General features: G+C 35.8%; 11 protein-coding genes across 15 annotated transcripts; 5 read left to right on the top strand and 6 right to left on the bottom strand.

The window, feature by feature from the left end:
* Positions 1 to 6882: 6882 nt before the first annotated feature.
* Positions 6883 to 11101, bottom strand: LOC125213547 (cell division control protein 48 homolog E-like). Its single transcript, XM_048114150.1, has 9 exons — positions 10941 to 11101; positions 10641 to 10803; positions 9785 to 10013; positions 8746 to 9512; positions 8428 to 8649; positions 8256 to 8327; positions 7867 to 8148; positions 7426 to 7785; positions 6883 to 7340 (listed from the first exon to the last, which is right to left on the bottom strand). Exons 1-9 carry the CDS (start codon positions 10967 to 10969, stop codon positions 7044 to 7046), a joined length of 2421 nt encoding a protein of 806 aa, XP_047970107.1. The 5' UTR covers positions 10970 to 11101; the 3' UTR covers positions 6883 to 7043.
* Positions 11102 to 12897: 1796 nt separating this feature from the next.
* Positions 12898 to 15954, top strand: LOC125209039 (ribosome biogenesis regulatory protein homolog). The gene is made up of 8 exons (XM_048108622.1): positions 12898 to 13148; positions 13291 to 13441; positions 14261 to 14312; positions 14430 to 14558; positions 14864 to 14981; positions 15153 to 15336; positions 15428 to 15541; positions 15622 to 15954. Exons 1-8 carry the CDS (start codon positions 13063 to 13065, stop codon positions 15772 to 15774), a joined length of 987 nt encoding a protein of 328 aa, XP_047964579.1. The 5' UTR covers positions 12898 to 13062; the 3' UTR covers positions 15775 to 15954.
* A 508-nt stretch (positions 15955 to 16462) lies between these two features.
* LOC125214258 (UDP-glycosyltransferase 86A1-like) lies at positions 16463 to 18412 on the bottom strand. The gene is made up of 2 exons (XM_048115196.1): positions 17800 to 18412; positions 16463 to 17566 (listed from the first exon to the last, which is right to left on the bottom strand). The coding sequence occupies exons 1-2, from the start codon at positions 18320 to 18322 to the stop codon at positions 16656 to 16658; spliced, it is 1434 nt and encodes a 477-aa protein (XP_047971153.1). The 5' UTR covers positions 18323 to 18412; the 3' UTR covers positions 16463 to 16655.
* A 3283-nt stretch (positions 18413 to 21695) lies between these two features.
* LOC125214887 (TSL-kinase interacting protein 1-like) lies at positions 21696 to 27252 on the bottom strand. The gene is made up of 14 exons (XM_048116096.1): positions 27137 to 27252; positions 26261 to 26485; positions 26096 to 26178; positions 25956 to 26003; positions 25755 to 25864; positions 24771 to 24855; positions 24403 to 24679; positions 24029 to 24160; positions 23795 to 23946; positions 23430 to 23668; positions 23007 to 23271; positions 22513 to 22908; positions 22310 to 22438; positions 21696 to 22124 (listed from the first exon to the last, which is right to left on the bottom strand). Exons 2-14 carry the CDS (start codon positions 26379 to 26381, stop codon positions 21897 to 21899), a joined length of 2265 nt encoding a protein of 754 aa, XP_047972053.1. The 5' UTR covers positions 26382 to 26485; positions 27137 to 27252; the 3' UTR covers positions 21696 to 21896.
* Positions 27253 to 30112: 2860 nt separating this feature from the next.
* LOC125213323 (membrane magnesium transporter) lies at positions 30113 to 31927 on the top strand. The gene is made up of 4 exons (XM_048113804.1): positions 30113 to 30277; positions 30362 to 30414; positions 30500 to 30600; positions 31609 to 31927. Exons 1-4 carry the CDS (start codon positions 30205 to 30207, stop codon positions 31697 to 31699), a joined length of 318 nt encoding a protein of 105 aa, XP_047969761.1. The 5' UTR covers positions 30113 to 30204; the 3' UTR covers positions 31700 to 31927.
* A 322-nt stretch (positions 31928 to 32249) lies between these two features.
* Positions 32250 to 35279, bottom strand: LOC125213321 (transcription initiation factor TFIID subunit 8-like). 5 transcript variants are annotated; one of them, XM_048113800.1, is made up of 4 exons: positions 35018 to 35279; positions 33530 to 34927; positions 32830 to 33102; positions 32250 to 32612 (listed from the first exon to the last, which is right to left on the bottom strand). In XM_048113800.1, exon 2 carries the CDS (start codon positions 34805 to 34807, stop codon positions 33698 to 33700), a length of 1110 nt encoding a protein of 369 aa, XP_047969757.1. In that variant the 5' UTR covers positions 34808 to 34927; positions 35018 to 35279; the 3' UTR covers positions 32250 to 32612; positions 32830 to 33102; positions 33530 to 33697. The 5 variants fall into 5 exon arrangements, with proteins under 5 accessions (XP_047969757.1, XP_047969760.1, XP_047969756.1 ...); XM_048113803.1 differs by having other exon boundaries at positions 32250 to 32595; positions 33530 to 35279; XM_048113799.1 differs by having other exon boundaries at positions 32830 to 33028; positions 33530 to 35279.
* Positions 35280 to 37743: 2464 nt separating this feature from the next.
* On the top strand, positions 37744 to 39351 carry LOC125209761. Its single transcript, XM_048109345.1, has 4 exons — positions 37744 to 38467; positions 38556 to 38760; positions 38862 to 39004; positions 39084 to 39351. The coding sequence occupies exons 1-4, from the start codon at positions 37744 to 37746 to the stop codon at positions 39248 to 39250; spliced, it is 1239 nt and encodes a 412-aa protein (XP_047965302.1). The 3' UTR covers positions 39251 to 39351.
* Positions 39352 to 39600: 249 nt separating this feature from the next.
* Positions 39601 to 41800, top strand: LOC125211848 (thylakoid lumenal 15.0 kDa protein 2, chloroplastic). The gene is made up of 6 exons (XM_048111789.1): positions 39601 to 39863; positions 40326 to 40429; positions 40993 to 41083; positions 41164 to 41232; positions 41311 to 41420; positions 41501 to 41800. The coding sequence occupies exons 1-6, from the start codon at positions 39665 to 39667 to the stop codon at positions 41591 to 41593; spliced, it is 666 nt and encodes a 221-aa protein (XP_047967746.1). The 5' UTR covers positions 39601 to 39664; the 3' UTR covers positions 41594 to 41800.
* Positions 41801 to 43233: 1433 nt separating this feature from the next.
* Positions 43234 to 44419, top strand: LOC125209760 (U3 small nucleolar ribonucleoprotein protein IMP3-like). The gene is made up of 4 exons (XM_048109344.1): positions 43234 to 43367; positions 43449 to 43556; positions 44084 to 44146; positions 44368 to 44419. Exons 1-4 carry the CDS (start codon positions 43234 to 43236, stop codon positions 44417 to 44419), a joined length of 357 nt encoding a protein of 118 aa, XP_047965301.1.
* Positions 44420 to 48448: 4029 nt separating this feature from the next.
* On the bottom strand, positions 48449 to 48986 carry LOC125211324 (auxin-induced protein 6B-like). The gene has a single exon (XM_048111057.1). The coding sequence runs from the start codon at positions 48966 to 48968 to the stop codon at positions 48636 to 48638; it is 333 nt and encodes a 110-aa protein (XP_047967014.1). The 5' UTR covers positions 48969 to 48986; the 3' UTR covers positions 48449 to 48635.
* Positions 48987 to 51258: 2272 nt separating this feature from the next.
* Positions 51259 to 52187, bottom strand: LOC125212364 (acylphosphatase). The gene is made up of 2 exons (XM_048112508.1): positions 51974 to 52187; positions 51259 to 51639 (listed from the first exon to the last, which is right to left on the bottom strand). The coding sequence occupies exons 1-2, from the start codon at positions 52112 to 52114 to the stop codon at positions 51373 to 51375; spliced, it is 408 nt and encodes a 135-aa protein (XP_047968465.1). The 5' UTR covers positions 52115 to 52187; the 3' UTR covers positions 51259 to 51372.
* Positions 52188 to 60948: the final 8761 nt, after the last annotated feature.

Here is a 60948-nt window from a genome sequence, read left to right as displayed (position 1 = left end):
ACTTCAACATTTTCTTCCTCGATCCAACCCGTTGCATCGGCCGCTTTTGTAACCAATTCCTAACTTCATGTAGTTTGTCGATAACATAATCTGGTGAGAAAGGAAATTCATAACACTGATACACCAAGACAATTTTATTTTAATTTTTTTTTATTCTGTCTCTTAATTTATTTTGTACATTATCACTATTTTATTAAAAATATAAATGACTTTATTATAATGGAATGCTAAAAATGAAAATATGATTATATTATTATGGAACGGAGGAATAGTAAATATTTTAAATCGGCAAAATAGATCATAGGCATTGAGACTTGAGTAATTTAAGGTGAAAAATTAATAAAATGAAGCATGAAAGATATAGTAACACGTGCAATTCTGACAATAGTTGAAACAAATGTTTTGGTAGTCATAGAATTGTGTAGGTGGTGTCTAATCCCTTTGAAATTTTGATGCTTTCCACACGTGTGGGGGCGCCACACCATTCCCAATCCCAATTAATTACTCCTATTTTCTACAAGAAAATAGTTGGATCTAAGTTTTGGAACCATAAATTAAATCGAAATATGTTTCCATTCATTCATAATAATTGCACAAAAAGATCGTGGGGCTCGATGATTTATTCAACTATGCTATGATTTTCATTGTGTTTCCTTTAAATTATGAAAAGATTAGATATCGGGAGAATGGGATGTAATCAAATGAAAACTTTAAATATTGTATAAGTTTTAAATTATGATCTAGACCGTTAAAAAGTGTCAACAGATGATAAAATAGTAGCAATAGAAAATATCAGCACAGTGTCAACGATTGATGTTGCGTTGATATTATGTTGAGACTGTGTTGCTATTTTTTATTGCTACTATTTTGTCATCTGTTGATATTTTTTAACAGTTCAAATCATAGTTTAGAATTTGTACAATATATGAGTTTGCATTTTATCACTACCCTAGCTAGGATAATATATAACTTAATTATTTTAAATAATGTGGCTCTATAGTTATGTAAAGTAATTTAAATTATGTATAACCACATATCCACATGAATTATTCTAAATCTAACAGTTTAAATCGAATCATTTTACTTTTTAAGTACATTTAAGTTCATACATAACAAATTTACGAAGATTGGAGCAATAATTTAGGATAAATTTGATTATATTTGATAATGTCATCTCATTTCAATGTCAGTGGTGGCGAACTCCAATTCTTTACCAAGACAAGCATGTGCTATATGTTCAAAGCATGCCTAACTATATATGAGTCATATAAATATATTATTTTGCATCTTATTTCTGTCACAATTCATCATGATACTTTATTCTAAAAATGTGGGGCCTCCAATCTCCAAAGCATTAACTATTTATATTTTTTTAGAAGGATACTGAATTTTGTTTAAGTGATCTAGTTCAAATGATAAATTTTGAATTAGTAAAAAAGAACCTTAGCATTGCTTAAAAATGGTCAATTGTAATTTTTTTTATTTGATCCAACTACAATTTTGATACAACATAAAAGCTAGATAGAATTGTGACTTATGGGCCCATATAATTAAACCATCCATAAGTGTTCAGTTTCCATGAATTAGGCCAAGTTTTAATAAGTGGGAAATATTTTTTATTTTCTCTTCATGTAGATTTTATTGTGGGCCGTGGAGGGGGATTTCTAAAAGGCAGGGATAGAAATGGTATTTGATTCTCAATTTTTTATGTGAATTTCAATGCTGTTACAATTATCACCCTTTGTAAAAGAACTGGGTACCTATAGAAACAATAAAATTTAGAGCGAACTGCAATAGAGGGCTCTAACTTTTGGACTTGTTTCACCAGATACCCCTAACTTTTAAAAATCCCACCAGATGTATCTAACAAAATATATAATCACAAACCTTGTTTTTTCGGACCATAACACCCTTAGGGCTTGAAAGGGCAAACTGGACATTTTATGACGCCGCCCCTGCATCTCTCACCTGCTGCATGTACTGTAGCTGACGCGAATTCGGATGTGACAGACACATCAAATCCTTTGTCCTCTCTGTTCCACAGAATGCGGACGACCACCCTTAACCTCCACTGATATTTGAAAAATAAATTATAACACTTGGTAAAATCTTTCCTATTTCCCTCCAATTCATTTCATTCTCACTTCAACATTTTCTTCTCGCACACTCACCACATTTTTCGACTGTGAATTTCGACTCGCCATTGTCATCAATCATCAATGCCTCCAAAACGGAAGCGAGGTTCCGCTGAAGCGTCCTCCTCCGGGTCGTCACGGCGCAAAAAGAAGCCTCCAACGCCACCGTCAACGCCTCCGTCTTCGCCACCATCACTTCCGTCATCACCTAGGATAGTCGACGTAGACCCAGAAATATGGACCATCCGCGATCATCGGTTGGATTTCTTTGTCCCAGAGGAGGAATATAGTAAGTTCAGATTTGAAATTTTACAAATCGTTCACTTAAACTAAACTTTACAAGGCACCGGGGTTGACTGTGATTTAGGGATCCAAAAATTGTTTGTTTGTGAAATTGTTTTAGGGTTTTAATTTGGGATTTTTCTAGTTCTATTTGTGATATTTTGGAATTTTTCTAACTGTATACAAACCCTAACAGGGGATCGTCCGTAGATGTTTTCCGTTGCTTTTCATCATGGAGGGTCAATATTCGAAATAAATGGACAGAAGAAGTATGTTTGGGGGCATTTGACATACTTTGATTTTTGCAATATTAACCAATTCGAGCTTTTAGATCTGTCCAGTATGGTGTTACGGTTGGGGTATGATAGGAAAACCGTTTGTGAGTTCTATTACGTTCATCCAAGGCACAGTGATGACTGTAACGGAGTTGACATAGGAGGTCCGTTGCTGCCCATTATTGACGATCCTCATATGGCCTCATTTCTCGAAGTCGCAGCTACTAGCACAAAGCTAGTACACATTTATGTGGTGGAGATGACGGCGGCGGCCGCCTTACTAAAGAAGCGAAAGGAAGAAGCGGAGGAGTTTCTAGCATTTGTCAAAGCTTGTAAAAAACCACGGTGATCATTGAAGAGATTGACGAACCAGAACCAATTGTGCCGAAGCGTAAACCCAAAAGGAGGAAACATCAGGACGATGAACAGGGGGAACCATCGGCACCACCATTATTGATGCTTGAGTGGTACCCTAGGGGTGTTGAGTTTGAAGAGCTTTTGACCAAAAGTTTAGAAGACAAATGTCGGGAATGGAAGAGGGAAGAGGAGGCAGCACGTAAGAATTTGATGGACGCATTTGCATCGTGTAGTGCAGAAGGAGCACAAGCCGAAGCTGTTGTGGTGGAGGTTGAAGAGAATGATGCAGTAGATGGATTTGTTGGACAAGGAGACGTCCATGCATGCGTGCAAGAGGTTGAGGTATTGTTTGTGATTGTGACTTAAAATATTGTGTATTCTTGAGATTTATGTTTTATATTGCGTCTATTGCAGGATGTGCCAAGCCCAAGACCGTCAGCAGTTGATTCCATGTCAAGTCCTCCTACTGAAAGTGTTTCAGAGGTTGGGCAATCGTTGAATCCTTCAATTCACCCATCTGTAATTGATACACAACCTGTGGTAAAAGAAGATATTGCAAAAGTTACAGATGTTGGGCCACAAAGCATTTCAGAGGTTAGTACACAACGTTTTGAACTATGTTACGACCACACAGTCCCTCATGTTATCAAGGAGATTGTGGATAAGTGGTACTCGCGGGCTTCATCGTGGAGGGCTACATGGAATGGAGAGTCTTCGTACCAAGTAACAGGGCCGTCTGGCCAATATGTTGTCAACATGTCCTCTTTTACATGCTCTTGTAGATTGTGGCAGCTAACCGGAATCTCATGCACTCATGTTATTGCAACAATCAATAAGAATGGCGAGGATGTGATGCGATACATCTCCCGTTATTATTTGAAGTCAACAATGATCATGTTGTACGAGAATGTCCTTTACCCAATCAATGGGGTGGACAACTGGCCGAAGAGTTCTTACGGTTCTTTGGAACTGGCGCCCCCGAGGTCAAAGCGACAGCGTGGTAGGCCGAAGAAACTGAGGCGTGAGGAGCCCCAGATTCGTCTTTATGCGGACGGAGGTGAGTTACTACGACGAACCTTCGTGATGAATTGTCGCCGTTGCGGTCAGGAAGGTCATAATAGGAGGACATGCAGCAATGATCCTCGGACAGATGCTAGGTTTGAGGTTGGGTCGCGTGAGAGTGGTGACAGTACTTTGCCTGAATCGTCAAACAATCGCCAATGCCAACAGGTACTATAAGCATCTACAACTATATTCTCCACTCGTACGCTCACTGCTGATATATATTATTGCAGCCTAATGATTCGGATCCGGGACCTAGCACTCGGACCAGGGCCAGGACTCAGCCTCAGCATACCACGGCCAGGACTCATCCTCAGCGATGTGGCCGCCGCAGTGATCAAGATCGACTGTCTTACCTGCTCTAAAAACTTGGTGTTTGTTTGGGATGGTTTCAGTGTTCGTATGTCACAAAACTAGTGGTTTTTGGATTTGGTTAATATTTTGGTGGCAGTGATTATATGATATGTATGTTAACGATGATGATATATTTCTTGGCAGTGCTTTGTAGCAAATTACTCTAGTGTTTTGGTTAATTTTTGTGGCAGTGATTTGTAGCAAATTACACTAGTATTTTGGTTAATTTTTGTGTCAGTGATTTGTAGCAAATTACACAAGTATTTTGGTTAATTTTTTGGCAGTGATTTGTAGCAAATTACACTAGTATTTTGGTGGCATTGACATGTGATAGAGTACTTACTCTATTTTGTCGGGGTTTTTTCAATTGAGGACATAGTTTGCAATTTCAGTCATAGTTTCGTAACTTCATTCGTGATTTCAGTCATTCTTGAAAAACTTCAATCGTGATTTAGATTCAAGTCATAGTACAATACTTAACTTCCTGTAACTGCATACGTCATTTGTTAGAAAACACAACATAGCTTATAACAGTAGAAAAATTACAAAGCATAACAACAAGATTGTGATCTTCAACTTTCGGGAAGTAGTTGCTGTCTTAGTAATTTGTAGTGTCAATGCTTCACACTCTTCAGTTTTCATGGCCAGTTGTAACTTCAAGGCTTCAAAATCATCGGTTTTCATGCGCAATTTCTCTTGCAGAACACCTTCAAGTAGCGATTTGGCTCTAAGCTCAGATTCGAATTGGTCTCGTTCAAGTTTCACTCTCTGAAAGTAACTGTCTTGGCTTGGGGATAGACCCGCGTCAACCCATCGAAAAAACTTGCAATCATCTTCCTGCATACTACTTTGTCATTAAACTTTCTGCCAACAAAAATAATGGAAAAACGAAAAAAATACATGATTTTAACCTTCCATATTGGGCAGCAATGGTAACGTCTACCCGGGTTAGCAGCCGTCCTAGATGTCACAAGCTCAGCCTCAAGATCGTGGTTACAATTCACAATTTCGGGACGAGGCCAATTCCAATTGAAGCTTGACCCGAAAGACTGAGAAGAAGAAGACATTGCAACACGACCTGAATTCAATTCAACATTACAAATTCCAGATCAGCATTGCAATGTCGCCGAAATATAGCAGAAAACATAAAAGCATTATTCCAGATGCCCAACTCCCAACAACCATAAAATTCAACAAAGAATTGCAAAAAAAATTCCAGAAGCCCGACTGTAACCCTACAAAACCTGACTTCACTTGACTTGACAAAATAAAATTCAACCAAGAATTGCAAATTAATTTGAATGATATTCTAAAAAACATCAACAACAAATTACTATTGCTCGCTCAAATGAAATTCCCTAAAATCTGGATACCACCGTAACCCTACCAAACAAAATTGCAAATAAAACCGCTAACTCGCTGCCGCCAATCAATCTACCAGTCTAAAATCTACCAGTCTAAAGGGAAAGGAAAATCGCAAACTTTACAACTTAAAAAAAACAAACAGCAGAAGAAATAAGAAGGTCGAGTTAGGTATGGTGATGCTTGGGTCACAAGGAGAATAAGAACAAAAAGTATTACAGAGGAGAATAGGAGCAAAAATTATTAGAGATGAGAATAAGAAAGAAAGAAAATAGGAGAATGGAAAAATAGAGTCTATGCTTTTAGGTGTGCAGAATAGGGCTGCAGAATAGTGCAGGTTTTCTTCGTAAAGAGACTAAATTGCCCTTCAGCCAATTTGGGCATTTTCGTCCGAAAAATGGCAAAAAACACAAGGTTTGTGATTATATATTTTGTTAGATACATCTGATGGGATTTTTAAAAGTTAGGGGTATCCGGTGAAACAAGTCGAAAAGTTAGAGCCCTCTGGTGCAGTTCGCTCTAAAATTTACATCAAATACACTGAACCCTCATTAATATTCAGAATTGAGCTTAAATCTTGCTATATCCAGAAAGGTGAACACTTGAAAACACGCTTGTGCTTGTGGTCGACTCACATGATCGCTACTCAATCAATTAGCTATGTCATCCTTAATATAACTCAAATATGAAATCGTTAATGATGCATTATCTCATCATGTTTATGACTCGAACCTATGTTCTGCACTCCTTACGACACACCCCTGTCGTTTGTCGATCTGTACTCCGTCCCGGTTTATTTGACACATTTCATGTTCTTTAATTAGTTATTCCCAAAACTTCGCCCATTGCACCAAAAAATAAAAGTTATACACCATGCATAGTGTATACAATATAAATATTGTAGATCAATTGTCTCCTCAAATATGATCAAGGGGCATGACTTATATCTTGACATGACACATGTCTTAAGTTGAGGAACAGATGCCTCATTTCACAACAGGTAAAAGAGGGCCATTATCAAATGTTGGAGCATCATCAAACACATCATGTCAAAGTAAAAATAAAAATAACATTCATTATTTACAAACAGTTAAAAAAAGTACTCAAATCTAATTCATCGGAATATCTTATGGTAAGAAATGGAGTAATAAACAAATTGTGTAGTAAAGCGATAAAAGATAGTAGTACTAATATTCAAGTTTCAACATAACAGCTTTTAACTGTAGAGATCATCGTCATCAGCTGCACCGGAGCCTGCTGCAAAAGGGTCGGCCGCCGCCGCAGCGCTGCCCCCGGTCTGCTCCGTGAACCGGAATTCTGCGCCGAATCCCCTCGACTGCTGCAGGGTCTGCGCGAACGCCTGGTACTTGCGTATGTCGGCGTCACTCACGCTCCTCCGAGCAAACTTCATCGATTCTTCAAAGTGTGCGGGTTTGATCTCAGCATACTCGTCCTCGGCGTCTTCCTCCATGGCCTCGGGGTTCTCGCTCCTTCGCTTCTCCCTCTCGATATCCTGAGAGAAACAGAAACAGCCGCGCTCGTAAAAACATACCCTGTACTATTTTTATCAATCTAAGCGACTCGATCAATCATTATACCTTTTCGATGTTTTCTCGGATGGCATACTTGACCGCGCGTTGGCATATCTCGGTAATGTCGGCACCGCTGAATCCTTGAGTGTACTTGGCGAGTGCTCTGAGGTCGACGTCTTTGGAGACGGGGGACTTTCTCAAGCACGACTTGAAGATTTGATAGCGGGATTCCTCGTCGGGAAGAGGGATGTAGATGAGCTGGTCGAGACGGCCGGGACGGAGGAGGGCGGAATCGATGATGTCAGGCCTGTTGGTGGCACCAATGATGAACACAGTCTTTTTGGCGTTCATACCATCCATTTCTGTCAGGAGTTGATTCAACACACGATCGGCAGCGCCACCAGCGTCTCCGACACTGCCTCCTCTCTGCAAAGGCGAGCCGTGTGAGCCCATGGAATAACATCATCTATTTCAAGTACGAATATAAAGAGCTGCATAAAAACGAACCTGAGTAGCAATGGAGTCCAACTCATCGAAAAATAGGACGCAAGGAGCAGATTGGCGAGCCTTGTCGAAAATCTCTCTGACATTCGCTTCACTCTCTCCGAACCACATAGTGAGCAATTCAGGCCCCTTGACACTGATGAAGTTCGCCTGGCACTCGTTCGCGATAGCCTTGGCCAGCAAAGTTTTTCCACATCCAGGAGGACCATAGAAAAGAACTCCCTTCGAGGGCGACATTCCAAATTTCTCAAACTTCTCGGGATGCTCAACCGGATATTGAACCGTCTAAATCATCCAGACCATATTAAAAGTTTAGTATGGACGACAATATTCAAATTGGAGCATATATTTTGCACAATCAGAATTATTGATCTTTTATGAAAAAGACGCACCTCTTGGAGCTCGCGCTTGACATTTTCAAGGCCTCCGATGTCTTCCCAACTGACATTGGGCACTTCAACAACCTATAGCATTAAATTCCGAAAATTAGTAGGAAAGATAAATTTAACATTTGAATCAATATATTGAAAACGTTAATGGGAAGAACAAAAATGAAACCCTTACCGTTTCACGGAGAGCAGAGGGGTTGCTCGTTCCAAGAGCAGTCTGAAAATGCTCATTACTGACAGCCATGGAGTTCAGTATCTCAGCATCAATGGAATCGTCTTCCAAGTCTATCACATCCATTTTCTCCCTAATGCATTGAAGGGCAGCCTCAGTGCACAAAGCAGCTAAATCGGCACCAACATAACCATGTGTATCCTTGGAAATTCTCTCCAAATCAACCTGCAATAGCAAACAGAAGTTACATATTCATTCAAAGTCCATCAAATTAGTAGATCGTATGAACTCCTATTAAAATCTAAAGTTGTCCGAGCTTACATCTTCAGCAAGTTTCATGTTCTTTGTGTGGATACGAAGCACCTCGAGGCGCCCTACTTCATCAGGAACGCCTATGTCTATTTCCCTATCAAACCTCCCAAACCTTCTAAGAGCAGGGTCAATGCTGTTGGGACGGTTTGTAGCACCCATTACAATAACGTGAGCACGAGCCTTGAGCCCATCCATCAATGTCAGAAGTTGGGATACGATTCTCCTTTCTACTTCTCCATGGGTTTTCTCTCTCTTAGGAGCTATGGAGTCGATTTCATCAATAAATATGATAGAAGGCGCGTTCTTCTCAGCTTCCTCAAAGGCCTTCCTGAGGTTACTTTCACTTTCTCCTGCCATTTTTGACATTATCTCTGGTCCATTAATACAGAAGAAGAAAGCACCAGTCTCGTTAGCCACAGCCCGGGCAATCAAGGTTTTCCCAGATCCAGGAGGACCATAAAGCAGAATTCCTTTTGGAGGCTTCACTCCGATTGATTTAAAAAGCTGTGGGTGCCTCAGCGGCAGCTCGACCAATTCACGAATCTGAGCCATCTGCTTACGAACACCACCCACATCATCGTAACCAACTTCATCCAACCTATCCTCATCCTCCCTTCTTACGGGGTCTCCTTCACAGAAGATCTCCGTATCAGGGGCAACAACACAGTATTCTGAAGGATCAGTTTCAACGACCTTGAACTCCACGCTTCTCATTCCTCCTCTCACAAGAAACAAATCACCCTTCCTCACAGGCCGGTATGACTCAAGGAAATATGCTGCAGACACAAAAAAAAGAAGTCAGCTCCAAGAATATACGCATAATAAACATGCTTTAGCTAACCAATATATTCCAAAAATAGGGTGCCCATTAAAACTAACAAGAATGAATCACTATCTTGATTGTGCTGTTCATTTTCCGATTCTATACAACAGCTATAGATGTTCAGATCATAAGAGAATATTGTTTTCAAAACTGTTTGGCTGGACTGACTACTCAATCATAAATAAAAACAACACACCGCATGATTCAAATCTTAATTAAACTCACGTTTCAGGTAAGCATCAAAAAGGTTTCCAGTAACCCCTTCAATGGTGTCATCCACAGGGAGAATATGGACTCGCTTCCCATACTTCACATCAGGACATAAGTGCACGGAAACAACATCTCCTAGTCTAACTCGGAGATTGTTCCGGACAACCTTATTCATCCGAATCTTTGGTTGCTCGCAGGAATCCTCAGCAAGGGCGATGCAGACAGTATCTTTTCTCTTCTTACCCTATAATCCAGGTCACAATAAGTAAAACGAGGATTAATGGCATTAACATCATAAGCTATTAATCATTGATGACGAATCTAAGTAATTCCACGAGAATCAATATAGAAAACACTAATAAAAGAAAAACGAATCATGACAATTCACATCTGAATTCTCATACCTTAGTATTAATAGTAAGCACACAATATGCAACATCATATTGTAATTTGTAACAACATATCACATTAGATAAAGCTATATAAATTTGCAAATTCCTTTCTTATTTCTCTTTTAATAATCGACACACAATTCAATTCTCACCATTCAACAAAAACAAAGCTAAACAAACTATTCAAAGAATCTATCTTCCACGAACATAAACACACAAAATTCAAGCTTCAAAACACAAATTTGGGTAAAATCTATATGTATCAGAGGTTGACAGTAAAACCCCAAATTAGATCTCAACATCCTCACCACATTATCCCGAAAAACAAGAGCAACGCAATGCTAGCTCAGCTCAATACAGACAAACAGAAAGAAACCAACCAATTACTGCATCAATTAACCCAAATCAATCACACAAAGCTACAACATCTCAATCATCAATACACACACACAAATTCCACAAGAGACCAAAAAATAAACCTTGATCAAAATTGTGTCGCCGCGGAAAATCTGGAGTTTCTCCATAGTATCAGGATGAAGAGAAACTACAGAATTGTCATCGTTGATGGCCTCATCCACCACCAACCGATTCGCCGCCTTTTTCCTCTCCAAAATCGCAGTGCTGAAGTCCTTCTTCGCGTTGCTACACATCATGAACCAATTGGCAACAATTAGAACGAGAATTCCACAAAATTAACCTAAAAACAGATGAAATTTCTCCATCGATGAACGGACATCGAGCGAGAATTTCAAATTTCAATAATGCAAAGAAATACTCACGGATCGGATGGCCCTGGCTGATTGCTCATGGTTGTAGAGTTCTGGGGATTGCTGAAAAAGAAGCAAATTTGCGAAAAGGGTTGGAGTTTGTTGATGAATTGAAGCAACTGTGAATAGTTGGGAATATATAGTGAAAATTGCTTCGTTTCTTGTTACCAAAGAAAGAATGATTTTTCGACTCTGTTTTGGACTGCTGTTTACTAATTTGGGTTAAAATATTCTATTTTTCAAATTTTTGTTAAATAAGTAAATATTTACATAATGCTAGATTTTATAAGGAAAAATTGCTTTTTATTTTAGGTGGAATTTGATGTTTGGCAATACTTTAATAATTAAATTATGGAGAAGTAAAATAGAACTATCTAGAATATTGTAGATGTAATTGGATAATTTGTTGGTATACGAGTATACGGACTTTTTAAATAATACAAATAAATCAATTAATTAATTTCCCACTTGAAATTTTATCCTGCACGAATAAGTCAACAATCATAATTTCATATTGAGAAAAATAATATGCTTTTATATAGTAAATCTTGGCTTCCTAGAATTCGGTGTAATATGTTCCATTGAAGAAATATGCTTTCAAGAATGAAATAATCAAATTAAATAATAATAAAAATAAGATAGGTGCTACAATTCGGTTGCTATAGTCGACAATCTTTGAGATGGATACACTTCTCAAATCTAATGATCGCGATTCACTTATATATGCAATCTATGAAATATTCCCAAAAAAGATACATTTGTTTGTAAGAAAGTATTATTCAGAATATGATAATATAAATAAGATCCACAATTCAAAAATTACATTAAAATTTATTTAATATTTAGTAATTAAAAACTTGCGAATAATAAGGAATTTTGGCCCCAAAAACAATAATTTTTTTCCAAATTCCAGTTTTTTCCTACAACATTGAAATTGGTTTTTAAAACTACAAAGTTTCGATTCTTTTGCAATTTTCTACAACGGGTAATTGGTGAAACCAGCCTAGTATATTTGTTATTTTAAATGGAGTAGTATTTGGCATTAAAGAGTTTAGTAGCTAGGGTTTGGGTTTCCATTTTCTTCGTTATCTTCTTCTTTCTCAAAATCTAGGTGGCGCATATTTAGGGTGGTTTAGGGGTTTTTACTGGTGTAGTCCCGAAGCAGCCAGCAATGTCGCATAGGTCCGCTCATTTTTCCTATATTTGGTCGACAATTGTGTTTCTTGGTCCCTACTTATAAGAATTTCAAGAATTGAAATTATTATGTGTGTTTGTTGCTTGTCTCGGTCCCCACTCATCTACATTGTTTGTATGTTTCTCTCAGTCCCCCACTCGGCGAACATGTGAGAAGAAAGTTAGGGTTTTTTTGTGCATGTGTGTTGTGTACATGAAACAAAAGCATAATTTATTTAGGGGTGCAATACGACGCCGTTGCACATTCATTTTTACTGTTTCCACGTTGGGCAATTTTGCACTGGAAAATTTGTGGAAATTGTATATTGAGGTCGGGTTAGAAAATTGCAAATGAATCAAACATTCGTAGTTTTGAATATTAATTTCAAAGCTGGTGGGAAAAAATATGAAATCGGGGAAAGTTTATGAATTTTTAGCCAAAAACTCAAATTATAATAGTACTAGTATTAACATAAAGGAAGATCCGCAATTCAAAAATTACAATAAAATTTATTTAATAAGTTAGTAATTGAGAACATGATAATAATAATTATTAATATACTTAACTTTAAAAAATACATTAAGATTTGATTAAATCAATGAATAATTAATATTATATTTATTGAATATAAAAAACTGTTTTGTATTTGAACTGTGGGCCTTGAAAATTAACCCCAGTTGATTTAACAAAACAGGCCTAATAGCGGAGCCCACAATTATTGGGCCATTTCAACATTACTTAATAAATTTATTTATACATATAAAACCATAAATTCAATTAGGTTTTCCACCCAACTCCAAATTAGGGCAACCAGCTAAAGCCCGAATCGGAGTTCTGCACAGGCCCGAGCCCGAGCCCGAAAGTGTTGATTCCTTCTGCAAATCTGTGGTTTTAGGGGTTTTTGCCGTTTAATCATCTCCCACACCTCTGCCCGCCTCCATCTCTCTCTCTCTCTCTCAAATGGAGGAAGCACAGTACGAAATCGATTTGGGCAACCTTATGGCCTTTGACCAGCACCATCAATTCGCATCTCCACCTGCTTCCAGGTTTGTTTTTCTTCTCCTACATATGCTTAATTTTGATTTCAGTGGGCGTATGTTGGTTTTGGACGAGCTGGAATTTGCTCTTCAATTGCTAGTATTTACATTGCTTAATTCGTTTGGAATTTATGTATTGTTTATTTGACAGGGAGGAGATTGTGAAGGAAACAATTGAACAGGCTACGAAATTGGTTCAAGCAGTTGCGGATGCCCTTTTCAGTCTGCCTTCGACGGAGGATCCCGACGGCCCGCTCGTCAAGTTACCTGAACCTACTACCAAATTGCCCAGGGGAAAGCCTGTAAGCTATCTGTTTTTTAGAGAATTTGAATGAACACGTGAATCTCAAAGAAGGGGGGAAATGGGAGAAATGGTTTTTGCTTATTGAACCACCTATATATTGACATTTGCTTGATGAAGGGGAACGTTAGCTGTAGCTAATTGCTTTTGTGTATTATGCTCACACGATGGTGAGCTCGGCTCGGCCTGTAACTTAAATGATGTAGTCTGTCGAGTTGGCCGTTGAAGCAATTAATTAAGTGCTTTTGAAGCTACCGTCTTATACACGATTTGTTTGGGGACATTGCTATGTATTGGGTACTATTCTAGTTTGGATTCTATAGAGGTTCAATGTACTAGGATACTAGAGGGTTTCTAAATTGGTGATTTTGCTTTAGGACATGATGTTATAGCATGGCAGTCTTGCTTATGGCATCATCTTACTCTTGTTTAGAAAATATAAGGATCTTGTGGTCCATGTGTAATATAGTATTTTCGAATTTAGTATGGCCACTGGTTGGTGTGGTAGTGGACTGACGGAAACTGTTCGACATCTTGTATGTTGAGGCTAGGGAACAGTATTTTGGAAGATGGTTTTCTGCTGCTGCATCAAATTATGACAACCAATTGTCAGCTTTGGAGATCATAATTGAAATTTTCAAACTATTATTTTAGTTGTCCTGTGACCTTTAAATGGAAAGATGTGATATCTGAGAAAAGAAATGAAAATTGCTTCATATTTCGTCATAGGAATTATTCTAAAGATAATCTTCTTCGTCTGATGCATGGGCTTGACTTTGATGCTGCATACGTGACAATTATTGTTTTATCTTTTTTTCAGCTCCCGAAGCCTAGACCTCCTACACAGTGGGAAGTGTTTGCCCAACAAAAAGGTATGTTTCGGTTTCTATAACAAAATTGATATGTTTTATATACTTTTGATTAATGTTACTGACCTTGACTCTGTGGCAAATATTGGGTTTTAAGCGTTCTTTTGAAATGTGATTTAGGTATTCAAAAGCGGAAGAAGGAAAAAATGGCCTACGATGAGCAAACCGGTACTTGGAAGCGGCTCCATGGTTATGATCGTGTCAATGATGACAATGATATACCAATCATTGAGGCCAAGGCTACTGATGGTATAATGTCAATAATACTCTTCTTATTTTATTTTTCCAACCTAGAATGCTTTCAAGATTGCTACAGAAATCCAAATTTTCTTTGCATTTTTGCTACTATTTTGTTATAGATAAACTTATCTGGGCTTGAAAATCATGACAAGAACTTTTTTTGGCTTGATTGAGCTAGTGCTGATTTTTTAATGATTTGTGTCTATATTTTTATCTTCTATACTGCCAGTATGATAAATTGATAATATTAGCATTATCTTTAAGTTCTTGCATCTTCTCCTCATTCTTTAGTAATCAGTCTTTCCTTTTTCCAGAACCTGGAACAGATCCTTTTGCTGAGAGACGCAAGGAGAAGAAAAGCAGAGTTGACAAACAGGAGGGTAATCGATTAAAGAACCTCAAAAATGCACAGAAAGCAGGTGCCTTGCCAAGGTTAGCCTTTGACCTCCTTTATTTACTGGGAATTTTGGTTTTGCATCCATTGGAAATAATTAGAACTACATCGTATATGGATGTATAGTTTCACAGTACTTTTTCTATGTCTTTTGTCAGGTAGTTCAGTTTTATAGCAATGCTTAATCCGAGTGTCTTTATAATTTGCAGCCATATTCAACTTGCTGCGACTGCGTTACCTATAACAGGAACACAATCACAACCTAAGCGAGTTAGCAAAGATGTGTTGCAAAATGTCGCTGGCATGGCAGCAACTGCAACAGCGAGCGGTGGGAAATTTGACAAGAAATTGCCAGGGGAAAAGCCTCTGAAGCATGAAAAGAAGTATAGGAAGGTTTGTTTTGTCACCCTTTCCTTAAGCTTAATTTCGTACCTTTTCAATGATAACTGGCTAATTGCTTTTCCTATTATTAACTATCGTCCAGTATCTACCAGCCGTGGAAGGATCAGGAATGGGAGCCAGTGAAAAACAGCAGACTGAGAATGTCTTGAACAGGTTGATGTCCAAGCACTCTCACCAGATACTCAATGTAGAAAAGGTGCGTCTCTTCTCTTGGTTCATCGTCTGGTTTCCACACACGTTCAAATTCCATTAGCCATTCAATCTGTTGAAATGCAGGCTGTGAACATGCACAATGCGAAGAAAGAGAAGAACCAAAGGAGACAAGGTGGGCAATCATCGAACTCAGGCAAGTTTAAGGCGAACAAGAAATCTTTCAAGAAAACATCAAAGAAAGGTCCCTCCTCCTCGAGTAAAGGAAAATCAAAATGATGCTCTCATCTCTCTTGATCATCATATGGGATCTTGAAATTTTTGTTAGGCAACTAGTTAACTTAAGCTGGGCTTTTCTAAAGAAATATATTTTGGAGAAATGTATTACTTCGAATCTATTGTGCTGTCAAAATTTCCTACGAGTATTATATGTCTCTAGTTCGTTGGATTTTCCTAAAATTTGAGCTTCTTTTGGAAAATTATAATATTTGTGATAGGTTTATAATTTTCATAGGTTAGCTTTATATTTTAGGCCATTTCTAAATATTCCCATGATAAACTATTAATGTTTTATACTCCGAGGGAGTGTTTGGTTTGCAAGATTGTATCCTAATTAATTATGTAGTGTGTTTGATTTATAAGATTCAATCCCACAATTCATTTATGGATGGATGATTAAAGGATAATTAGTTATAGTTAACCTTTAGTAATTAAGATAATTTCACAATTTAATTTTAGATCATACTCCTATATTGATACTACTATTTTTTCTACTCCTATCTTGGTACTACTATTTTATATAGGATATCGAATACAACCTAATAGGAAGCAAGTATTCATTAATTTAAACAAATAAGAAATCAATACATAACCAAAATTTGAACTCGACCCCATTATATAAATTATTTTCAAATTCAATTATCTTGATCGAATATTCTAATGAATGAAAGAAGTCTCTATCCATATATTAATTAAAAACAATATTCCCTTTCACATCAACCGCTTCCAATATGGAGTAAAACACAAACATAAAATATCATTTTACAATATTCGAGATTCCAACAATTTGACCCAAGCATCCAAGATACTATAATACTACAAAACCCAAAAAAGATAGACATAAACTAAACAATTGGATTTGACCCCTCAATTGTCCTTAATCAAACACTCTTTACTGAAGCAATCTTGGCCGTTAGATCTTCCACAAATTGATTGAAATTAACCACTGAAGAGCCATCACCACCCATTGCATCAACTAATATTTTGCCAACTTCTTTGATTTTTTGCCTTATCTCTTGTGACTTCATCAAATAATCAACTCTCTCAGCAACACCTTTCCTCAACGGTGTTGATTTGTTGTCACACAAATTAATCCCAATCTTCATAACATCCACCACCAATTTCCTATTAGTGAACTGGTCAGTCAACAAGGGATAACATATCAACGGGACACCGCACTTTATGCTCTCGAGAATCGAGTTCCATCCACAGTGCGTCAGAAACCCCCCGACGCTTGGGTGAGAGAGAACCTCAAGCTGATCGCACCACTGTACGATCAGCCCACGGCCCTCGACCCGAAGCTCGAAACCGGCGGGCAGGACCTCGGGGTGCTCTGAGCTGACTATGTCAGGGCGGAGCACCCATATGAAGTGGACCCCACTAATCAATAGGCCATTTGCCACCTCATCAATCACATGTTTGCTAGTGTGAGCATAGCTTCCGAAAGAGATGTATAAAACTGAGCCACGTGGCTTGCTGTCGAGCCACGTGGCACAGTCCGCCTCGGCCCAGAGGCTGGTCGAGATCCGGTTCTTGGTGAACTCTGGTGCGAAAACCGGCCCGATCGCGTGGAATGGCTGGATTTGTTGCAGGGCGGAGATTGTGTCTTGTTCCAACTCTTGGACCGTGTTGCATAGCATGAAATCGGCCTTCTTCGCGTCTTTGAAGCATCGGTCGAGGATCCGATGCACGGGCGTATTGATATCGTCTTCTGCTTGAAGATACGAAGGTAAATCCGTAGTCGCTATGGATGTTACTCCCGGAATATACTCAATTCCATCGGACCGATTTCCTAAAAGGTAGACATCTTTTCAATCTCGTATTGTAAATTTGTATAGTAACGTTAATATTGTACGCATAAATTGCATAACTAACTTATTTCGAAAAGTGTGCATTTTCAAAATCAATGTACAGCATATCATTTTTATTAATTAGATCGATGCTACATTTGATGAAATAATAATTCTTTGAGTGAATAAAAGGCTCACACCACCAACAGACAGCGGTGATGAAATAATTACTTACCAGTCAGTGAAGCGAAATGGCCATTCTCCTTGAGGAGATGGACATGGTAATAGGAGGTGAGGACAAGTGCCGGCTCGGTGAAGAACGACACGTTGACAAGATTATACTTCCGGGCAATCGAAGAGGGCCACACGTAGAACGTGTCAACGATCAACGTGTTGATCGATGGGTCGTTGAGTACCATTCCACCAACTAGGTCATCCACGTGTGCTGGGAACACGTGCAAGATCCCCTCGAAGAACTGGTCGTGGTGGAGGGACCGATCGAACGCTAGTGGGAAGCCGTCCGTGACCGTGGCATAACGAATGTCGAGCCCCTTTTCACGGGACTCGAGGAAGATGTCTTGGCCGGGGCCGAGGCCGCGCGACCGGGAGATTTGCTGGTGGATGGAGTGGGTGTTGATGAAGGTGATTGTGAAGCCATTTGAGGCAAGCTTGATGGCTAGGTTTACAAATGGAATCACATGCCCTTGGAGAGGGTAGGGAAACATCAGTGCATGAGGCTTTTCTTTGATTTTCTTCATATTCTTTTTTTTTCAATCACTAGTATAAATTTGAAACAAATCAAGTACGTGCTCTATATAATAAGGTGCAAATTTGTTGGATGTTGACTAGTCGGTAAACTTAAATTACATGCACATTAATCAAGATTTTTTGGGTCAGATCAAACACATGGTGTCTCTAGTAAACTCTAATTATATTATTACACATACATATACTTTTTTAAGATATTATATTTGTGGATATACTTCCTCCGTTCATTTCAAAGTGAAGCATTTTTAGGGGTACATAACGCAGTGTTGGTATATAAAGTAAATAAAATGATAGGTTACTGTTAAAATGACAACATCTCTTGAAGTGACACTGTGATACTATATATATAATAATATTATAAACGCTACATAGCAATCTATAGATTGTTGTATAGCGTGTTGGATATTGCTGGCCGAGAAAAATTGTTGTATATAGTAGTATTGCATATTGTTGACCGTGTTTTTTACCCTTTTCTTTGCCATATGGCAGTTTATTATTCGTCTACTTGTTCAAATTATTAGCTAGGAATGATGGTATGATGTTATTTTAAGAGTTGGTGGCACCCTAACTCCCCTATGATGATATGTTTATTTTTAGAAATGATCGTATTTTGTTTTATTTTTTTATCTTTGTAGATCCGGAGCTAGTTTGTTTGTAAAGATAGTATAGATCTGGTCTAATTGTAATAGACATCTATTTGTTTTTGGTTGGTTGTAATAATAAATACTAGTACTATATATGTTATACTATTATTTTTGAAATTTGTGTGAAGATTCGATCCTAGCAAATATTATGGAGTTTGAACTATTAACGAAGCTACCTTCTTGTCTCTAATATACAAGTGGAGTATTAATTTACATCACTAAAGAGTTAAGAAAATACATTATGTACATTGGATTAGATGTCACAAATTTTTAATGATATAGTTAAAATATGAATAACTATGGAGATAAAGAATTCTTGAATAAGGGTATATATCTTCCTTCTTCAGTGGAATAGCTATATGTACGGAGTTGTTTATCCACTCAAATTTTCTTACAAATGGTAGTAACTTGTTGTTAACAACGAATATTCTTGATCAGCTATTGATCTACTCCAAAAATATTAAAGATCTTTTAGATTCTTTTACGTGTCGTGGTCTTCTTTATTAACCTAGATATTATTATTCTAAAATCGTTACTTATACCCCCAACTTTTCTTTTTACTCAAAACCATGGGGCATCCTTCCATCATAAACAAATCGTCTTTCTATTTCGGGATGTTGTGAATCTTAATGCTACGTACGTCAACAACTCTCTTCTATCCTCTCCCTCATTTCAAAATATTTTATTTGGAACTATAATTTATAAATAGTACTCCCTCCGTCGCAAAAAAGATGACATACTTGAGAGATAGCACGAGATTTTAGGAGTTGTTGTTTTGTAAGTTAAGTGGTGAGAGAAAATATAATTTTATAATTGATGTGAGAGGAAATTTTTTCCAAAAGAGGAAATGTGACATCTTTTGTGGAAGAAAGTGACATTTACTATGGCCCTATGGGACAGAGGGAATACCACTAGTATAATTTTCTTTGTTTCAGCAATTTTCTTTATATTTTTGTGTTATTTAATTGTTTTTTTCCCCACAATTTTCATTTTTGGTTTTGTATTGTGTGATGAAATGAGAAAAAATGAGATAAGATTTGATATTTTTATGATAATTTACTCTTGTACCTATAATTAATTTTTTAAAATTAATCTTTGAATAGTACTTTGCTCAAATATAATGGGAATATATGAGAAATTGAACGGTATGGATTTGACAGAAGATCGAAAATTTGAAAGAAATATATATACGTTTCAATTACATGTGGTACAAGATAACATGCATATTCATTTAGATGTGAAAATGTAATTTGGAGCTATGCGATACAATTATTGAAAGGAAGTTAAACTCAAATTAAGTAGCCATTAAATTTAATAAAGCTTAGCAGAATATATTTTTAATTTCATGTATCCAGAAATACCAAGTTAACATGAAAGTAAATGATTGCTCCACAAAATCATTTTCGAGTTATACAACAATATAGTAAACGATCGCGACCTTCACCTATCATTTCTTACGAATTATTTTTTATTATTTTGCTCTTGGACGTGCATATATGTCGTTATATAATAATTTATGCGTGACAAAAAAAATTAATGAAATTTTTTCACAAAATAGCCGCGACAGACCTAGATGGGGTCGTGCAGGTCGATCGAACATTTTGATCAACAACCCTATTCCATCAATAATTTTGATCCTATGAATTCCATTTTTCATATTGATTCGGTACATGAAAATAATCTCATTTATAGATGATAGAAATTTTAATAAAAAATTATTAAAATAAGAAAAAGTATAAGAAACGAAGAAAATATGGATAAAATACGTGAGAGATTTGGAACTCCAAAAAAGTTCAACAATGGTGGCGGCAGATATACATAGATTTGTGGAAAATAAAGTGTCGATAAATGTGCCCATTTTATTTGATGACTTAGAAGAGCATTATTTGTTCTGTTAGGCATTGAATCTTTATCGATAATTCACTTATCTCGAGTAATATTATTTTCTCGAAATTTGCTGATTTAGGCCTAGAACTTTCACAAAAATTAATAATACCCCTTTTCATTCAAGAAAAGCAAGTAGTTAATATTGTAATTTGGTCGTATCAATGATGAATAAGTTTTCCAAAAAATGAAATCACCTCTCATAGAATTCAACTCTAGTGATGCTAGTTTAAAAAAAATTGCATCTATCTTAAATTTTCGCAATTAAATCTTTTAATAATAGGTAAACGACAGTAGGAGACAACAAATCAACAATACGAAGTCAATATAACTATCATGTGCCCCATATTTTATGTAGGAATACATAATTTACAAAATATCATCAATCAAATGAAAGAGAAGTGTGTGTGTGACAAATTTAATACTATCAAATTCCTTAACTTTTTTCAATTTGTGTCTGATTTTTCTTTCTCTGTCTCCTTTTCTCTTTAACCATGTTAACTACTCCACTTCTGCATATCTCAAGTTCCATTCCATTATTTATTTCATCCAACCACAAATCTTTTAAAATACACCAATAGAAAAATGAAATTAGTAGTAATTGAATTGGAATTAAAAGGACTTAACACAAAAGAAATTAAAGTGGCTCATATTTTACTACTAAATAAAAATATATAAGTATTTATCAATAAAATTCTACTACTATTGTTTTTTGTTGATTCTGAAAATAAAGGATTTGGATTGAGAAAATTTGAAATAGAAAAACAGAAAATACAGCATAATAGGAGTTGAAATGGAAAAATATTAGAAAGATAAAAGTTAACACAGCGCGACGTAATTAGTCGTTTTCCCTCCAATAAACAGGTCGAGAATTCGAGTCGCCTCAACTACGAGCATGTCGAGACGTAAGTGAGTTCCAATTTTGTACAACAAAGAACCACTGGACAACATGCCACTTCTCTATACAGCGGCCATAGCCTAACAACATAAGCTTTAGATTACAACTGTTACGTTTTTCTCTGTCTCTAGCAGAGTTCTAAACTTCACTGCCCATTTTGATATCCAAGAAGGAAGCGTTTTGGTGAGTTTCTGCTTTCGGTACAACTTCTTTCTTCTCCGACCCAAAGAAAGAGCAGCTCTGGAGCGCGTCCAGACTGTTAGCTATCAGGCGGTTCAAACCACCTAGGCTATCGCTAAGAATTAGGTCGTTGCTTTGGTATCTACAGGAGGGAATGTCCAAGTCTAACGGCCCTAAAGAGTCCGGCTGTAACATGGACAAATCTTGAATTAGATCATAAGCACTTCGACATCATAGTGAAATTAACTGGGAACCTATCAGTCTAGTTAGTGTTAGAAGATACGAGAGATTAAAACTGAAAAATGACGGATGGCCATCGAGAATAAACTGAGAAATAACAAGGCGAACTATCAACTTGTGTAAGGGCATACCCAATATATATCTGTGAGGCCAGAGAAATCCATGGTGGGGTTTTCTATAGGATTATCAGGTTCAGATTCGTCCACGAGGTCTTCACAAATGCAGTTGTAATCAGTCAATTTCTCTCCTCCATGCAATTCCTGCAGGAAGAAAAACGTATTACCACAAACCCTTTTGAACAGTATAGGGGTATTATAGTGGTTCGAAATCAAACCTCAACTTTATGGTGAGATATTGAAGGGCTAGTTATAGTAGGTTGCTTATGGGCGTCTTTGGAACCATTCATACTTGCATTGTGGTTTTCACGAAAGAAAGCGCTAGTTTTCTTGAAAGAAAAGGCATCGCATGTTTCTTCAGCATCAAAGATGGAAGGTGCATGAGATGCAAGGCTCTGCTGCTGGACTTTGGTTTGGTGTTTAAAAATGTGTGCAGCAATTGCAGCATCAAAAGAGTCGCAGTTGAATGGAATCTGCTGGCAGTTTGAACCTAGAGGCCCCAGAAAATCACTGCAGTTGGCATCTGTGTTTGGCGTTGTCTCGGATAGCAGCTGTCCCATACTTATGTTCGTAAGACTGTCAGCCCATTCCCCAGAAGACAAGGGCATATCCTTCTGTGAGGAAAATGGAGTCCAGAATCATGTAATTAAGCAGCATAGTAATTAGAAGCATCCGATTCAAGAGCAAGAAAGCGTCAGAGGTGAAGACATACCGTGTTCTCGACTTGCCTAGAATGTGTCAAATCTACACTTGCTTCTCTAGGTAGTAATTCAATTGCAGTGCTATCAGAGTATCCTGAAGTATTGACATTGGATAAAGGGATATCACACGCAACTGTTATAGATGGAGTAGATGTGGAGGAGGGAGTCAAAACGATAACTGGTTCATCGTTCTTCTTTCTTGTTTCATTGATATTAGTACGAGAAAGTGCTTGAGCAGTTGCAGATTCAATCTCTGCTTTTGAAAACCAGCCATATCTTAAAAAACAAACAAAATCTGTTAGACAATGCACATTCATTCGGCTAGTACAGTTCCTCGGGCAGAATGCTCAAATGAGAAATCAATTAATTGGATCTTGTACAGTTTTTCTAAGACATAACACAACTCCTCAGACAGAAAAGGAGATCAAGAATACCTGAGGCGGAATACCGGGGGGCTTCCGACTTTGTAATGTACATCTGCTGCACACAGAGTAGAGTCCTTACTCCACTTCTGATACCCCACCAGGTTTTCTCTCTGTGCCCAGTAAGGAAAAAGTGTAAGCTCTTGATCTAACGGCCTTGAGTTTCCCCATTTGCGATTGAGGTGTTCCACCACAGATGATATTTTCTTCCGTGTACTCAAAGTAAGTTCCAGATAAGGGTTATGATGATTCTGCAAAATTAATGGAGTGTGGATTTTCTTAGTCACTCTAACTGCTAGGACAACTGCACTACCTCGAAACATTGTTGACATACAAATAAAAATTTAACCCGTACTAAAAACTCCATTCAACTGTACCCTTTCCAAGTCTTTTTGAGTAAATTCGTCGATTGGAAACAACTGGAGTTTAAGCTTTGACGGGTTCTGATTGTTGTCTTCATTGAGCGTGCTTCGTGTAGATTTTTGTGGAGAGCGTGCCATATCCGCAACAAGTTGAGGACCATCATGACCTGAATATACATAGATGCAACTTAAATTAGGTAACTCTTATGATTCACACCCTTATACTATTTCAGGGAAAAAATTTACAACCTGGTGTTTCCTGGTATTCAGCCTCTTTATCAGTGTCCACCCGTTCCAATTGTTCAGCAGCATCAGCCACCAATGAAACTCCAGCAATGGCAGCCTTCTCCCATCTTTCATATGCAGAAGCTGATGCAAGGCCTGCAAAACAGATTTTCCAATTAAATAAAGTATACTCATAGTTTATAAAAGTGGAACAACTAGGATAAAAACAAAAAAAATGAGAGATCTGGCTTATGGACACTTCTGTTATGCAAATATAATGTGCGTGTGTGTATCTAAAAAGCCCAATTGACATAGCAAGTAACAGACACTCCAGATGCACAGATCACTGAGATTGATGAACAGTATCCTTGATGGAACTAATAAATTTATGAAGTTACCATTTTTCCGCCGATGTTTCACTGCCTTTACAGCAGCTTGGTCTACTTTGCAGTTGGCGCGGCTTATTCCTATATTGGCGTGGCGCTTAAACAAAGATACCTTTCCAGTTCCAACTTTCTCGATGTTCTGGCTGTCAAGAAGAACCATTTTAACTGCACGGTTGTCATGCCCTGGTGCTCTGACCTGATTTGTGATGTTTGGTACACAAGTATTATTTTCTCCAGTAGACAGTCTCTTCTTAGTATTCTTTTTCCGATCCCTCAAAAGTTGGTTCTCCTACATGACAAAGTTTTATCATTCAAAATTCTTAGCACACCATATCCACAATTTATTTCATTAAGAGAGAAGGATCACAGTTTAAACTAACCAGAGTCTCCAAAAATATCTTAAATCTTCTAGGTTTTAGATGAAGCTTAGAAGCTTTACAGCTATACTTTTCCAGCAATGACCACCTGCAACCAAATTGCAGCAGTTGAAGACTGGCATTTAGAGCTATACTAATAGGGTCCCAGTAAACCCTGAAAGGACAATCAAGCTTCCCCAGCAGAACACCATAGAACACAATTTCAGGAAAGTGGGCAAAAATAATCTCACTTTCTATCCTCCCCTTTCCCAAATTCCTTCTCTTAGGTGGTGTTATGAAGAAGGCTCAAGTATTAATTGGTCAAAATACCAGATTGATACCAAGAGTATGAGAACATTATCCTCGCTTTCCATGAAAAATTTCCGTTTCTTTGAATGATCAACCTTTCACATCCATATACCTACTAGAAACCAAGACACTTTTACTGGGTGTGGGTATTATGTTGATCCATTAAGCCCTATGGTGAGAATCTTTAACTACTATCATGTGAGTTGTGAACTCTTTATATCCTCTTATTATGAAATCCTACCCAACTAAATGCATCATCAACGTTTTGGGGCAATTTTGAGAAACCAAAAAGAAATAAATGTGTTATTTGATAGTTAATATCTGCAATCATCATCAGAAAGGGACATCAGGTGCATCTCTTCCAGCATTATCACATGAAGTTATGAGAAATACACTGGAGCTTTGCCACCATATGTTAATAACTTCTTTCTCCCTTTTCTTCATAAGGTTTCACTAAACACAAAGAAACATCTGCAGTTTATTCATCCAGCATATGTAAAGCACTTGCAATAAGCTTTGTTACATCCTTCTGGTCCAAACCACTCCCCACCAAAACAAATGACACATTTTGAAAAACCAGCAAATTAACTTACTGCCAAAGCAAATTAACACTTGACAGAATAAAGGAGAGTGATCACTGAAAACTGTTTGAATTTGTATGCCAGTAATTTGGAAGGAGCATAAACAATTCATATTTACCAGCGAAGCATGGCAGCATTGGTGTCTTTTGAGTTTTTGGCGTCCAGGCAAAGTTCTGGGCACAGCAACTTGTTCATTCGCCTGACAAGTCGATAGTAATAATGCCTAACCTGAAGGCAGGGGACCAAAATGAGATGAAAAGTTAGCACATGTCGGGGAAAGCATTGAGTGACGAGTCAAGATGCATTTCTAAAAAAGCACCTGATCCTTGTTTTTGCTCTGGACACGTGATGTGATTTTCTCAAAATTCTGCGAGAAAAAGGTATTCCACTGTCAGAATCCATTGGAGGAAAAAACATTCTTTCCAAATGAATTAGGTAAAAGTCTAGCAGTTTATTTGCCTTGCCAACTTGTCGTAATGCGACAAAAAAGCTTTCTTCTTCTTGACGGGTCCAAGCAGCCCATTGTCTTGTCGGTTTTTTTCCTACAGCAATAAAGGACCGATTAGAATATGCATTTGCCCGTGATCGTGCATTTAATAAGCCGAACAAATGATCAAACAGTACCGGGCATCTGCAGAGCAGCTTGTTCCGGTGAAGATGTGGGCATGCTACCATTCCCATCTTTATTTCCAATATTATCCGGACATTGACAAAGTTCACAGTCCAATGAAACCTGTGTCACCATTTTAATATCTTTCTCGTCACGCAAAAGTTAATCCTTCATGCATATTCCGATTTCCAGGTTTAGTACGATACTTCTAATAGTGCGGATTGCAGAGCAGAAAGTGCCTGGTTGAAACAAGGAAAAGACAGTTAACAATGTTGAGAGTCCAGATAGGAAAATCCATGTTCAATCTATACTCTAAACCATGTTGGAGGATTTCACATTATGTCTCACCCCAAAATTCACTATTATTTCAATACAAAGCAGAATTAACTACTCATACCTAGCTCACAAACATCCACCAACTCGAAATACAAACATAATTGATCATCAAAATTGGAAACCAATAGCAGTAGAATCAAGTATGCTCATGATATACACAAGGAGCACATAGGGTTTCCACATTAAATCCAAACAATCAATCAAAATCAATTTTGATGAAGCAAAATTCAACTATAAAGCATGTAAAAAACATAATTCGAACTTCATTTCAAGTCTCAAGCATACTCAATTCACCAATTCAAGTTTAAAAAACCTACCCAATAAAAAAATTAGAATCAACGAAGAAACCCTAAGATCTATCACCCAAAATCACCAAAACCTCAGAAACGAAAATTCAAGCAGCTTCCAATGTGCATGAAACATGAAAATTGAAAAGCACAAGGAATCATGGGAGATTGCATACCAGAAACCGAAATCAAACTAGGCGAAATTGGATGCAAAAAATGGATAAAGAAAAATAAAAAATAAAAAGAATAAATCAAAGGCAGTCTTACTGAGATTGATAACTTCAACAGCAGTTAACGATTAAAATAATAGGAGCACTTGAAATTGTGAAGTAAAATATTGTATACTACAAACAAAAGAAATATTTTCAATAATGGATAATATATTCTTTGTTAGATAATGAGGTTTTAACGTTTATCAATTAATCAATTTACTATTACACACAAAGAATATCTTTTGGTGCTCAAACAATATTAGGTCAAATAATATACATATTTTATTTATTTTCATTCATTTTTTTTCTTATTCTAATAAAACAGATGTTATTTTGATTATCACCAAAATATCTGTGGTTTACATAAATTCTAGGGCAAAAATCCATACACAAAAATATATCTTACTCCTTTTATTGCTAAAATAGGTCTAATAAAGTTTTGATAAATAAATTAATATACATTAAATATAATATGCTATGTGATAGTGACAATTAATGAAAATGACAAATTTCTATTATCTTATCAAAATAGCAAAAATAAAATTGTAGTGATCAAGAGATTTGTTCGACCGTTTGTTTTACGGTGGTTTAGAGTCGTCCATCCTTGAATACTTTAAAGTTAGCACAAATTTATCGCAAAAAAAATGGACTATTTTAGCTTTCGGAGAAGATCTGAATTGAGATATTGCAAGATATTAGGGACACGTGTTTGTTGTTAATACTTTATATGTTCATTATGGCTATATAGATTTGGTGTTTATGACGTGTCTTACCGCTAGCGAAAGCTTCAAATGTTCAAATAGAGATGGAAAGTGATAGTTTTTTTTAATATCCATAATTATGAAGTACTATTGAGATTTTTATTAATTGTTGATCCATAGTGAATGATACTTTGTCGTTGACTTCTTATCGAATTATACATATACTTGCTATAGAGAAGACATGGATTAATAGATTATGAGGTTATTTGGTTTATAAGATTATCATAACAAATCACTCTCCAGCTAAAATAATCTGATAACGTTATCTTAATATCATAACGACACACGCGTGTTTCGTTATTTGTTTTTTATTCTAACTTTGCTTTTTATAAAAAAAGTTGGGTTTTTTCCACCAACTTTTAAATTGACAAATAATATCACGAATTTTACCTGAGTTTGTTATTTTCCATTGGCGAAAAATTTTTAGCAAAAAATATCATGATGCGGATTTTTTTCCGTAATTTCTCGACAACAACTTCAAGAGCTTCAAGTTTTTCAATCTCTAAAGATAGTTTTTTCTTGAAGCACATCCTCCAAAATTATTATTAAATCCATTAATATAGCTAGGCCTGTCAAATCGGGTACTCGCGGATACCCGATCTGAAAATTTCAGGTACCCGATCCCGAATTTTCCAAAATATAGTATCTGATACCCGATCCGAATTTCATTTCGGGTACTCAATTACTCGACTCGGGTATCCAGTCTCGAATGATCGGGTATCCAGTCCCGATTTCAAATTTAATTTTGACTTTTTTCAAAAAAAAAATTAACTGACGGAGGTAGAGGGCGGCGGCCGTGGATGGCGGTGGCTGGGCAGGCGAGAGAGCAAGAGAAGGGAGAGATGTTGTGGCCGGCGCTGGGAGAGGAGACAGCAGCGGCAGCATTGGCGGCGGCGGAGGGAGAGCGCGGAGGAAGAGCATGAGAGGAAAGGAGACGTGTTTAATATAAGTAAATGATTAGTTCTAGGAACAGTAGCCTAATGTTTAATATTTAATTCTTTAAAGTATGATTAGTACTAATACGCGGTTCATGCTTAATATTTAATTACTTAAATTGTTAAAAATTAAATAAATACATTATATATTAACTTTTAAAAAATTGGATAATTCGGGTATACCCGATCGGGTATCGGGTTACCTGATATCCGAAAAACCAAAATCCTCAATACCCGATCCAGAACCGAAACTCGATTTTTCGGGTTTTGGGTATCCAATTACCCGATTTTTTGGGTTTGGATATTGGGTAGAGGGAACATCTTTTTAAGTCCACGAACTTTGCCAAAGTATCATTTTAGGTCCGTAAACTTTGAAAATATCATTTTAGGTCCATCAACTATGGGTTAATATCATTTGAGGTATCCTAAAAAAATTTTGGACAAAAATGCCCTTAAGACCTTCAAATGTCAATTTGAACAATTATTTCGCCAATCATCTTGCGTCAGAGACATAGAATCCAACAATTTTTAACGGCAAATTTTTATATTTAAATTCAATTTAGATGTTAATTGATCTCCATTTTGAAATTCATCTCCGAATGACAATCCAAATTAATAGCTATCTAATTTCAAAATAAATAAACTAAATAGAATTCACTCATCACCTATAGCAAATTATTAAAATACAGTTTAGATTGAAAAAATAAAATAAAATATCAAGTCTCAATTCACTATCATTAAATAATTAGTCATCTAATAATTGAAAAACTAACACATATTTTTTACGGTAAATTTTAATTATATTTAAATTCAATTTGGATGGTAACTGAATTAAATAGTAGTAAAAAAATTGTTGGACTCTAGGTCTTTGATGCAAGATGAGTAGCGAAAGAATTGTCCAAATTGCCCTTTGAAGTCCTTAAGAGCATTTTCGTCCAGAAAAAATTTAAAATACCTCAAATGATATTAATTTGTAGTTCACGGACCTAAAATGATATTTTCAAAGTTTACGGACCTAAAATAATACTTTGACAAAGTTTGTGGACCTAAAAAGATGTTCCCTCTATTGAATATCCAATACCCGGTATCCATTTTGAAAGGCCTAAATATAGCCGACATTTATTAACTGGTGGAATATTACAAACTCGGGTAAAGTTTGTAATATTATTTGTCAATTTAAAAATTCGGTAGGAAAAACCCAACTTTTTAAAAGTTCCATGATATTAGAAGCCAATATTTATAAAAAAAAAAAAAAAACTTAGAAATTGACTAAGAATATATCTTTAAAGTTTAAACAAAATATAAAATAATAAAATCGATGAACATAAATTTCAGAAAAAAAAAACCCGTAAAAAAGAGAAACCTTTTGGATTAAAATCACTTTCTCAACCGGCGATTTACTTCTCCTCCGCCGTAACGGAAAAAAGATGGGGTTAGGTTACGCCGTCGGAGTCGTCGGATTTCTGATTCTCGCACACGCCGCCTACTCCACTATCCAGTGTGCGTATTCAAATCGCCAGAAGTCTTTATTTTGAACAAATCCTGAATACTAGCTCTGAATTTTTCGATCTGTTTTGATTTCAGATAGATCTTTGCTGAAGATTACAGAAGAGGAGTTCACGGGGCCACCAGTCACTGTAATTTCATCTATTATGCCTATTTTGTATGCGGATAATTCGTTTTTGCAGCTAATTAGGTATGTGGTTTTCGATCGATTTACAGGTAGTTATGGAGCTGGTTGCAGGATTGTTTTTCTGTTTGTGGGCTGCGTTGACTGTGCCTGGCAAATTCTTGTCGATTCTCCCTCAATCAGATGAGAACAGGTGCGTTTAAGCGTTTAATTTTCCATTGATTTCCATTGTGTTGTTGTTATAACGTTATTGGATCTACTGCAGCAGCTGCCTCTGCTTGTATGTTTGAATAATATTGTATTGTGAACATTCGGTGTAAATTGTATGTAATGATTTATGAATGTGGGCTTAGGTAGAGTTGCAGCTGCTATCTTGATTGTTTATATGAGGTATTGGGGTATTTGGTTAGGCCAAGAAAATAATTTGTGTACACATTTGTGTCTGATAATTTGTCACAAGATAACTGAGTTGTAATTACGAGGTTTGTTGGAGATTGGTAGGATATAGCTCCTCAACAATGTTTATGAGTTTTCATGTAGCGTATCATGTCCGTTTGGCTAAGATATGATGGCTGAAAGAATATATTGGAGCTCTCTACTATGATGTTGTTACCATTCACGAAAAGAGTTTGTTTATTAGTCTATTTCAACCTTTTGGCAAATCTGTTTATGTGTAGGAAGTGCGCAATGCCCTCTATCATGTAAGTAGAAAACTGGATGGTTGCGATAAAAGCTAGCATATAAATTTTAGACAGAAGGCTAAACATGCATTAGGGCTAGGGGGAAACTGTTCGGCAGCTTTGATATCTTGACTTGAAAAACTCCAACTTACTCAAGGAAATACCTGGATTTTTTTCATAAATTGACCTGAAATTCGATATTTCACTTCATGCAAGCTACACATTGCACCATATAATGTCCAAATGGCAATTAGAAGGACAATTAATGAGTTTTTGAATAATGAGATGAATGAAGAAGCATAGCTGGATGGTTCATGCCTTCCCACTTATTTTATTTTGCTTTCAATTGAATTCAGTTTTTAAATATGTTAGAGCTTTATCCATCATGAATTGCATTAACTAGTCCTTGATCTGGTTTTAGTACAGGAAACGTGTCTTGCTTACTGATTAAGCTTTGATCTTCATTTTTCGAAGTTGGACATGCTTCAGGCTACTAACCACCATTCTTTCTGTCTAAGCAGGGTGGTTGCCTTACCTTCCAATCTGGATTTCATGATCTTCAATCATCGTGGAAGAGCTTTTTCTATGGGCATCGATATGAAGCAAAAGTGATATTATAGCTCATTGCATTTGATTAATTAATGAGATCTAGAGCCAAAAGAAACTTAAACTAGATGTTAATTTTGCTGGAATCTAGAAGGTATTGATTTCATAGCTGTTCGGGGGCACGACGAGCTACCACTGTTTCTCTATCTTTGTGAGATCTAAGGACAAGGGCAGTTGGCCTGCTTCTCATGCTTGTGTTATATTTTAGTCGGTTGAAAGTTTGAATCTTTTATATGGGCGTGTGCATCTCTCATTCATTTATGGTAATTGCTTTTGTGTTATACTTGGTTATTAACTACTCAAGTAGATTCAATCTTACAGAAAGCTATTTATTTACAAAAAAAATAAATTGAAGTATTTTATGTTGCATAGCTTGCATTTTATATGCCAATCTAAGGCTCACTAATGAAAATATGTATATTGGCTACTACATTTATTGTATAGTTACTAATATTTCATGAAGATAGATGTTACGAAGTTGTTTAAATGTTTAGGTTGATCAAAGGTTGGGGAAATGAGATTATGTTATTTATTAACCAATATTTTGCCATTTAAATGACTCAAAAATGTCATGTAGATAAAAAAAAAAATGATATGCCGTCAAACGCCTGATGATGGAATGTATCACAATACATCAACTTAAAACTTTTTGGACTAAAATGAAATAAAGGTGACGTCTGTGGCTTTTGCAACCAAAAATGAGAGGAGGAGAAAGAAGGAGAATGCAAACAATGGCTGTCCATAAACTCATCAGAAAGATTCATGCATCCTTTCCATCGGTTTAGTTCCAAGTCGCGTGCTTCATCACTTGTTCTTGATGTCAAAGGAAATTATCTTGAGAGCGCCACAACAACATGTTTGTCTCCTCCTCCTCGCAACGTACCATTTTTGGCTCCCACGGCCTGCAGCACCAATGCATCTGATGAAGACAAAATAAGCAAGTGTCTTGTTAATTGTATCCATAGATAAATCATGCAAAGGTTTGAAACCAAACAGTCAGCCTATCAAGAAGCCAAGATTGCAGAAAAGAAACCAAGATAAAGTACAAGATTATAAGGCCCAAATGCAGAAAAAGTGCCGCATTTGCGATGGTCAAATGTTTCGTAAAGAAAGTGCCCAAGTATTAGAGGTGTTACCTCATCGGTTGTAGAATACGGTCTCGGATGACTAGTTGTGGTACCAAGAGCGGGCATTTCTCAATCGTGACCTGTGGCAGTGGCGAGTAGAGGAAGTTTCTGGTGGGGTTGCAGCGTTGCGCTTGCATTCATATCCTAGTCACACTTTATCACCACAGTCCATTTGCTATTCTTCTAGCATATGCAATATACAGTCACACTGACCAACACAAGAATGAGATACATTCCAAAAACACCTTCCATCTGTAGTTCTTCAAGAACAAGGCCACCAAACTCCAAAAAGGAGAAAACCACACCACATTGTCAATCCTCACACGCACCAAACCGAAGAAAGAGGAAATGAAACAGAGGGAGACCGGCAGAAAAGCATATAATTTAAAAATGGAACTAAACAAAACCAAGCTAGCCTAGCTTGCAAAAGATGAGCATAGTATCTTAAGTATACAGAATGGGGAAATGTCATCCAAGAGTGCCACATAAGTTTCCAGATAGCTCAATCAGATCACGCAATAAAATGGTATCCAACTTATATTATCACACAAAATTATGACATGATTGTAGAACAAGGCACAAACAAGAGGTGGCAACAACTATATGTGCGTGTGTTCGTAGAGAGGAGATGGAAACACAGGGAACGAACAAAATGCTACAATCTCATTCATTAAGAAATAGTGTCAATGACAAGAAATCTGGAAATGACCTGACATATCTCGAAAAATGACTTAATCTGGGTTCCGCTCCTAAATGGATTAGCACCAAATACACAAGCACAAACTACTGTATGTTTTGAGTTTGACTAGTCACTAACCTAATCAACTGCTATTTTCTTGAACATTAGCCAATCAATGTCATTCAAGGAACTACAAATTTACAACTGAGGAAGCTCCTGCTGGTTTTCCAAAGATTGCCGTAGTATAAACTCAACTCTCCTCTTCTTGTCATCTCTTTCACCCTCGTGACCAAACCATGAAGATGTTCCTCCAACGGCTTTCCGAATCCTCAAATCCAATGGTTCACCAAATACCTTTTTACCCCCCTTGAGCTCTAAAAACAAAGAATCCCTCTTTTCCGGAAAAGTCTTCTCGCCATCACTTCCGGAATCAAGCCCATCCTTCATTGCCTCAATGGCTGGAGCAAACGTCTCCAACAAAGAAACTTGTTTTTCTGTCTGAGCTTGACTAGAAAGCTTTGGGGGAATGCTAACCCGTGACACGCCTATGTCCTCAGCCTCCAACGGCTTCTCCAGAGACAGGTTCCCATTGTTATTAACTCCTGATCCATTTCCTCCATTACATGGTTCAGCAGATGTTGTAGCCACTGATGATCCATTACATACAAGCCGCTGCTGCAGATTCAACAAAGACCTCTCTGCCTTCCTATGCTGCCTCGCTAGCTCAATCTTATCTGTACGAGGGTCAGAAAGCCTCTCATTCCAAACAGGTGTTCGTACATACGTGTGGGCATCCGGAAATGCAGGCAACCACTGTGGCACGTGCTTAAAAGCCGGAGTCTCCCCCATTTGCAAGAAACTAGGTATCATTCTCCGTTCCCTGATCACAGGAAATTGTGGCACCGGTTGAGCAAATGGCACCTCGTCAGCCATGTCTACATACTCTTTGATCTCTCTAATAGCACCTGAACTCACTACACAGTCGGTATGAACCTCTGAAGCACCAGTAAACCCTAGCGGCTTCCCCAAGTCTTCCAGCCCCTGGACAACATCAAAGACGTTGCAGCCCGTCCTACCAGCCGAATTCGCATAAAATCTGGCGGTTTTACCTAACTCACAGACATACCTAATCGCAATGTCAACAAGCGAATCCAGAGCAGACTCATTGAACCCCTCAAACCCAACACCCTCGCATATTTGAGCCATTGCAACTCTCGAGATAGCTCGACTATAATCACCAGCGCCAGATCGCAAATTCGAACCATTCTGTTCGTCTCTCGTGCCTTCAGCTTCACCTCCATCGCTCATGTTCAGATTCAAGAAACATTTAGGGGTTTCTTAAGCTCCAAAAACCTCAACAAACACTCAGAACTTAGAAATCCCAGGCCCCACCAGCAGCTAGAAATAAATATAAACCCTAGATACAAGCTGGAATAGCATCGAAGAAGATGTGGCTATATCAATCTATACGCGAGCTTAACCAACGCATCAGCCTACAACTGAGTTACGAGCACTTACAATTGATGCAACTTTCAGCGCCGTCTTCGAATTCGATGAATTTGAATACTCTCTTTAAAACGGGAACGAATTCAATTGCGGTAAAACCCTAGAGAGAGAGAACGAATCATCGCTCTAGGGTTTTAGCTTTGAAGATGGCAGTTTTGGGGGGAAATGGAGTTTGATTTGGGGATTTTATGGAGTGATAAACCCTACTGTGAATCTGAAAACGGAAATTTGGATCGAGAAGAGAGAGAAATTCGAGAGGAGAGAGAAAGTCAAAACAGAGAGCTCAAGTGAGGTATTTATAGGCGAAGCCGCGCTGCTCATTTATTCTATTTTTAAAGAAAAACTCTACTACTTTAAATCCTTATTTTCCTGCAATTTGAATTTCGAAGCTTGATCTAAATTTAGAAACTTCTATAATATTCATTTCAATTTAATTACAATATTAATTATTGAGAGACAGATAAATTTTGAAATGATATTATTACATCGGTCGTTCCTCGTATTTAGAATATTAGTAGTTACTTAGATAATTGTGTTTTATAAGAGTGGTTTAATCTTCAAATATATAGTACCTATTTATATTGTATATTTTTCAATGTAATTATAATTTTTAAATATAATTAGGAAATTATGGAAAAAATATTAAGTCTAGTTCAGTTTATATTAAGCAACTTTAAAAATCAACCGTAATACATCATTAAATTGGTTTTTGATACGAGACCAAAAATTGAGTTGCTTGCATGCTAAATGATTTTCGCTTTTGTATAATTTAACTCACTCATAGTATGTCCCCGTATAATTTATGACATAGTTAATAGTATAACTTCGTCAAAGTATTTTGCCATAGAAAATTCTGAATGACTCCAAAATTATGATTTTTTTGGTATAAATTTTTAAGTTGCAAAACAGACAAAGAAAATGACCAAATTTCATGATATTTGGTCAAAATGAATTATCCAGTAATATGCTTAAATGCTTATTACTTTATTTGTCTCATCCGAAACGTTTACTTTTCATTTTTAAATCGTGTCAATCAAGAACCGGGCTCTAACTAGAATGTCCACCTCCCCTAGATATCGCTGATATCTGATCACGCACATCTGGATTGTCATGCATTAGGACCATGATTCAACAAGCATCTGGGCCACCTCGATGAGACCAAGTAGTGAATCGATTATTCCATCTAAATTCAAGTAAATGATCATATAGAATGTAAGCAATGATTTATAAATCGTATCAAACCATCTGATCCATCCGCGAACCAATGACTTAAATGTCAGGTTCGACTCACCATATAAAGTCGCTAGTCAATCCGGCCGTTTTAAATCTTCCTAATTTTATTTATTTATACTATTATTGTTCCCACTTAAATTAGGTGTTTCCATCTTTCCTAATTTTTTACTCTTACGCACGTCTCCCTCTTTCATTTCCACACTCTTTCACACACACATTCCCGCCATTCTCCACCGCCCGCCTCTACACCTGCTCCACCGGCGAAATTGCATTGGTTGATTGCCGGAAAACGAAGTAAAGATCTCCCTTCCATTTTACCTTACCGTTTTTTTTTTAATATTTTAGTTTCCTACATGAATTGCTGATTTTTTGGTCTACAATTGCTTCACAAGTTTTATTTTTTGTCATTATTGTAGTCAATTGCAAAAAATTTCGGTGGATTAGATGCTAGGCTCATGGATATTTGCTTTTATGGATAATTCTTGACACTATTTTGATGCTATCTAAACATTTGTGTTCATTTACTTGTTCAAATTCCTATCCAGACACATTGTTGAAAAAAAATTCTTAACATTCTTTCCAACAAAGAATCACAGGCATCAACTAATGAAACATTTACAATGTGTCCACAATTGCTTACAGTATACACATTGCAGGATATAATTAAGCGAGAGTGAATCACGAACGAGTGGATCAACGGAGGAGGAATTCAGCCATCTTGTTGGTGTATCTGGTAAAGTTATTTCGTGTTCTAAAGTTCCTTCTGAAGTTCGTTTTCGAATGAAAGCATCAGTTAACGAACACGGAGACGAGAAAAAAGAGAAAGTGATGAGTGTTACCGGTGAGAATCCATATGATAGTAAATTCCATGGTGGTGATGTTCAAAAAAGTAAAGGCAAAGGAGTTGATGTTATTAAGAGAAGGAGAATCAGGGATATAGAAGATGATATGAAATCAGGAACAGGTAATGATGGGGCAAGATGGCATGAAACTGATATGGCATTGGCTATGTGGTTTTACGATGCTTGCATTCCTCTAACTGCCGTAAATTCACCTTATTATCAATCGGCAATTAATAAGGTAGCAAGTACGGGGCATGGATATATAGGACCAAGTTGTCATGCATTAAGAGTTCCTTTGCTGAAAGAAGCTAAATTATCTGTCCAAAACACTATTAACTCTATGCGAAGTAAATGGGCCGACTCAGGATGCACAATAATGGGTGATAGTTGGACAGATAACAAAAATAGGGCTTTGATGAACTTCTTAGTTTATTGTCCTCAAGGTGTGTCATTCATTAAGTCTGTTGATATCTCTGGTATAGAGGCAAATGCAGAGAATTTATGCAATTTGTTTACTGAAATTGTTGAAATTGTCGGTGCTCAAAACATGGTGCATATGGTTACTGATAATGCTCCAAACTACAAAATGCGGGTGCTTTGCTGAGTGAAAGATATCCTTCAGTTGCGTGGTCTCCTTGTGCAGCTAATTGCATCAACTTAATCATGAAGGAAATGTCAGAATTGCCTCATATACATGATTTGATTACACGTGCATCTAGGGTTACTGGATTTGTTTATAATCATAAGTGGCCTCTTAATTGGTTGAGAAATAGGCCCGGCTGGACAGAAATTGTTCGTCCAGGTGATACTTGTTTTGGTACCAGTTTCATAGCATTGAAGAGCCTATGTGATCACAAAGACCACTTGCAAGCTCTAGTTACGAGTTCAGGATTTAAAAGATTTTTGAAAGTAGCTAAAGCACAAGAAGTTAAACAAGTTGTTATGGATGAACAGTTTTGGAATGATTGTTTAATTATTTCCAAGATTATGGGTCCGATTATGAGATTATTGCGCATTTGTGCTTCTGATGATAAACCTTCACTTGGTTTTGTGTATGAGGGCATGTGGAGAGTGATCAAAGGAGTTAAAGAGTTGTTCAAAAATAAGGAGAGGCTATATGGGAAGTATGTTGGTATAATCGAATCAAGGTGGGATAGGATGTTGAGAAAAAATCTCCATGCTGCTGCTTTCTACTTAAATCCCGCTTATCAATATGATCCTGAAATCCCTACTGAGACTGTAGAGGTGATGAAAGGATTACTTGATGCCGCTGAGACTATTCTTCCGGGTGTAGATGGTTTGATGGATGAGATATATACATTTCGGGATAAAAAGAAAGGTTTTGGAAGGAAATTTGTTTTGGATAACTCAAAATTTTCTAGGCCTGGTAAGTTAATATTATGTGTTTTTCATTCTAGAATAAATTAAACTGTGATTTGTAGTTGTAGATATTGATACTTGTTGATTATTCTCAGATGAATGGTGGAGGTTTTGTGGTCATGATGCACCAAATCTACGAAAGATGGCTATTAAACTTTTGAGCCAAACTTCTTTTTCTTCGGGATGTGAGCATAATTGGAGTGTGTTTGAAAGAATTCACGCAAAGGAAAGGAATCGGTTGGAGCATCAAAGACTAACTGATCTTGTCTATGTTCACTACAACTTGCGCTTACAAAACCGGTACAAATTTATGTATTGGTCTGTTATTTTCCAATGGTTCAACTTTCAATAATTTATGTTGATAATTGTTTTTTTTTTTCATTATTCGTATAAATGTGTAGTCTTGGTTCAAAGAGAAGATCGTATGATCCGATTGATTATGAGTGTATAGATGAAGTAGAGTTTTGGGTGATTGATGAAAATCCCGAGGAAGAGCTTGATTATGAGGAATTGGAGGAAATGTTAGATGAAGAACAAGCAAAAGGTTAATGACTTTCATAGATTTATTTATAATTTCATATTTTATTATGTTCATTGCTTGATGTTGTTGAACCTCTATATAGGTGATGGAGATGATGTTATGATGATTAATGATGAAGAAATCGATTTGTCAAAATTTGGTGATGGCGACTGTGACAGTACCAGTAGTAGTAGCTGCGATGAGTTCAATGGCGACTTGAGTCTCGTTAATCTTCAAGTTGGAAATGAAAGTGATGGAGATGATTGCTAATTATTTTGCTTTCAGCTTGTTGTTATGTAGTAGTACTACTTATCTTGATAAAAACCTATGTTAACTAGTATTTGACAGTTGAACTTGGTAATCTTGTAGACTTATTGGCATCTCATGTTATTAATATGCAGAATGTATTATAATGTCATTTTTTTGGTTATCATTCCTAGGATTTTAATGTTTTTATGGAGTAATATATTTATTTCTACTTGTACATTAGTTGAATTGGAAATTGGTAGCTATGTCAATTTCTTTACTGATCTGATTTTTTAAATAGGATGAAGGGAGTAGTTTCTAGACAATATTAGTGTAGCCTCCTTATTATCTGGACAATATTAGCTGCTGACATTATCCATCTTTGTCTTTATAAAAGCAACACAGAAAATCAAATTTAAAGTTCTTCACATCTCAAAAATGGCGTTTCATATGCAGCTATCATCTTCATCTCTCAAACTCCCTCTCTCCACAAACCCAATCAATCCATCACTTTCCCCACACCCACAGTCACTACAGCTACCTTCATTGGCTTCTTCTTCTTCTTCTTCTTCCCTTGGCTCCAAATCTTGGAATTTCTTCCTCTCCGGCACTCTCTCTCTTGCTCTTTCTCTCTCCGGTCAGTTACCCATTTCTCCAAAGGTTTTGGGATTTTTAATTCCTAATTTTACAATATTTGATTCTTGAAGTTCATTTGCAACATCTCAAGTTAGATTCTTGAAGTATTCAAATTGATGGCTTTAATGTTTTGAGCTATATTCTTGCATAAATACGACGTGGGGTTGATTCTTTTCCCTTGAATTTGTATAAAGTTTCTTACTTTCTGAATAATATGATCATTTATTTACTAGCTTACCTCAATTGAATAGTTCATTTGCAACATCTCAAGTTTGAATTTTGAATTGTTGGAATGGATGGCTTTAATGTTTTGAGCTAGATTCTTGCCTAAATACGATGTGGGCTTGATTCTTTTAACTTTAATTTGCATAAAGTTTCTTACTTTCGGAATATTATGATCATTTATTTGCTAATTTTGGTCAATTGAATGGTGATTAATGAAGTTTAGAGCTGCAATTTGCAGGAGTGGGATCTGCTGAAGGGAAAGTTGGGGTAAACAAGCCAGAGTTGCTACCTAAAGAGTTCACTACTGTAATTGATGTTGCAGGTTTCCTCTCCGATGGCCAGGTTTGCTTTCTTTTTATCTCGAGTAGTCTTGCTTCGGATGCATTGAATTTCCTGTTCATGTCAAGTTTGAAGCCCGCCCATATGGCCAATCTTGGCCAGAGCTTTCTTGAGAAAACCATTTTAGTTTGATTGGAGATTTATGGTTTTGTTGATGTGTTTTAAGCTGATGGAAATGTGTTTTGCCGGGGAATAACCGTAGGGATTGTTTGCTAGCTAGCATCGGGAGCTTATATGTGATGGTGTAGTGACTGTAGGAAATGGCTCGTGTTTCTTCTAGTAGGCGTGCTGGAAAATGTATCAAAGTGTTGTATTCATACGATCATACGAAGGATTAATGATTTGGTTGATGTGTTTTGGATGGTGATAGAAATGTGTTTAGCCGGTGAATCATTGTAGGGCCGGGTTGTTGCTAGCTAGTAACGTGAGCGGATGTTGTACGTGATGGTCTAGCCAATAGAGGAAATGGCGCGTGTTTTCTGATCGTAGGCGTGTTAAAAAATGTATTGTAGCGTTGTATTGCTAAGGATGTAAGTTCAAATGTGGCTTTGTTAACGCTTCGGCAGGAAAAGAGGATTTCGCAGGAGATAGCCGCCCTTGAAAAGGACACGGGATACAAGTTGAGAGTTTTGGCGCAGAATTATCCCGATACACCCGGTATGGCTGCCAACGGGTGCACTCAGCTAGCTAACTTCTTCGTCGTTAAAAATCTAACATCAAGGATTTCTCTTTGTTAGGACTAGCAATCAAGGATTTCTGGAAAGTGGACGATAACACAGTCGTGTTTGTCGCTGATCCGACATTCGGTATCTATCTAAAACAAGCTTAGTTTTTTTCTATTGCGGCTGGCTAGTGTTTTATATCTACACATTGCTTGTAACTAGGAAACATACTCAACTTCAACGTTGGCGCTTCCATTGATTTCGACGTGCCACGTAGCTTTTGGAGCCGGCTAGCAGGGAAATATGGAAACATGTTTTATTGGAAGGAAAAGGTTAGATTGTTAGCGTTACTACTTACACTTTCCATATTTTTACGAGAGTGATACTGACATACGATCTTTGTGTTTTGAAGGGAGAAGATGCAGCTATTGAATCGGCGGTCATGGCCATATCGACGTGCCTTAGAGAACCAGCGGGCGCCAATAGTTGCTCGGAGGTAAAATAAATTCCGTTGTACCAGAAAATCTATAGAGGGAATCGCCACGGCCTCTTTTCATGCAAGAACGAAGATTTCGTATGGCAATGTACAACAGTCATCGTCATCGTCATCGTCATCGTCATCGTCGTGTCTAACCTATGACTACATCTATGTATAATATGAACCAGAACAAACATTAGTATATGTATATGATTACAGCAATATTTAGCGCAATTGTATAGCCGTACAAAAAATTCACCATAGCCGCAGGCTCGCAGCAGACACTCCCTCCCTCCGAAATAACCAAGACGTTTTTTTTTGAAACAGGATTTCAAAAACAAAATTTAGTATAGTAATTTAAATAAAAAGAGAATAAAGGCATTAGAGATAATAAAGTGAAATAGTTTAAAAGAAAATAAAGCAGAAGATAGACAAGCAAGAGTAAATGTTACATGTATTTTGAAAAAAAAAAGGTTTACTCAGTTTAAGTGAGATGTTCCAAAAAGTAATAAGAGTTGCTAAGAGCATCCACTGTAGACAGGACTGACTAAAAACACCTTCTGCCACATCACTAGGACTAGCCGACGCCCTAACCAATAAAACAAATGAACAAATACGATTAATTCATTTTGATTGTTGGTGTTCATCAAATATTTAAAAAATGAAGTGCAATGAGTTGTAAATATAGAGTATAAATAATTTTTTTAAAAAAATAGTAATAAAAATAAAATAAAATTGGCTAGCTGATCGGTTTCCGTGGATGAGAGCTCGTCCTACTTCGGGACATCCGTCGCGTTAGCCTAACGCAATAGTGGACGTCCCCACGCCTTAAACGCTAGTCCGTGCTCTAGTCCGCTATTGCTGATGCTCTTATAATTTGATGGAAGAAGTATTATATGATTTTAATTCTTCAACCCAAACGGAAACTTAATTAGCTTTGGTAAATAGTACTCCCTCCGTCCCAAGATAAGTGACCTACTTCTTTTGGGCACGGGATTTAAGGAATGGTATTTAAATAAGTTAAAGTGGAGAGAGTAAAGTATGAGAGAGAGAAAAGTAGAGGAGAGAAGAGAGAATAAAGTAGGTGGAGAATAAAGTAAGAGAGATGACTTTTTGCTAAAAATGGAAATAAGTCACTTATAGTGGGACATCCCAAAAAGGAATACGAGTCACTTATCTTGGAACGGAGGGAGTAATTATTTTGTGTATTCATATTTGTATTTAAATATTCCTAGTGATTAAATATTAAATACTTAAAATTAAAAACCCTGAACACTATCAGACTTGTGCTTTTCATGCCACTTCAACTTGCGTTTCTAATTTCATCCTTGTTTAGTTGGGAGGGGATAAATGCGTAACTAATTGCTTCATGCCAAAATTATCTATCCACAAATCATTATGTGATTGTTAAAAGGGAAGAACTAAATCTGCTGTCAAAATTGCATAAAACATCAGTATTTTTAATAAGTTAAGTCACTTACTTGTGTTTAGGAGGAAGAAATCAATCAATTTTGATTCAACTACAGATTTATCTTGTATTTATAATAATCATCCATGAATTAAAAGCTGAAACTGATTTATGTTTGTAATGTTTTTTATTACTATTTTTTTCGGTTTTTACGATTTTAGTTTTTTGAACTCTCATTACAATTGTAGGGTTTTAGAAGATGAGGAAGCTAAAGTTTCATGAGAAGAAACTGCTAAAAAAGGTTAACTTTTTAGAATGGAAGAGAGAAGGTGGGCAGAGGGAAAACCTAGTAATGCATCGCTATCACGTTACCGGTAGAGACGATTACAAAAAGTAATATTCAAGCATCATTTCTCATATTTCAGCTCAGGTAACAAATTTTTCCATAATTTTTTTTTTCTCTTTTTCTTTCAGGTATTCACGGTTGTGTAGAACAGTGCAGAGGCTGGTCAGCATACTTAAACAGATGGATGCGCGAGATCCTTATCGAATCGAGATGACTGATAACCTTCTTGAAAAACTGTCAGTATTTTTAATTGATCATTTGAGTTTATGCTGTTGTAGAGGTTTTTCTTACTTTAAGATTTATGATATTAAAGTAAATTTATGTAATTAGAGTCTGAATTAAACTAGTAATTTGAGAGGAAACAACCAAAATTATTGGAGAGTATCCGGTTAATATGAGTGGAAGTGTGAAACAAGTTGAAGTCGCGGGCATTTCATTTGTTCTTCCTCTAGTTTGGCAAAAGAAGTTGTCTTTACTGAGAAATTTTGCTGATAGCTAATTGCATAGTAAAGTAAAGATGCTGATAGTGCATAGATGAAGTGCCTACGCGTTACTTTTGACATGCTCGCTTGTATGATTTTAGTAATTTACGAAAAATCATGATGCATGATTGCTTATTCTTCTGGTATATTGGAAGACTGCTCTGATCCATGATCCATCATGACTCTACATATCAAATATAGCTTGTGCTGTCGTTTAAGCAATGTAGCACTGAAGATCGGTTCAGTTTATGTTCTTATTTATTGGTATTTTGTTAATATAGGTACAACATTGGTGTTATTCCATCTCGTAAAAGTGAGCGCCTCTCTGTATCATCCTTTTGTCGGTAAGTGAGGTTGAAGATGCAACACATTTATGTGATGTTCCGTATCAATAAATTCTTGTAATATGTTTCACAATTTGAACCTTGTTTCTTTGATGGTTAATGATAGTAGTAAATTACAAATGATGGCCTTGGATTAGCACTAATGTTAACATGCTGAATCTACGAGTAGAAAGCTCTCGAAGGAAATATCGATAATTCTAACAGGGCTTTATTGGTTTCAGACGTAGGCTTGGCTCTGTGTTGGTGAGATTGAAGTTTGTTGTTCTGCTCTAGTTTTGTTGTTTTTGCTTACACTAAGCAGTTCCAATTAAAAGAAGCTTTATGTATTGATAGAAAGTGATGTTTTTTCACTTGTTTCTCTATCCACAGGTAATGGAAATAGTATTGATTTCCTTTTCCCCACCACAGTTAACTCTTTCACATGTTTTTTACATGCTAGTGATTGTCACACAGATTTCTTTACAAATAAAATAAATACTGTATATAATGGATAGAGATTTGCAAAAGGAAACAGGTAGAGATTTCCATAGGCTTAGAAGGATAGATTTTATCTTATCTCATATTTTACTACTTTCCACTCATAGGGTTACTCTTTGTCTTATCTCTTAGCTAACTCATATCTATGTTCAAATCAAATCATTAATTCAAAACCGATATATATTTATTTATCATTTTATCATGAGATTTTCACACCTTTTACCATTTCTTTTTGGATAATACCGGTCTTAGAAGAATGACTCAACTATGAAGACACTCCCCAAAATGGAAAAATGATTCAACTATAGTGAAACGGAGGGAATATTTTTTAAGGAAAATCTTCACTGGTTGGAATATGATTACAAGGAGAATCTATTTGTTTGCTGTTTTGATCTTGACACCGAGCTATTTACTGGTTTTTCTCTTCCGAATTATGGCGACGACAAATGTGGCAATTATCAATTATCGTTTATGTATTTTTTACGGTAAGTTATGTTTCTACCATCTCTTAGAGAATTGTGATGTTATTATCTGGTGGATGACAAATTATGGAGATGAGAATTCTTGGACAAGGGTTTATAACTTAACCGGTGGATCATATATGTATGGATTTGTTTTTCCACTCAAAATGTTGGCAAGTGGTTACTTGTTATTCATAATGGACGTCTATGCGAAGCTATTTCTCTACGCACTAAAGGTCCTTTAGAACCTATTGAATGGCATGGTATTCTTCAACTACCTATATCTTATTATTCCAAAATCACTAATTTATTCCAATTTTTCTTTCAATCAAGACTATGGGAATTCACAATTAGTCTTTTAAGTTTTTAGTAGGTAAACATGATTTAGTTTCTTGTAGGGGTATTATCTTTTCATTTTTAATGTATGTTTATTTTAATTTTTGATAATAAAATATTGATGAAAAAACTTATAATCTGGCCTATTATATCATAATTTATCATGGGAAAACATAACTTGAAAAAGATCAAATTTTACAACTTTTCTTACCTATACATATATAAAAGAGATGTTTTGGATTATTTACAAATCTGCATTTTTAGGTTAAAAATTATAATTTTATTAAAGTTACTTTTTGTTAACAAGTTTGTTATCTTAATCGGTAGTTTAAGAAAATTAAATACCAATCAATTTAAAGAATAATATATACTTATGAATTATGAAAAACAATATCAATATACTCCATCTAGTTAGCAAAATCAATAAATACATAAGAAATATCAATATACTCATTTTTTCTTTTCCTCTCTCTTACTTTACTAATTTTACATTAAAATCCGTACCGTTTCAAATGTTTCTATTTTTTTAATACAAAGGGAGTATAAGCATAGTGAGTATCAGTTAATTAGGGATCCCAAAATTATTGGAATAATTATTTTTAGTTTCAGCAAAGTTCTACAAAAGTTAAGAATTAATGTTTTATATTTTCAAAAAAAATTATATTTATGGTTTTTCTATTTTTGGTGATGGTGTATCACTATTGAACTTATATATTCTTAATTTTTTTTTTGCGTGGTTACAATTTTTGTGTTTAAGTATCCAAAATATTTTAATTAATATTCATGATTTTATTTTATTAAATATATTTTTATTTTATGTTTTCAGTGCATAATTATTTTTGATATTATATACTATATTTTTGAAGAAAATACAATGTGCCATGGGTGAGACACTAGTTATTGATAAACGAACACATCTTCATTCTTCAAACACGAGCTCCCCACATTAAATACTCATTTCTTCACACTAATTACAGAATATCAAACTAGTGGCAAAGTCAGAATTTTTATACTGAGGGGCCCAAATATTTGTTCATGTTTGTGGATATTTTTGATGTCGTCATTATTAGAAGTATCTCCGACCTGAGATAAAGGGATAATAAGAGAGAAATATTTATTTCTTTTTTCTACTTACTAAATAAGTACTCCCTCCGTCCCACAATAATTGTCACTCTAACCATCCACAACGCTATATCTTATCCATCTCTTAACCCCCTCATCTATTCACTATTCATGGGGACTGTACTTTTCACTTCATCTCTTAACTAAGAGATAACACCTATATCCCTCCATCTCTTAACCATCTCATCTCTTAACTATTCATTCAATTTCATTTTTTATTTTTTTTCAACAAATCCAATTAATAAAAAAATACACTTCATTAAATAAAATAAAATTACAATTTAAAATTCTAAAATTATAAAAAACACATAAATAAAATCCTAAAAAAATAAAAACACATAATTAAAATCACAAAATCATAATTAAAATAAAATTACAATTTGTGGGAATGATTTAGTATTTATAGAAGTGATTGGAGGCTTTTAAAAAATTGAAAAAAATTACAAATTTGAAAAAAAAGGCTATAAACGGCTAGTTTGTTGAGGGATGGATGTGTTAAAATTCTTTTCATATGCAATCCAATGACTCATGAATATGCTGAGCTTCCTCGACTGCCTGCCCGTGCTTGCTTTTATGGATTTGGAGTGAGTAAATTAACCGGGCAATATAAGATTTTGTGTGCTGATCAATTTAGGTCCTATTATATATACACTCTACGTGAAGAAGCTCTGTGGAGAACCGTGCAATAAAGTGCCAAGTGATTATGCTGTATTTATTAATGGAAATCTTCATTGGTTGGAATATGATTTCAAGATGATTCTATTTGTTTGTTGCTTTGAACTTGATACTGAGCTATTTACCAGGTTTTCTCTTCCGAATTATAGAGGCCGCAAATATGGCAATTATCAACTATGCATTTTGGAGGGTAAGCTATGCTTCTGTGATATCTTAGAGAGTGCTCACGATTTTATTTGGTGGATGGACAACTATGGTGACGAGAGTTCTTGGATGAGGGTATATACCTTCTTCTCTGGACTAGATATATATGGATGTCTTTATCCATACAAAATGTTTGCGAATGGTGATTTGTACTTCATAATGAATGTCTCTGAAAAGCTATTTCTCCACCTCAAAAAATATGAAGGTCCTTTGAAACCTTTTCAAAATCGTGGTATTCTTTATCGACCTACATCTTATTATTCCAACATTGCCAATTATACCCCAAGTTTTCTTTTGCTCAAAACTATGGGAATTCACAATGTTTAGTCTTTAATTTCAAAGTACACAAGCATGATTCTTTGTTTTGCTCGTAGTTTCTTGTACTATCTTTTCACTTTTAATATGTTATGTTATATTAATTCTGATGATAAAGAAAAAGTATGATGAAATAAATATGATAGGAAAAAGGTATGTGTGTGTATAATTTAGGTACAATTTGCACCATCAATTCCATATTTTATATATTATTCATTTATAATTATGTTGGACTCAAATCTTGCTTGTCGTTTTTAGATCAGTTATCTGAATGAGTTGACAAATAAATATGATAGGAAAAAGGTATGCGTATGTATAAATGTCATTCAATAAATGCCCAATTTCGATTACTATAGTATTCGCCATTTAATTTTTATTATGTGTTACTACTATATAACACCTTGTTTTTTAATCTAGTTATGCGTCAAAGCTTTCGCGTACGTAGATTTTATAACTAAGTTATTCAAATGTACGTATAAAAGAGTCAAATTACAATTGTTTATGTAAGAGGATTTCTAATGAAGAATACATGATCCGATTTTCATATATTCAACTTGATTATTTTTTATTCAAATTTTCTCTTAAATTATTTGTTAAAATTTCTTGAAAAATTAAGGGTAAAGCAAGCTGCGCGGAACTTAGATTTACTCATATGTTGTTTGGTGAGTATACTACATAAAGTTATGTATAAATATAAGTGTTACCTTAAATATTTCCGTATGGAGAAATTAATTTTCAAAATCAAATGTTCATACATAACTTCTTCTCTTGGAGCATATTAAAGGCCTCGTTTTTCCATATTTACATAAGCCTCAAGAATATTTTGAGGTTAGAAACTAAAAAGAAGAAAATAAATTAAACATTGTATAAAAATAAATGTCTATATCTATTTATTCCCTTCACGCCTTACTTTGAAGAACAGACACGAGGTGAGAATATCCGCAGGGGATAGCGAGGATCCCGGTCTGTTTGAAACCAAACTCTCGCTCCGCCTGCTCCAACAGCTTGAGAAACCCCGGATGGGCCAAGTAGCTCATCTTCAACACGAACCGCCTCAGCTCGCCACCTTCAACCGCGTACACGACGAAATGCCCCTTCTTCACATCCTGCGGCACTCCACCGAGCAAACAGGCTTCATCGTCCTCCATTGCACGATCATATTCAAACCCGCACCTAGCCCACAATGCGAGCATCTTTGCAGCAAGCTTATGGATAAGGAAACCTCGGCTCATCCTATACTCTACAGAGATAGCTAGATGAGGCATATATGCTTAGCAGCGAAACCATAACACTTTTATAGACAGTGAAGGGAACAAAAGTGCAGGTCAGCATATGGAGAGGCTATGTAAAATCACTTTCGGACACTTGTATCCGAACAGTACGAGTAAGGACAGTTTCCAACCGTATACACTCATGTGGGGTGGGACCTTCGAACGATAATTAATTACGATGTTTCTATCCTGTCTGCGGTGATGCTATGTGAAGATGGTTATGGCCAAATGCATTAGGAGATCAACTGCCTTATTCTCATATATAGTAAGTTGGAAAAAATGGTAGGTTGGTTTTAAGTTTTAACGTGCTCGCATATTTGCTATGTGATTTGGTTTGAGAAGCAAAGCCGGTAACTCTCACTGCTTAAAAAAGGGGGCCTAATGCTGAAGTGTCATGTGTTAAGGCATTGGTAGTAAGGTAGCAGAGTGTTTTCATGTGTTTGGATTTGTGTTCTATTTTGGGAATGTAGGTATTTAGTGTGTTTTGGTAAGGATAAGTGTGGGGTTTCCTACACAAGTTAGGAAAGGATAGGGTATTCTAGGCGCGAAGTAACATGCTAAAGATGGGAGGGCTATCGAGGAGTAAAACGATAAGAACTACTCCGTCCGTCCCATTTAAGATTGTCGCGATATGGGGTTTTAGGTGGATGTATTTAAGGTCCATTTGGTATATATGTTTCACTAGGATAACGATAGTTAATAACTCTACATGATAAATTATCTCTTGGCTCATGTTACTTTTTTAATCTGCCTTGTTTTTTCATATTTTGATGTGTTAATTTTATTACCTTCGAAGTTTTCACCCTTCTCATTTTATTGAGATTTATTAGCGGTTGTACGGTTATAGCTTAAACTTTAAAATAAACTAAACAACATAGAATTAAAATATTGAGTGAAATACTCACTTATGTAGTTATGTTAGCGGAGGTAGTTATAAATATTTTAAGTTGCTAATTCTGCTAATTCATCAACGCAATGTATTAAAAATGTCAACATGATATATTGAAATGTCAATAAAATTAGGCGTTGACATTTTAATATCATCGTATTGACATTTTTAATACAATGCGCTGATGAGTTAGCAGAATTAGCAACTTATAAAATGTAGCAATTGATCACACCCCTATGTTAGCTTATTTATATAAAAATAAATAATTTATCTTATTCATTAAATAAAATATTTTTTCACAAAAAATTAAATAACTTATCTTATTTATTAAATAAAATATTCATTCACAGAAATTTAAATAACTTATTTTATTTATTAAATGAAATACTCTGTTTCATTTATATAGTTGGATGTTTTAATGAAAAAAGAAAAAAAAAGACAAATTTCATTCGACTTATGGCAAGATTGCATCTTTGTTTAGACAAATTAAAAAGTACTCCTACTTAAAGTTTGAATGCCGACAAAAGGAGTAATGTGCATTGAATTTAAATTATATATACAAAGATGGATGTAGAGAGATTGAGAAATAAATCTTGATATTGTAGGGCTTCTTTTTAGCCCCACTCAAAAAAGGTAGCCAAATCCATAAAACTTCAACTAACTACATGTAATAGGGTTGCTTATTTCATTGGTTTAGTTATTGGATCGCATATCAGCCATCTTGAAAAACGTGAGCAAACCGGTTTGACAATCGGTTAACAAAATAACCGTTGAAAATACGTGCCAGTTTTGTTAACCGAATTGCATAATTTTCAAGAACCTTGACCAAAATGTATGTCAATTCAGTTAACCGAATAACTATCTAAAAATATGCGCCTAGTAGGATTTGAACCGAACCTTGATCAATGGATAATATTTGAACAATTTATATGTCCGAACTGCATATAAGCTATTTTAAGACCTATGCTATGACCAAACCGATTCAATAATTCGATTAACAAAAAGATTTAACAGTTAACCGGACCACATATAGCCCCTCTTAAAGAATTGTGACCAGACTAGTTCGCAATTCGATTAAACAATTAACCATTGGTTTAACCATTAATCAATAAATCATATAATAAAATACTATGTCAACACACAAGCTCTTTTTTTTTTTAACATTTTATGCACATTAAATGAGTACTCAAATTTTTAGTCATGACATATGATGAACTTTAAATGTTTAAAATCAGTTTTTCGGATTACAATCGATTGGTCATTTAAAACCGAAAACCAAACAGCTCTGTAAGAAGTGGAAATAGACGGTTATCGGGATGAACCAAATTAGCAAGCCCTAAACCAATCCACATCATCATCATCTCCAAAACAAGACTACTAGTAATCTAGTAGATGGATTAGCATTTAGCAGCACTAGTTCAAGCAACTCCTCAAAGCATTATTACATGTATACATAAATAACCTTCACACATTTCATCAAACAGTTGGTTTGCGCTCAAAAGTCGCTCCGGGATCATCGCTGCAGGGGGAGACATGGAAGCCGGTCACCATAGCATCAGGCGGCCCTCTCCTGCAGCGCTGCTCCATCTCCTCGACCTTATCCGCGCTACCAGAGAAGACGGCCTCCACCGCCCCGTCCCTCCGGTTCCGCACCCACCCCTTCAGCCCCAATTCCCTTGCGTTTTCGACCGTCCAGTTCCGGTACAACACCCCCTGCACCCTCCCCTTCACCACCACCTTCACCTGTTTCAATCAAAAACTCTAAATTGAAGAACAATCACTCAAACTGAATTGCTATAACAGAATTTTGGAATTAAATGAAACAAAATTTTGAAATATTTCAATCAAAAACCCTAAATTGAAGAACAATCACTCAAATTGAATTGCTATAAACAGAATTTTGAACTAGAACACCTCTGCATCCTCCCCTTCACCTATATCAATCAAAAAACCCTAAATTGAAGAACATTTCACACAAATTGAATCGCTGTAAACAAAATTTGAAATAGAAGACCACAAGTTTCACCTATTTCAATCAAAACCCCTAAATTGAAGAGCATTCGCAGAGTGTGCTTACGGATTTATCGGAGGAATTCACGGCGGACATAGGAGGGGGAGGAGGATAAGGAAGAGAATGGAGAGGGCGAAGAAGAAGAGGAAGCTGGAGGAATGGTCTGGTTGTGGTGTGAATGTGGAATTTGAAGATGGAAGCCGCCATTAGCGTTTCAGTTTGAAGCTGGAGAATATTTTTTTGTGGACCGAGAAGAAAAGAGCCTTTTCAGACTACGGATTGGGCCTCCCGTGGTCCATGCCATATGGAATTAGCTAATCCGACGGACCAAGACTGCCACGTGCAATCGGTCCTTTGGAAATTTCAAATTTTTATATTTTCACTTTTTCATATTTTTGTTTTTTGTGGCCTGCCCTCATATGTGGTATTTTACTTGGATCGTTCCACACAAATCCCACAACCAAACAAACACCTTATCAAATGCGATTATGATTTTGTTGAATGGCTTGCTAAAACCAAAACTGTTAATAATATTTTATCATCCCGCAAGTTCACTCCTCATCCATACACGGTACATTGCGGGAGACCCAAGTGGCTGCAAACTACGAATAGAAGTCCCGTTTTTCTATTTTGGTCCGTCCACGAATGAGAGTCCCGGTTCATAATTACTATAAATGGTAATGAGACTTCACATTCCACTAACTCATTCCACTCATATATCATTTAAAACTAATATATACAAGTGAGTCTCATATTCTACTAACTTTCTTCCACCCACTTTTCTTAATACTCCATCTGTCCCGCTTTAAGAGTCCCAGTTGGGATAAATTAATAAAAAATGCCTACAAAGTGTTAAAAGTGGATCCCAACATCCACTACAACTAATAAAAAAGTGTTAAAAGTGCGTCTCAACATCCACTATAACATTTATTTATTGGACACTCAATTAAAAGTGGGTCCCAACATCCACTACAATATTTATTTATTACACACTCAAACACTTTTTTCTTAAAACATGTGCCCGACTCAACCTGGACTCCTAAAGCGGGACGGAGAGAGTATTTCTTAAAACCCGTGTCAGATAGAAATGAGACTCATATTCGTGAACAGAGGGAGCAGTATATATTAGGCGAAGAATTCATTTGAAAAGTTCGAATGTTTGATAGGAGTATATTTTAGCTAATAACAATATTTAGGATTTTTTGGGTTAACCTAATTTTTGGTCTTTAGGTTGTGGATATTTAGGATTTGGGATGAAAACTGATGTACCATATGAATGGTACTCCAATTTGTGGCATTTCTTATGAATGACTTGGAAAAATACACGCTAAATAGAGTATGATATAAATTTTAATAAAAATAGTTGATGTATTGGAGTATAATATAAATATTACTAATAAAAGTAGTTGATGTATTGTAAGTGGAGAAAACATTCTATGAAACATTAGTAGTAATACTAATCATGAATAAAATAAGGGAAGGTGTTAATAATCCGAATAAAAATACATTGATAATTTGATTTTTACAAATAGTTTATGTAGTCCTTAAATAACAATATGCTGAGAAACGAAATTTACTATTGAAATTGAAGTATCTTAAACAAAGAGTGTGTCTTAAATCATTTGTTCGACCAATTTTGCTTTATAGATAATATGGGCCCACTACATACTTGATAGACCCATTTTATACTAATGGGCCTTGTTGTGCTTTGACAGTCCTACAAAGTCTCCCATCCGGCCCAATGTCCACTCTCACAATTCCTTGAATTATTTATCTGTTAAATGAGAAAAAATAAACACTTTTTTATAGATTTTGTCATTTTGAATATCCAGTGACAAATTTTAATTTGTAATTTAGTCTCACATCTCACTTCAGTATAAAGTATGATATTATTTGATTGTAATTTATTTTGTTCAATTCTTTCATTCATTTACCAATCTTCACTTTCAATAATATGATAGTCATTCAAAAGGATTTTTTCTTTATTCCATGATCACGATGATCAGCGCATTCATATTTTGAATTACTTCTTTTTTAAATAGGTCAATAATAATTATTTATCTATTAATTGCTCTAAATATTATTAGTAATATATTTTATAAGCAAATACACACATTTAAAGACCTGTTTAATTATAACTTAAAACCTTTGCACTTGTACATTAAACACTCTAGTACTAGATCAACTCACCATCGGTATTAACTATATGTAGCACTGGCAATTTTTAGCACGACATGATAACACGACACGAACCCGCATGAAATTAGTGAGTATGTGTCAAAGCTTATTGGGTTCGTGTCCTTATCGTGTCGACACAATAAGGACACGGAAACTTTGCGTCGTGTTCGCGTTCGTGGTACACGTTATGAAATAATATTATTATTTTTATATATTTTAAAATTAAAATTTAAAATTTGATATTAGAAATAATATTTATATATTATAATATTATTATTATTATAGTGTCGTTATTGTGTCGTGTCATATATGTGTTGTTATCGTGTCATTTTGACCCGAAGTGGTTCGTGTCATTAATGGGTTCGTGTTGTGTTCGAGTTTGAGGGTAGTGGATCGTGTTCGTGTTTGGAGTGTTTTTATTGGGTCGTGTTCGTGTTTGTTGTTATCGTGTCGTGTCGTTATCGTGTCGACACAATAACGACACAACACGCCCGATTTGCCATCCCTAACTATAGGTAACATGTAAAAAGGGAAATTTGTTTTATTTCAAAGAAAAATATTATGAACAATATTAAATTTCATAGGCCATTAAATGTGTTAATAGTAGTGCACATATGTAGGGTTCGAAGTTAATACTAGCAATCAGCTAGTGATACAAGTCCCAATTTACAACCCTCTAGCAAGAGCAAATCTAAGCACACATTTCAACACATTTGTTGGCCTAGATATGGATAATATAGTAAGACAAAATATAATGTTTATTGCAACATCTATTTTTTTTTTTTTATTATAGATTCATTCATTGCCCCGACATAATATCCTATGGTTTCATCTTTTTAGCCTAAAATTATTAATCCAAATACATTGTCCCTATTAAATTCCCAACAATTATTTTATTTGGTTCTATTCTCATTTTGTATAGACACAGATCTGAGACAATTATTTAATGTACATACATGTCTTTTCAGACTCAACATCATCTATTTATCAATTGCAATGAGACTCAATATAATTCAGTAATTATTCAATAATTTTCTAAAATTTGCCACTCATAATGTTAAAGAAATATTTCGTAGTTTACAATTTGTAATCGACTTATAGATTTCGGTGTTAGATTTCAAATAAATTGGCTATAGTCTATAAGGTATATGCTATGTCATTCCTCATATCGCTCATTAATTAATATTTTCAAATACAATGACTATAAGATTTATGCTATGTCGTTCCTCATGTCGCTCATTAATTATTTCGTTTTGTTATATTTCTGTTGATTCTCATATTGTACTATCTAACCTCACTCACAATTATTATAAAATTAATATATAAATAAAATTTACTTTTAACAAACTTTTTTCCTATCAATTTTTCAATATTTGTAGTGTAGTGTATATGATTAAGATGACATGCTACATGTATTGGTTGATTTCATGTCTTTTCACAATATTACAGTCTATCAACTACCTAAAAACTCGTTAGTTCATTTCATTACTAATGAAAAATAAACATGTAGTACAAAGTTTTCAGGTAGAATAATCCGATAAGAGCATCTTCAACCATGTATATTAAACTCAAACTCATTTTAGTGTAAATGTCACGTCAAATATGATTTTACTCCAACCATTTACACTAAACTCAAACTTAAAAGTATATTCTCTATATTATGCCTTTTTACTCACAAAATTTGAAAAAATTTTAGATTTTGGTTTAGCGTAGACCTAAAGATAGACATTTTTTTTCTCCAAAAACAAAAATAGGATTGGTTTTTGAGTACTATTGGAGCTAAATACCTATCCTATTTTAAATTTTAGTATACCCTTAGAGATGTCTAACAAACAATATATAATCTGTTTAATTAAATACAAAGGTTGCAATGAAAATGGAACAATGACGAAAAGTGAATCCTGGTTGAACCGAAAAATTGAGTGTTATTCGAATTATAAATTTATAAAACAATTGCAGTGTTGCGTTCCCAGATGAAACAAAGAAACAAAATTTAGTATATTGATAAGTTCGAATTGTTATTAAAACATTGTTCTCTAATTCAAAAATAAGTCAGAATTGAGAAGGATCACGAAGAAGGCAGAAATAAAGTACTATATAAAATTGAAACATTTTACACAGACCTTGCACAAATAAGAGTACTTCAATTTTGAAAATTTCTGCTACATGTTGGACTACATCAAGAAAATTTTAGTACTGACTTTCTGAATTACCTGGCTTTAACCACCCATCTACATCATATTAATTGCACTCTACTTAAATACCGAGTTAAAAAAAATTGATTATAACCGACACAGATTTAATTCAATTAAATTATTAAAGTATTTTGGGGTTTTACAAAAAATAATCTTCATTTATAGTTTTTTTTTCTCAAATAAGGTAAACTGATAAGTGCATAACGAAGATTTGACTAGGGATGAGCTAGTATTTTCGTATGAGATTTTTATCCAATCCAAAATACCAAAATTTTATAACAAGAATCTGATCCGATTAAAATCTTATGGAGTACTAAAAAAGAATCTAATCTGATTCGTAGTGTTCAAAAATCCGAACGTTAAAATTCCAAAATATAAAATCAGTTCTGAAAAATCTAAACTTAGGGCATCCGCAATGGTGCGGACGCGGATGATGTATCGTCCGTCACTGCAGCATCGCGGACGATGGGTTAACCATCGTCCGCGCCCGATACATCGTCCGCGGAGGATACCCCATCGTCCGTCGCATCGTCCGCCACTGTGGACGACGCGGACGATGGGTCGGACGATGCTCACGCGTTTTGTTTTGTTTTTTTGATTTTTTTCCAAATTTTTTTCTTATTTAAACACTACAATTCTCTACCATTTCACACACTCCAATTTCACATCTCTTCAATTTCTCTTCAATTATTCTCTCTCATCGTCTCAAAAATGAATCCCGACGACTACGATTTGAGTACATCGGATGGCTGCAGACGGGCCTTGACTCGAGCTTTGTTCGATGCCGTTAATGAAGCCAAGGCGGAATGCTTGGCACAAATGCAGCGGGAGCAGGCGGCGGCGGCGGCGACGCGGGTCCCTCGCCCGATACGACGTCGGGCGTATGTCCCCCGCGAGCACGACGTAGCGCACGAACGTTTGTTCGCATATTATTTTGCCGAGAATCCAAGATGGAGCCCGAATGTTTTTCACCAACGTTTTAGAATGAGCCGAGATCTTTTTCTCCGCATTGTGCACACGTTGAGGGACGTGATGAGTACATCATATGGGGTACTACTTGGCCGATGGCATACACCACACCTGATTTTTTGAAGACGATCAGCTGCCTAATTGGTGAGAAGAGAGTCTTGTTTGCGGCAAAGTAGGAGTCCGCGCGGAAGGATGTGGAGCGGGCTTTTGGGGTGCTCCAATCGCGGTGGGCAATCGTGAAAGGTCCAGCGCGTTCAAGGAAGTCATCGCCGACGTCATGTATGCGTGCATCATCATGCATAACATGACAGTCGAACAAGAACGTGGACATTGTCACCGATTGGGTGGATGATGAAGCCGGATCTAGCTCCAGCACAGCGACCTCGCCTGTCACTCGAGGATTACCGATGGGCTTCGATGCGTTTCTACAGCGACAGGCCTCAATGCGCAGCCAACAAGACCATACTCAGCTCATGACCGACATGATTGAAGAAGTTTGGAACCGCAACCGCCGCCGTTGAGAAATTGTAGTTTTTTTATTTCGTATTGTAATGTTTTAATTTTAATGAAATGAAGTTTTTTTTCCAAATTTTGAAGTATTTAAATATTCAAATAATAGATAAAATGCTTAGGGCGGGCTATAGTCCGCCCCACTGCAGGGGGAATGAGAGGAGGATAAAATGCTGACGTGGCGGTGCATAGGGCATCGCTTAGGGCGTCCCACTGTGAATGCCCTTAGAAGTATCAAAATCTAATAGTACTATCAAAATGACAAAATCCATTAAGTACTACCAAATACCATCACAAACTGGTCAAATGCTTCCTCCATCCACCAAATATAATCTCATCTTTCTATTTTCGTCCACCTACCAAAATTAATTTCATACTAAAAATAAAAAGTTACTCCCTCCGCCTCCCATTAAAAGTAGCACTTTGACCAAGCACGAGTTTTAAAAAATGTAAAGAAAAGTTGGTTGAAAAAGTTAGTGCAATGCGAGACCACTTTTTTATATTGGTTTTATAATAAAATGTGAGTGAAATGAGTTATTGGACTGTGAGACCTACTTACCATTTATGGTAAAAATATAGTGCTACTCTTAATAAGGAAAGACCAAAATAGAAATTAGTAACTCTTATTCGGGAACGGAGGGACTACTTTCAATTTGTAATTCACTTTTTATATATTCTCCCCAACTTGATCATATCTTAATTCTCTTGCTCTTTATTATTTTGCCCACTTTTTATCTTCCTCTCTCACGATAATTTATCAATTTCATTTAAAAATTCATATAGTTCATCAATAAGATTATTTTTAATAACATGGGACTATGGAGTAGTAGTGAATGAATTAGGGCAACGTGGCAAAAATGGGAGTATAGGCACATAACCAGAGTCAAAGAAATATGCATGCTATCACGTGGTGAAGTCCAATCAAATCAATGGAGAACTAGGGTTAGCCGACATAACAAATTCGATATCAGATGAATCACACTGTTGAATCAGAGTGTTCATATTTGAGATTTGCTGGCAGTAGGCCACCACCATCCAACCAAAAGCTAATACCTATCTCTGCACCTTTCTACGCTCTTATCGAAACCCTAAGCATCTACCACCAAAATGTAGATGTCTTGTATTAACTCAGAATTTATGAATTTAATACTCGTAGCTCTAGCTAAAATAATACTCTCTCTATTTCATTGTAATAGAGTCATTTTGCTATAATTTTTAAAATGTTTCATGATAATAGAATCATTTTTCATTTTTAGTAAAAGTCAACACATTTTTCCACACATATTTTACTCTCTCTTACTTTTCTCTCTCTTCATCTCTCTACCTTTTTCATTTTCCAATTTTTTTCCTCTTTACTTAACTCACCTAACATAATTTTTCTTAATCTTCATGCCGAAAAGAAACGTCTACATTACTATGAAACGGAGGAGTAAATATCTGCATCCGCAAATAGAAGAAAACTACTCTTATACTCTTTTATATATGGTTGTTTTTTGAGTCAAAGAGAATAAAGTGAAAGAGATACAAGTATAGATGGTATTGTTTTCATTCTTCACTTTAAATGAGATAAATTTAAAAGGAAAAACGTTTTAGTTTTAATGGAACAGAGGTAGTATGAATCACACACTTTTATATATTAGTTTAAATGATACTCTCTTCTATCCGTCCTAAATCATAATTAGGTTAAGTCGTATTTTTTTTTAGGATAAAAAGAAAATATTCAATCAATTTTACTTTATCCGATCAGCTACTTTACCCTCTCTTTCTCTTCATACTTTATTAATCTCTAGAGCTCTACTATTTTTCAATATAATTTCTTAATCTATGTGTCCAAAAGCTTTTAACTCAAGTTAATTGGGACGGATGGAGTACTCAGTATGTAAGTCGAATGAGTTAGTGGAGGACCATTTTTAAATTATGGTAATTACGAACTGAAAATCTTATTAATGGACGGATTAAAATAGAAAAATGAGATCTTATATAATAACGAGGGTGGTATAACTTTTTATCATTCATTTTTCACTGGTTTAGAATATATAGATAACCAATCAAATTTAGATATTTTGTTTAGTGACTTTGAATATAGTACACCATCCATCTTAATAAATACCATTCCTAAAACAATTAATTTTAGGCACGAGATTTTATTTAGTTTTGTTTTATAAATTAATAAAGAGAGAATAAAATAAGAGACATGAAAAAATAGAGATAGTGTTTCATTTTTAACGAAACAAACTAAAAAGGAAAATGTTTTATTTTTTATAAGACAGAATTTTTTTACCAATTTTGGTCTATTTTCTAAAAATATAAACTTTCTATTTTAAGAAACTTCTTTTCTCTATGAGCTAAGACCCATTTTTCCACTAACATAATATTTTATTTTACTAATTTTATACTTTTTCTATTCCATAAGAGCATGCATTCTTTTCTTTTTAGTTCGTTCCACGATATTATTCACTTTCTAATTTTAGAAAGTATCTTATTTTTAATGAGGTGAGACTCATTCTCGACTAACAACACTTGAAGATATGACAAATATTATAGAAAAGGGCATATATTTGTAGGACGAATGGAGTATTTAAAATTCGTGTTGTTTCAAAAATAGTTACTCTTCGGGAAACTTAGGCAGTATAGAAAAGTGAAATACATGTTCCACTAATTTTATTCTTCAAATTTCTTAAACACGCACAAAATCAAATACGGACAACATATTTGCTGGATGGAACCAACCTACGATCCAAGGATATATGATTTTATATTTGAATAATAGGAGTATGATTGAATGAGAGCAATAATTCTCAAGTGTGACAAGCTAAATACGGACGACCCCAAAAATTGGGGCAAGTGTATTGAAAAGGACATTGATCAGATATTGTAGCATCAAAGGAGTGATCTCGTAATGTACTGTGGTAGCCCCATTTATCAGGAAGTACGATATCGAATCGTACGGCTTCTCTGTATTCTACTTCCTTTCCACAACATTACTACATAATTTTCAATCGTACGACCACCTAACGTGGACCCCACCCTCATGTTGTTCTAATATTTGTGTTGAACTTTCTCCATTATAATTATAAAAATACTCCTCAAATCCGCAAATAGGAATCTCATTCCTATCCGTCACGCGTTTTAATAAATACTAAGAAAAGTGGATAGTTTCACTTGTATATATATTTCTTTTAAATCATT

Source organism: Salvia hispanica, chromosome 3 (genome assembly GCF_023119035.1).
Source record: "Salvia hispanica cultivar TCC Black 2014 chromosome 3, UniMelb_Shisp_WGS_1.0, whole genome shotgun sequence".
In the NCBI taxonomy this organism is placed as follows: Eukaryota; Viridiplantae; Streptophyta; class Magnoliopsida; order Lamiales; family Lamiaceae; genus Salvia; species Salvia hispanica.
This window is presented reverse-complemented; position numbering and strand designations above follow the sequence as displayed.

Bases quoted from the DNA above. Each gene is read 5' to 3' on its own strand.
- LOC125213547 (XM_048114150.1), bottom strand. From the start codon at position 10,969: ATGAGCAATCAGCCAGGGCCATCCGATCC. The intron at 8,650-8,745 runs GTAAGCTCGGAC...TTGCTATTGCAG, and splicing joins ACATGAAACTTGCTGAAGAT to GTTGATTTGGAGAGAATTTC. The intron at 8,328-8,427 runs GTAAGGGTTTCA...TTAATGCTATAG, and splicing joins CCTCTGCTCTCCGTGAAACG to GTTGTTGAAGTGCCCAATGT.
- LOC125209039 (XM_048108622.1), top strand. From the start codon at position 13,063: ATGGAGGAAGCACAGTACGAAATCGATTTGGGCAACCTTATGGCCTTT. The intron at 13,149-13,290 runs GTTTGTTTTTCT...TTTATTTGACAG, and splicing joins GCATCTCCACCTGCTTCCAG to GGAGGAGATTGTGAAGGAAA. The intron at 15,542-15,621 runs GTGCGTCTCTTC...GTTGAAATGCAG, and splicing joins AGATACTCAATGTAGAAAAG to GCTGTGAACATGCACAATGC.
- LOC125214258 (XM_048115196.1), bottom strand. From the start codon at position 18,322: ATGAAGAAAATCAAAGAAAAGCCTCATGCACTGATGTTTCCCTACCCT. The intron at 17,567-17,799 runs GTAAGTAATTAT...TCTACCTTTTAG, and splicing joins CCATTTCGCTTCACTGACTG to GAAATCGGTCCGATGGAATT.
- LOC125214887 (XM_048116096.1), bottom strand. From the start codon at position 26,381: ATGGTGACACAGGTTTCATTGGACTGTGAACTTTGTCAATGTCCGGAT. The intron at 23,669-23,794 runs GTACAGTTGAAT...TTAATTTTGCAG, and splicing joins CTCAAAAAGACTTGGAAAGG to AATCATCATAACCCTTATCT. The intron at 22,125-22,309 runs GTATGCCCTTAC...TCCATGTTACAG, and splicing joins GCCTCACAGATATATATTGG to CCGGACTCTTTAGGGCCGTT.
- LOC125213323 (XM_048113804.1), top strand. From the start codon at position 30,205: ATGGGGTTAGGTTACGCCGTCGGAGTCGTCGGATTTCTGATTCTCGCA. The intron at 30,278-30,361 runs GTGCGTATTCAA...TTTTGATTTCAG, and splicing joins CGCCTACTCCACTATCCAGT to ATAGATCTTTGCTGAAGATT. The intron at 30,601-31,608 runs GTGCGTTTAAGC...CTGTCTAAGCAG, and splicing joins CCTCAATCAGATGAGAACAG to GGTGGTTGCCTTACCTTCCA.
- LOC125213321 (XM_048113803.1), bottom strand. From the start codon at position 34,807: ATGAGCGATGGAGGTGAAGCTGAAGGCACGAGAGACGAACAGAATGGT.
- LOC125209761 (XM_048109345.1), top strand. From the start codon at position 37,744: ATGAAGGAAATGTCAGAATTGCCTCATATACATGATTTGATTACACGT. The intron at 38,468-38,555 runs GTAAGTTAATAT...GATTATTCTCAG, and splicing joins CTCAAAATTTTCTAGGCCTG to ATGAATGGTGGAGGTTTTGT. The intron at 39,005-39,083 runs GTTAATGACTTT...ACCTCTATATAG, and splicing joins AGATGAAGAACAAGCAAAAG to GTGATGGAGATGATGTTATG.
- LOC125211848 (XM_048111789.1), top strand. From the start codon at position 39,665: ATGGCGTTTCATATGCAGCTATCATCTTCATCTCTCAAACTCCCTCTC. The intron at 40,430-40,992 runs GTTTGCTTTCTT...ACGCTTCGGCAG, and splicing joins GTTTCCTCTCCGATGGCCAG to GAAAAGAGGATTTCGCAGGA. The intron at 41,084-41,163 runs GTATGGCTGCCA...TCTCTTTGTTAG, and splicing joins GAATTATCCCGATACACCCG to GACTAGCAATCAAGGATTTC.
- LOC125209760 (XM_048109344.1), top strand. From the start codon at position 43,234: ATGAGGAAGCTAAAGTTTCATGAGAAGAAACTGCTAAAAAAGGTTAAC. The intron at 43,368-43,448 runs GTAATATTCAAG...TTTTTCTTTCAG, and splicing joins GGTAGAGACGATTACAAAAA to GTATTCACGGTTGTGTAGAA. The intron at 43,557-44,083 runs GTCAGTATTTTT...TTGTTAATATAG, and splicing joins GATAACCTTCTTGAAAAACT to GTACAACATTGGTGTTATTC.
- LOC125211324 (XM_048111057.1), bottom strand. From the start codon at position 48,968: ATGAGCCGAGGTTTCCTTATCCATAAGCTTGCTGCAAAGATGCTCGCA.
- LOC125212364 (XM_048112508.1), bottom strand. From the start codon at position 52,114: ATGGCGGCTTCCATCTTCAAATTCCACATTCACACCACAACCAGACCA. The intron at 51,640-51,973 runs GTAAGCACACTC...TGATTGAAACAG, and splicing joins TGAATTCCTCCGATAAATCC to GTGAAGGTGGTGGTGAAGGG.